At 33.1% G+C, this 72,089-nt stretch overlaps 2 protein-coding genes and 1 non-coding gene across 3 annotated transcripts; 2 read left to right on the top strand and 1 right to left on the bottom strand.

The window, feature by feature from the left end:
- Positions 1–15,657: 15,657 nt before the first annotated feature.
- On the top strand, positions 15,658–15,764 carry LOC139856243 (small nucleolar RNA R71). Its single transcript, XR_011761738.1, has one exon. It is a non-coding gene; the product is annotated as a small nucleolar RNA R71 (small nucleolar RNA).
- A 23,469-nt stretch (positions 15,765–39,233) lies between these two features.
- On the bottom strand, positions 39,234–47,873 carry LOC139854629 (uncharacterized). The gene is made up of 12 exons (XM_071843925.1): positions 47,654–47,873; positions 47,487–47,546; positions 45,995–47,323; positions 45,357–45,725; positions 42,669–45,241; positions 41,439–41,691; positions 41,246–41,351; positions 41,035–41,159; positions 40,878–40,965; positions 39,970–40,090; positions 39,747–39,901; positions 39,234–39,660 (listed from the first exon to the last, which is right to left on the bottom strand). Exons 1-12 carry the CDS (start codon positions 47,871–47,873, stop codon positions 39,234–39,236), a joined length of 5,826 nt encoding a protein of 1,941 aa, XP_071700026.1.
- Positions 47,874–48,705: 832 nt separating this feature from the next.
- LOC139855744 (PTI1-like tyrosine-protein kinase 3) lies at positions 48,706–54,016 on the top strand. Its single transcript, XM_071844995.1, has 8 exons — positions 48,706–48,835; positions 50,804–50,978; positions 51,457–51,707; positions 51,827–51,953; positions 52,018–52,291; positions 52,754–52,886; positions 53,395–53,481; positions 53,622–54,016. Exons 2-8 carry the CDS (start codon positions 50,885–50,887, stop codon positions 53,745–53,747), a joined length of 1,092 nt encoding a protein of 363 aa, XP_071701096.1. The 5' UTR covers positions 48,706–48,835; positions 50,804–50,884; the 3' UTR covers positions 53,748–54,016.
- The last annotated feature ends 18,073 nt before the right edge of the window (positions 54,017–72,089 follow it).

The following is a 72,089-nucleotide window of genomic DNA, read 5'->3' as shown; positions in this document are numbered from 1 at the left end:
TTGATTTTGATGCTTTTTAGTGTAATTAAGCTTAAATTGTTTATGTATTATGCTTATATAACCTAGATTGATGCTGTTTAACATGATTAGAAGCTTTAAACTTCAAATTTTGAATAATCTAGGGTTTGTGTTCTTGAGCAAATTTGGGGCTTTTTGATATAAACAGGTTATGGCCGATTTTTGTCATGAATTGTTGCTAAATTGAGTAGTGTAACATGTCTAGGTAGTTAAATGATCCAAACTTTGAGCCTAAACATGATTTTGAAAATTAAAGTGGACTTTTTCAAGTCCAAAATTCATGAACTTGATTTTTGAAAGATAATGCCATTTGAGACTTGTTTATTTGCTAGTAATGATTATTTTGACATGTTATTTAAGTTGAATGCTTATGAACTTGGCGAAAATTTTCGTATATGCTTATTTGAAAAAGTGTAGATTTGATAAAAATGTGAAAATAAGCTTAAGTTTGATATAAATTGATAATGTCATTGTAATTATTTTGATTGATGATTTTGCTGACACTAATGCATATTTGGATGCACAAAATTTGTGTTTGATGTGTTTTGCAGAATGAAAGGGGTGAATCTTCATCCCAAGCCCGCCATGCTCCTGCTGAGAACTTGGAACAACAGGAGGTAGATAACTACTACAAGCAGGATGTACCTCATCCAGTCATGACCTTTTCAGATATGCACTTGGAACAGTTGCACCCGAACCTGAGATTTGACAGACTTTGGATAGATTATCCAAAATATCAACGGGGTTTGCATACTCTTCATTCCAAGGTTGTTGAGGTACCGAGGGTCATAGAATGGGGACCCTTAGAAGCTGTAGAATTGGCCGGGCCAATTAGGGAATTACTGGTACAGAGGTATGGTAATTCTTCTTTTAATGACTGGATATGTTTATTCACCATACGCAGACCTGTATATAAAGTATGGTGTGAAGAGTTGTTATGTAGTATAGATTTGAATGATCGGGTAGCTAGTTTAACCGATCGTTCTTTTATTAGATTTTTGTTAGGCGGTTCGATGCGCCACATGTCTTTACTGGACATGGCTCAGGCTTTACGTATATATACGCCTGAGGAGTTAGCGTCTGCCGATTGTAGAGGATTGATACTAAACGGTAGAAAGATAGATGAGAATTTTGATACACACGGTGTGTAGAGTCAAATGACAAGCCATCACCGTTTCAAGGGGGGAAACTACTCTTATTTGGATATAGATAGAGCCGAATTAAGAGTAATACATAGGTTTTTAGCTAATTCGATTACACAAAGGGGTAAAAACAAAGAAAAGGTAAATGAACAAGATTTGTTTTACCATATGTGTATTCGAGACCCACACAGCGCTGTAAGTATACCATATTGTGTGGGATATTATTTATCAGCTATGGTTCGAGGGATGCGTCCACATAGCATAATAGGAGGTGGTATTTTTATTACTTTGATTGGTGAATATCTCGGTGTGGATATAAGTCGGGGGGGATTATTAGTAGAAGAGCCGGAACCCCGCGACACTATAGGTTTAAATGTATACCATGGTGCGAAAGTTTTGAAGCGGCGAAATAACGCCGCAGTACGATACAATGGTAGACATCCACAGGTAGAGAGAAACCAGGAACAAGGTAATGTAGGAGGGGGGAATGAGATGCAAGAAATGCATAGGTTTATAGCTTCTCAGGAATACGAAAATGCTAGACAGAGAGCATTTGAAGATTGGCAAGTTCATCAGAACCAGATCATAGCGCATTGCCAACATATAGGTAGAAACTATATTCCTACACCGAAACCCGTCTTCCCTCCTTGGTCGATAGAGATGCAGCCACCATATCCTACGTATGATCCTGCCGAAGCATTCTATAGCACGTATGGGTATGCCTGGAACCCCTATTGGTACCAATATCATCCTTAGTTTACTTATTTTTTTTTTATTATTTTGTAATTTGTAATTATTGATATGTTTAATACTTTTGTTAATATTGTAATCATTTTTATAATTATCTAACTTTTATTCTTAGATTTTAATAATTTTTGAATGTGGGGTAATAAACCAAACTTCAAAAATATGTATATATGTTTGCAGTTTATCTTATGTACACAACAGGGTAAAACAACGCATTTTCAAAGACTGGCATTAAGTTCAGCAAAAGCAACTAATTTTGACGACAAGATGCAAAATATATGTGAAATAACAACAAGACGGAATGAACAAATGATGTGCACCATTTATCATTCAGCAAACAAACGCCAATATATTTGGAAACTTTGGTAAAAATTTAATCATTTTCACACTAATCACCCTCAATAATTTAAATTGTTACTGATTTCTTGCAAATGAGGGCATTGCAAGATCTTAAGTGTGGGAAGGGGTTAAATTCTTTCGGATTTTAAAATTTTTATATTAAACACTTGGTTACCATTAAAAATACTAGTAAAGCAGTAGTTGTATTAGAATCTAGTGCTCTCTGATAAAAAAGAACAGCCCTAGTCTTATATACTGACTACCCAATTCTAGTAAAATTTTTCAAAATTTTCAATTAAATGAATTCAAAATCATGTTTATACATATTTATGAACGATAAAACTAGGTTTTAACACCGAAATTATTGTTACCTCGGAAAGGACATAAATTGAGAAAACAAACGAAAATGTTAAAATTCATTTAAAATGGAATAGAGGACGATAAAAAGGAAAATAAAAGCCAAGTGTGGGAAAATTTACCAAGTTATTTTAAACATATGTCACATATATCTGTAACAAATAACTAAAAATACTTTTGCTTTGGACTAAACTAAACTGTTTTACCCGATGAAAGAAAAGAAGAGATGGATCTACACGATGAATCAATTCCATCACTAAAAGGAAGTAAAGTCTTCCGAAAAAGACACGCGCTTCTTGATTTAGGTCATGAAGTTGTCGTCCAGACCAGCTGTAGGTTGACGAAAAATCTAGAAAAGTCATCTCTAAAATCGGCTGGAAATCCACGGACCTCAGCATTAAACAGGGTCGCCAAGTGGTCAGATTTATCCTAACCATGAGAAGGATTTATCTCGTACAATGGGGAGGCACCGTGCAAATTAGCTGGATAAGACTAATGAATCAGATCTCCAGAAAGGATAATCTCCTTAAAGATTAAAAATCAGCTTTTAAGACTGATATTACTCAATCCTAGAGATTGACCTTAAAGATTGAGAATTACAAACTCATGGAATTCGATGATATCTAAACTCGAGCTTGAACGAGAAAATATTTTGATAAAAATTACAAACCGATTTGTTTTCTGAAAACCCATTTTCAATGCGTTCATTACCATTGAACGTAAAATCCTAGGAATTCACCTGGAATTCATTAGGTCACCTGAACTAAATCGGGTGTCAACCGTAAGAACGGTGGTTGCATAGCATGGTCGGAGACAGGACCTTGTGCCAGACCGAAAAATTATAAGGGTGAGCTTTACTATTGCTCCTACCAAGGATAGTAATTGCGTCCGACACGTTATAGACCATAATCAAAAGCATGTCACGGGACATTGCCTTAACAGTTGCTTGTTCAACGCTTTCCTTTACAACCGGACGGTAGTTTGCCGAAAGGTAATATACGGAACAAGTAAACTGGACGTGTTGCTTTCCAAATACAAGGTTAGCAAGTGGGTGACACAAAACCGCAAGTTTTGAGCTAAAATTTTCAAATCTGAAACCCACCAAACCCACAAATATTTTGCAAACACCGGTAAAGGGTTATTCCGAAAAACTTATCTAGGGTAAAAACTAGATTTAATTTTCAAAAGATCAAATGTTTTCATAAAGATCCAATTTCCTTAATGGATCTAAATTTTTATAGTCATGTAGGACTGTAAACCATATCGTTACTACCATTGTTTATACCGCCATATAGAAATCACTGATGTACAAAGTGTGAAGAATAAAGAAGTGATTCTAGTATTTCAAGACGATATTGCTTGAGGACAAGCAACGCTCAAGTGTGGGAATATTTGATAATGCTAAAAACGAACATATATTTCATAGCATTATTCCTCAAGAAAGACAAGCTTTTAGTTGCAATTGTTCTATTTACAAGAGATATTCGTTTAAATAATAAAAGGTGAAGACAAAAGACAGATTCGACGAATTGAAGACGCAAACGACCAAAAAGCTCAAAAGAACAAAAGACAATCAAAAAGGTTCCAATTATTGATAAGAAACGTCTCGAAATTACAGAAGTACAAGATTCAAAACGCAAAGTACAAGATATTAAATTGTACGCGAGGACGTTCGAAAATCCGGAACCGGGACTAGAGTCAACTCTTAACGCTCGACGCAACGGACTAAAAATTACAAGTTAACTATGTATATAAATATAATATAATATATAATTAATTATATTAATTATATATATATTATATATATATATTAAAAACCGTCGGCAGCAGGAAACTCCAAGGGTGTGAGCTGTAAATATCTCTCCGCGACTCGCGGAGTTTGAAGGGCATTTTGCCGCGAGTCGCGGAGCCCCAAATTTCAAGTCTGGCTATAAAGCCAACCGAATTCTGATCAAATTTAAACACATCTTTTTCTCTTCCTCTTCATACGTAAATATATTTATATTTATAATTTATATTTTAATTTTAATTATAATTCTAATAATAAGGGTATGTTAGCGAATGTTGTAAGGGTGTAAGTCGAAATTCTGTCCGTGTAACGCTACGCTATTTTTAATCATTGTAAGTTATGTTCAACCTTTTTATATTAATGTCTCGTAGCTAAGTTATTATTATGCTTATTTAAAACGAAGTAATCATGATGTTGGGCTAATTACTAAAATTGGGTAATTGGGCTTTGTACCATAATTGGGGTTTGGATAAAAGAACGACACTTGTGGAAACTAGACTATGGGCTATTAATGGGCTTTATATTTGTTTAACTAAATGAAAGTTTGTTAATGTTAATATAAAGATTTACAATTGGGCGTCCCTATAAATTACCATATACACTCGATCGGACACGATGGGCGGGGTATTTATATGTACGAATAATCGTTCATTTAACCGGACACGGGAATGGATTAATAGCCACTAGAATAATTAAAACAGGGGTGAAATTACATTCAAGGGTAATTGGTGTAATTGTTAACAAAGTAGTAAAACCTTGGTTTACACGCAGTCGATAACCTGGTGTATTCATTAAACAAAGTATTAAAACCTTGTTACAATTCGAATCCCCAATTAGTTGGAATATTTATCTTCGGGTATAATAATAATTTGACAAGGACACTTGCAATTTATATTTATGACTGATGGACTGTTATGGACAAAAACCAGACGGACATATTGAATAATCCAGGACAAAGGACAATTAACCCATGGGCATAAAACTAAAATCAACACGTCAAACATCATGATTACGGAAGTTTAAATAAGCATAATTCTTTTATTTCATATTTAATTTCCTTTATTTTATATTTAATTGCACTTCTAATTATCGCACTTTTATTTATTGTTATTTTATTTAATCGCACTTTTAATTATCGTACTTTTAATTATCGCAATTTAATTTTATCGCATTTTTATTATTCGCAATTTCATTATCGTTATTTACTTTACGCTTTAATTTAAGTCTTGTATTTATTTTATATTTTACATTAGGTTTTAACTGCGACTAAAGTCTTAAAATCGACAAACCGGTCATTAAACGGTAAAAAAAACCCCCCCTTATAATAATAATATTACTTATATATATATTTGTATTTTTATAAAAGTAAACTAATATAGCGTTGAGCTTTGTTTAAAGATTTCCCTGTGGAACGAACCGGACTTACTAAAAACTACACTACTGTACGATTAGGTACACTGCCTATAAGTGTTGTAGCAAGGTTTAAGTATATCCATTCTATAAATAAATAAATATCTTGTGTAAAATTGTATCGTATTTAATAGTTTTTCCTAGTAAAATAATAAGCTATTTTATATACACCTCGTTCGACATCACGTACCGTAATGATGAAATAGAGAATCTCGAATCATAACATAAGTCTTCAATGGAACCGGGAATCAAGTGGGAACCGAGCACCAGAGATATAACAATCGAACATGTGTGCCAAGAGAACGCACGGGCTACCCCGCAATTGGTCAAGCCAAGCCTCCCACAGTACCTAACATCGCGAGATGTCGGTAGAAAATAATGTGCTTAGGAGGATACACATTACGTCCGGATATCATCGACAATTATGAGGTAATCATCTAATCCGTTAAGTCAATCATAAAGATTGAAGTTCATCAGGCTTAAAAGCTGATATCTTACCTTTCCGGAGGTTATCCACTGGGAATCTGATCAATCACTGACATTTTGTGTAGCATGGTGCGCTTCCCATTTGGCTAGCAAATCTCCCTTATTGAGATAAGCTTCGACTACCAGTTTCCCTGTTTGACGTTGAGGCCTGGTAGATTTCCAGTCGATTTTAGCAATGACTTTTCAAGACTTTTCGTCACCCTACAACTGGTCTGGACTACAACTTCTGAAATGAATCAGCAAGTGTGTCGTTCAGGAGACTTGACTCCCTTAAGGATGGAATGGATACATCCTATGTGGTTATGTTAGGTGGTCGGGCGCATCATTGTCCTTGTTAGGAGAAACAATGAAGACCGCCCTGTTTAAATTTTTGATCTAGCGCATGGCCCGGTTTTGACCACACGATCCAATCACTGTTCATACGGTTGACACCCGTTTTTGTACAAGTGACCTACGTATGAACTGTTATGTTCATGTAGGATTTCACATTCAAAATAATGAACATGTTTTGAAAGTTCAAGACTTTCTCCTCTAACAGTACCTCATCGTGAAATGATGGGTAATGAAATGGCACGCTTAAGAGGTATACGTACCAAGTAGAATGGTCGGAAGACTTTACTTCCTTAATGAGTGGATCTGAGTCACTCGGAAGTGCCAATCTGTTTCAATTGACACTGGTTTTGAAACAACTTTCGGAAGACTTTACTCCCGATAAATCCCGAAAACCTTCGGGTTCCATAGCTTTTGGCTATGGGTTGTGTTGTCTAAGCAAACACAAGCACGTAGCTATTGCTCCTAAAAAGGATAGCACTGGTGAAGCTCAAGGCTCCTCTTCCCACAGTATCACATCATTAAATGATGCAATAATAAAATGATATAGTTTCGGAAGTCTGCTATACCAAGTAATCAAAAGTTTTTGATCTAGCACGTGATTCGGTCACAATCACGCTATGCAATCACCGCTCTCTCACGGTTTACACCCGTTTTGGTACAGGTGACCTACTATTGAGTTCTTTGAACTAGTAGGATTTCATGTTCAATGGAAATGAACTGGTCGAACACTTTCGGCTTCTCCAAATTCACAAAATAAAAATACCAAGCCAAATCTTAAACAAGGGTTTTGGTCGAATTTTTAACTATTTTTCTATTTTTTTTTCCTTTTTCGCTAACTAATTTTTCATTTTTTTTTTATATCACCTAAATTTTTCAATTTTTTTTACGACCAAAACCCCGTGAAACGTCAAGTCTTTTAGATATCAAAATCAAAATATTGATGATTCTATTAACAACCAACCCGAGAGATTTTACATCCCCCACCCCACACTTGAGATCAAGTAATGTCCCCATTACTTGAGATCAAAAATGGATTAAAATCGAAAGGGTAAGAAAAATAAAAACTTATCGAGCTTAACCACTAATCGTGGAATGACAGTGACAGATGGCGCTGAACTGACTGCCAGCATAAGAACATCGTCCATTCCCGATCCTCACACCAATATCATCACTCAAGTAGTTTTGCTGAACTTAATGCCAGACTTGAAAAAAAATTGTTTCACCAACATACCTAAGAAAATAAAAACACACGAACTACATAAATGGGACAAGGTGGCACCACCCGGTACCGAAACGCCTTGTCCCGAAATAAATCCACAGTACATAAGCAAAATATAAAATTATCCAAGTACAAACCAACGAAACGGAAATAGTTTAAAATAAATTACAACATAAACACGCGCAACAATCAATCACTTCCCGGCCAAAAATCTCTGGTAGGGTCCCAGTTCACACCATACGTATCCTGACAAGCTTGGTACGGGTCATATGAAGGATCCGGTCTCGGAGGAGTAACAGACGTATAATCGGGAATGGTAGTTCGCGTCGGAATATACGCCTCCGGGTTATGACACATCTGACGCTGAATTTGTCGCTGATGGATCTCCCACTGATTGTGGGCCCTAATTCCCCTAACATCGTACTCAACCCTGTCAACACGCTCTCTCAAATGACCCAACTCTGTTCCAAACTGTCCTAGTGTTGTGTTAATCGACCCATAATTTTGTTGGTGCCAAGTCATCAAATCCTCATTATGCCTACGCTGCTCTGCCAACATCCGCTGATTATGCTCCACCTGAGCATCATATGCTGACCTGCTGTCCCTGTACTCTAAATGAAGACCGTCCACACTGTTCACCAAAGAATTCCAACTCTCTTCACCCATTGACCACGTACCCTGTACGTTCGCACCACTCGAGCTCCCAGCCTCATACGTGGATCGACTAGCTCCAAATCCACGTCCTCGACCTGCACCGTCACCTGGCTGTTGCTGTTGCTCTTCATCAGACCACAAAACCCATCCTGCTAGACCACGACGGATAAACTCAGCCTTAGAGAAAAACAGAATATTGGTGGGCATCGCCTCAACTCCCACCACATCACATCGACTCGTCGGGACCGAAAGCGCCCGAGCTAACCTAGTAACAAAATGCCCACCTAACAATGGGCGTTCCGTGCAGTTGTCCATTCCAATTTCCTGCAACCATACCCCTAACATACATGGGACATCGATCGGCTCCCTCAGTTTAATTTGTTGTAGGATCCAAAGATCCCTTCGCTGAATTTTGTTTGCGTTTCTCCTTGCCATAAACATAGTAGCTATCATCTTAAAAATTATTCGATCCTCAGGAAGTCTAAGCATCGACTGAACACTTCGACTCGAACTAAACGGACCAGCACTAGCAGTTGCCACAGTCGGCCAATAATCACTTTCACTGAAAACTTGCTCCCCAAACACTCTGCAATTCATCAAATGCCACTTCAAATCATTATCAGTCAACTCAGGATATAGATCTAATGCCCAAGCCAGCTCAATCTTAGACATACGACGCTCTAACCTGCCAAGCCTAAACGATAAGAAATCTGCCTCGGTCTGAGAGACTCGAGGTCGACAACTAACAGTTGAGAAACACTCTATAGTTATCTGCTCATAAATATCCTCATTAATCTCAAATAACCTTTCATAAGGTCTCAACTCATTGCCCGCATAGACTACCCACAAGTAACGACGCAACTCCCGAACAATATTAGGACCCGCTGATGAAAGATGCGTCCAATCTAAATAATAAGTTCGCTCAATCGGACGAGCGCTATTTGTGGTGAACCTTTCCTCCAAATCCTCATTATTCGAGATATGAGATAACCATAATTCAGGATTATTCGGTGGTTGCCTTGGTTGTTCCTGGGATCCTCTTGATCTCTACATTCATGAAACAAGTAAAGAAAACAAAACAAACTCAAAGGTTAATGTTAGTCATAATAATAATAGACACCAAGTACCATTCACAACCAAATCATGTTTCATGCCAATCCACTTTTGAAAACAATCTCCAAGTTAACAAATAATACTTGAAAAAAGCATGTCAAAAACTACACTCTCAACCAAACCACATTATCCCTTAAAACAAAACAACTCATGAACCATAATCATAAATCAACATAACCCAAAACATGACAAACATGATTACTTATCACTCATTTAGATTCCAACAATCCAATAAACTTCATCATGTTTGCAACTTTTACCAATTCCAACAACCATTAACAAAATCTTCATCACAATTCAAAATCATATGTTTAATCCTTACTAGCATGGCATTACACATAATTAGAACAATATAGCTTAAGTCATTCAAAACAATTTGACCCGCCCATATGGACACAACCCCACACTAGCTCAAAAACACATAAACAATTCAAGAAATACCACACCTTCAAGCAAATATCCCCTTTCTCACTTACAAAATTCGGATTTTTAAACCTACAAACCCTAGGTTCATGTTAAACTTTCCAAAAACACAAAATTAATCATGAAATCAAAGCATACAATGATAATCTAACAAAACCCATGACTAATTGAATCACATAACCCAAATTAAAGCAACCCCACACTAATTCATCATGATACTCAAAAATTAAACAAACAATTACACATAATAAGATGAAATTATTAGAAAGAAACAAATTCGGACCTTGGTGGGAGCCATTCTTGAAAGATTGAAGTTAATTGAAACAAGAAATCAAAGTTTTGAGATTTAGGGTTTTGAAAATCAAAGTGTTTGTAAGTGTTAAAGAGATGTTATGAATGAAAAGAATAAAAGGAATTGGGGTAAATACAGCTACCAACCCGTTTCTAATTGTGTGGATGTAAAAATTCGGGTTTGATTTTAATTATAAAAGAAAACAGCTGGCCGACAGGAATTGGCGAGGCGCTCCAGCAAGCTGCACGGCGCGCAAGGTATCCGCGCGGCGCTCCGATTAACTGAAAAATCATGTCGAGCTTTTTTCAATATCTGGTACATCAGGTGTCTCAAAGTGGCGCGGCGCGCCATGATCTGGAGCGGCGCTCCATGTGCTGGTACACCAGAATTTCGTATTTTTAAACCTTTAAATCCCATTTTCTCAACCTAAAACCACCAAACTAACCCCAATAAAAATCCCAGCATGATTATATTGCACATATTGTCAAACAAGCACAAAAATATACAAACTCTACAACAATGGTTTTAACCATGATTATTACGCGTCGTTAGAGGTAAAGATGAGTTTAATCTCATCGTCCACCTCTTGCGGTCCATCGACATAGTGTTTTAACCGATGACCGTTAACCTTGAACTCTTCCCCTTTCAAATTTACCAAATCAACCGCCCCATGAGAATAAACCTTTCGAACAACAAAAGGTCCCGACCATTTAGATTTTAACTTCTCGGGAAACAAACAAAACCTCGAATTGAAAAGAAGCACACGATCCCCTTCCTTAAATTCTTTAGGATCCTTCAAGCGACTATCGTGCCACTTCTTCGTTCTTTCCTTACTAATCAATGAGTTCTCATACGCATCGAGCCTTAGCTCTTCTAACTCATTCAATTGACTCAACCGAAGGCGACCCGCCTCCTTAAGATCAAGATTGCTCGTTTTTAAAGCCCAATAAGCTTTGTGTTCAATCTCCACCGGGAGATGACACGCTTTGCCATAAAGTAACCGAAAAGGAGTGGTTCCGGTTGGCATTTTGTACGCCGTTCTAAATGCCCATAAGGCATCATCTAGCTTAAACGACCACTCCTTAGGATTAGAACCAATAGTTTTCTCAAGAATCCTCTTTAACGCCCGGTTGGTGTTTTCGACTTGCCCATTCATTTGAGGATGGTAGGATGTCGAAACTTTATGGGTTACCCCATATCGTTTCAACACCTTTTCAAGTTGGGCGTTACAAAAGTGAGTTCCCCAATCACTAATTAAAGCTTTCGGGGCACCAAACCGAGAAAAGAGCTGTTTTAAGAATGAAACTACAACCCGTGCATCATTAGTGGGAAAAGATTGTGCTTCAACCCATTTTGAAACATAATCGATAGCAACAAGAATGTAGAGCTTATTATTTGACTTCGGGAACGGGCCCATGAAATCAATCCCCCAAATATCAAAAACCTCACAAACTTGGATGACATTTTGAGGCATCTCGTCTCGTTGGGTGATTTGGCCCGCCCGTTGACAAGCATCGCACGATTGACAAATCCGGTGGGCATCCTTGAAGATAGTAGGCCAATAAAAACCGGCCTCAAAGACTTTTCGCCCCGTAACTTGGGGACCATAATGCCCACCTGTCGGACCAGAATGACATTGGACAAGAATGCGCTCGCACTCTTCTCCCGAAACACACCGGCGGATCATTCCATCAGAACACCGCCTAAAGAGATAAGGGTCCTCCCAAAAATAATACTTAAGGTCACTAAAGAACTTCTTACGTTTATGATGTGACCAACCCTTCTCTAAGAATCCACCAACTAGATAATTCGCAAAATCAACGAACCAAGGGTCTGCACACTCCTCCACCTTCATGAGATATTCATCGGGAAAATCATCATGAATAGTAGTCTCATCGAGAACCTCACGGGAGGGGTTCTCAAGACGTGAAAGGTGATCGGCCGCTAGATTCTCGGCACCCTTTTTGTCCCGGATTTCAACATCAAATTCTTGCAAAAGCAAGATCCATCTAAGAAGTCGGGGTTTTGCATCCGGTTTAGCAAAAAGGTACTTTAAAGCAGAATGGTCCGTAAAAACAATAGTCTTAGACAAGACTAAATAGGACCGGAATTTATCAAACGAAAAGACCACCACAAGGAGCTCTTTTTCAGTGGTAGTATAATTTAATTGCGCTCCTTGCAAGGTCTTGCTTGCATAATAGATGGGTCGGAAATGCTTCTCGACCCTTTGACCCAAAACTGAGCCAACAGCGAAATCGGATGCATCGCACATAAGCTCGAACGGAAGAGACCAATTCGGATCAATTATGATTGGTGCATTGATGAGTTTCTCCTTCAAAAGCTCGAATGCCTTTTGGCACTCTTTGGAGAAGTTCCATGGGGTGTCCTTTTCAAGGAATTTATTCATCGGGTTAGCAATCTTTGAGAAATCTTTAATGAATCGCCGGTAAAAACCGGCGTGCCCGAGGAAACTCCTAACACCCTTAACATCGGTGGGAGGTGGAAGGTTCTTAATAGCGGTAACCTTTGCGGGATCCACCTCTATACCGTTTTTAGAAATCTTGTGCCCGAGAACTATGCCCCCTCGAACCATGAAATGGCACTTTTCCCAATTGAGTACAAGATTGGATTTTTCTCACCTGACCAACATCCGTTCTAAATTGAGAAGGCATGAATCGAAAGTGTCACCGAAGACCAAAAAGTCATCCATGAACACCTCCATGCAATCTTCTATCATGTCATGGAATATGGCCATCATGCACCTTTGAAAAGTGGCCGGAGCATTGCAAAGGCCAAAGGGCATGCGTCGGTATGAAAACGTGCCATACGGGCACGTAAAAGTAGTCTTCTCTTGGTCCTCGGGCGAGATAGGAATTTGAAAATAGCCCGAGAAACCATCGAGAAAGCAATAAAAGCTGTTTCCCGCCAACCTCTCTAGCATTTGATCCATGAAAGGTAGCGGGAAGTGGTCTTTGCGTGTGGCGTCATTCAACTTACGATAGTCAATACAAACACGCCACCCCGTGACAGTCCGAGTGGAAATTAACTCATTTTTATCATTGGTGGTAACAGTCATACCACCTTTCTTAGGTACACAGTGTACCGGGCTAATCCATGGACTGTCAGAAATCGGGTAAATCAGACCTGCATCAAGGAGCTTAATGATCTCTTTCTTCACGACATCTTGCATGTGCGGGTTCAACCTCCTTTGACGTTGCACCACAGGTTTGGAGTTATCCTCCATTAGGATTTTGTGGGTGCAATAGGAGGGATTAATACCCTTAATGTCGTGAATTTTCCACGCAATGGCCGGTTTATGGGCCTTTAGCATGGTTACAAGCTCAGTTTTCTGACCTGCTGAAAGAGAAGAAGAAATAATTACCGGAAGCTTAGATTCCTCCTGCAAGTAAGCGTATTCCAAATGATCTGGAAGTGGCTTCAATTCAAGCTCGGGAGGTTCTTCAATTGAAGACTTGCCCCAATAATTAGCATCACGTTCGAGTTCTTTGAACTCCTCTTCAGTCGGCTCATAGCCGTTTTCCATCAAGGTGGTTAAAAGATCCACCTCCTCAACCGGCAACTCTTCATCAATCTTAACCAATGAGCACTCTCCTGAACCCTGTAACTCTGGGAATTCCTGCAAAAACTCAGACTGGACATTCATAGTTAAGAAAATAACATGTATCGTCAGTGTGGCCAGGGTATTTTAAAGCATGGTCGATTGAGAATGTCGCGCTCAAATCGTCTATCCTAAGGGTCAACTTTTGGCCATACACATCAATCATACACCTAGCCGTATTTAAGAAAGGCCGACCCAAAATAAGTGGAATCCTTTCATCCACTTCCATATCCAAAACCACAAAATCCGCCGAAAAACTAACGACCCGGTCTTAACTAGCATATTCTCTATGATTCCACGAGGGAATTTAATAGAGCGGTCAGCTAGCTGAACAGCCATACGTGTGGGTTTTAACTCCCCGGGGTCTAGCTTAAGGTAAATAGAATAATGCATTAAATTAATGCTAGCCCCCAAATCCGCCAAAGCCCTCATACAATCTAGATTACCAAGTAAACAAGGAATGGTAAAACTTCCAGGATCTTCAAGCTTCTCGGGAAGCTTGTTTGCAACTACCGCTGAGCATGCGGCATTCAACCTGACTGAAGACACGTTCTCCAGCTTCTGCCTGTTAGTCACCAAATCTTTAAGAAACCTCGCATACTTAGGCATACCTGCAATAACATCAATAAAAGGCATATTTATATTAACTTTTTTGATCAAGTCCATGAACTTGGACTTTTCGGCCTCTAGCTTCTCCAATCGATGGTTCCTCGAGAATGGGAGCGGTGGTTGATACTCTCTAACTATCGGTTTAGCAGCAACAGTAACCGGTTCCTTAACAACTTTTTCAGCCACCTGTTCCGGCTCCTTTTCCCCTTCCGGTTCATTTTCAACAACCGGCTCACTATCATTAACTAACGGTACCCTCAAATCATCCTCATCGGGCTTACTCGGTGAATCATATGCTAAACCACTGCGGGTAGTGATAGCATTAACGTGCCCATTCTTCGGGTTGTTATCGGTCTTACTCGGTAACTCCCCCGGTTTCCTCACATTATTCTGACTAGCAAGCTGACCAATTTGTTTCTCAAGATTCTGAATCGCTGCTTGTTGATTTCGAAACATTTGGTCATTCTTCTCTGAGTAACAGTAGTAACAAGCTGAGTTTGAGATATCACAAGCTTCTCGATCATAGCTTCAAGGTTGGACTTTTTCTCTTCGGCTTGGGGTTTCTGAAAATACCCGGGAGCTTGCTGTTGATATCCTCCACTAGAACCTGGCTGAAACCTTGAACCTTGATTACCTTGAGGATTATAGGGATTATTGAAATTCCTATTAAACTGCGCACGTCCCTGAAATTGATTGTTGTTCTGCTGACAAATATAAGCTATCTCTTCCTTCTGATTCATAGTCAAACCTGCATCACAATCTTTTGCCAGATGCAATCCCCCACAATACTCACAACCAACCTTCATCCCATGAATATCCTTATTTATCTTCTCCAAATTCCTACCAAAGGAATCCAACTTAGCACTTATAGACCCAAAATCATCATAAGCACCTGTACCTGTAGTCTCTGTTCTCTTAACTGAAGCTGAATGGAAAGACTCATGATCCTGCTGCCACTCATGAGAGTAAGCAGCTTGCTTTTCAATGATCTCTAGCGCCTCTTCTTCGGTCTTATCCATTAACATACCACCTGCGGCTTGATCAATAGTCTGACGAGTAGGGATATCACAACCTTTGTAGAAGATCTGGTCCTTCTGTAAATCATTCAACCCATGTTGCGGGCATGAGCGTAACAAAGTAGCAAAACGGTCCCAAGCATCAAACAATGTCTCACTGCTCTTTTGTCTGAATTGAGAAATTTCTGCTTGAAGTCTAGCAGCTCGAGACGCAGGGAAAAACTTCGATAAAACTTATCCTCCAAAGTCTCCCAAGAGGTAATCGTGCCCTCTGGTTGCTTATCTAACCATCTCTTGGCTTCTCCCTTAAGAGTACAAGGAAAAAGCCTTGTCTTGACTGAAGTATCGGCAACCTCATGCAACTTAAACAAATTGAAAACATCATTAAAATTACGAAGATGCTCGTTAGCATCCTCAGTATCCTTGCCATAAAATCGGCAATCAGAAGAAATCAAATTCAGGATCGGCCCTGTAATTTGAAAAGGCTGAGTGATGTTCAGTTGAGTAATCGAATTGCCTTGGCCCCCTCGTGTGGCCTTCAACTTTTGTGCCATAGTCTGAGGACAAGGTGGTTGTTCTTGGTCCGCCATATCTTCAGTCTCGGAAAGATCTAAGGAGATGTAAGATTCTTCTTCTTCTCTGATTTCAGGTGGTGTATCGGGCACCACAGTCTCAGAACTACTTCCCAATTTAATTATATTAGCACTTGAAGAAAAAGATGAATCCACTGTGGACTGTTGTTCGTGACTTAATGCTCTGAATAACTCTCTTTCGGGTTCTGCAAATGGTTGAAGAATCGGAGAATTAGAAGAACGCGTATGTGGCATGCACTACCTGTTACCTGCGAAATCACAACTAACAACTGATTAAACGCACCGATTCAACTAGAGAATAACAAAAAGAAATAATAAACTATAACTAAACTAAACTAAGAACAATTAGAAACAAACTTAATTTTCAACACAATTGTCCCCGGCAGCGGCGCCAAAAAAAAACTTGATGTGTGAAATCGCGTCTATTATTTATAATGGGAAAAATAGGTTTAAAGATTTACTACACACTAACGGGCAGTGTACCCGATCGTGCAATAGTATAAAGTTGGTAAATCCAAGATCGTTCCAAGGACAGTTTAGACGTGAAAATTAAGATTGTAACTAATGAATTAAACTAAGTTAAATCTAGAAAATTGAATTATGAGATAATTTGTTTGGTTGGCTATTTAACGATTAGCCAAAATCAAAGATAGCTTTAATTAATAACAAGATTGAACAATATTTTTGGTGTTTTCAGTTTTAAGCTTTAAAGCAAACAAACGAGTAAAATAAGATAGTTGTAAACAATTAAAAAAAAAACGAATGCTTGTCTAGACCTTTTTCACATAGTATTGGATGCATTTAGATTAAGCCCCAGTTATTATCTAACTTATGTGAATTATCTAGTCGGTTCACCTGGAATTCCCCAGCGCAAACACTTCAATTAAGATTACACGACACGGAATTCCCCGTAGCCTAAGACCTCCTAATTGTGACTAAACAGTTCAACTGAGATGAAGACTCAAATCACAATCACTCCAACTCTCGTTGCGCATAATTCACCCCTATTTCGTCTAGCCTTTTGAATTCAATTTACTCTCGTCTCCGAGTAAGCAAACAATCAATTAAGACAAACCAATTGTAAATTAATGCACTAAATTAATGAACTCTCGTCCTATCAAACAACTACACAACCAATTGAATCGAAGAGTCTAGCTTCAATAAGAATGGTTCTTTAATTCAAACATCAAATCATCATAAATTAATCAAACAACTGATAAGTAGCATCCAATACATAGGTTATTAAATCTAGACAAACATTAAAGAACTTAGCCAATAATCATGGCAACAATAAAAATCCCAAATAAAGTAATAGAGAAATTCATTGTTTATGACAAGAGATTAACCTAATCAATGATTGAATCCTGAAAGATAAACGAATCGAGACTTGTTTCCGGAATGATTGATACCTTAGAATGACCTTGGAAATCCCCAAAAATCACCTAAGTTCGTCAAAAAGCTGCTGGAATTCGTCTGGATACGATAATGATAAATTAGGGTAATTTTCGGGCTTTAAATAGGTGCAATTCTGAACCCGGTTAAGAACCTGCGCGGCGCGCCCTTACTCGCGCGGCGCGCCATTTCCTCGCGCGGCGCGCCATTTAACTGGTGAGCTGAAATCTGCCTTTTAAAAACGCTCGAACTGTATTTTATGTGGAATGGCGCGGCGCGCCATGTTTTGGAGCGGCGCTCCATGTCATTTTTGCTGAAATGAGCTGAAAAACTTAATACATGTGATGACCCGGGAATTTCCGACCAAATTTAAACCTAATCTCTATATGATTTCGACACGATGAGCAAAGTCTGTAATGTTGAGTCTCAAAAACTGTGGAACTATGTTCATATAATCTTTTACATTTTGACTGTGCTCGACGATTCACGAACAATTAATTGAAATTAGATATGTGTGTAGGTATATATAAATAATAATTCGAAATATAATTTGAAGTATTATATGTTGTTGTTATTAAAAGTTAATAAAATAAAAATATGATATTATAATAATTATTATTTAAAATATATCTCTATATATAAATAATGTATATTAAAAATAAATATTAAATGATTGTAATACTCGTTTGATGTTTCGATTGATATTAAGCAAGTTAAATTCAAACTTATGTAATTTTAAAATAAACGGTGATCTGAAAATGAGTTCTATAAATTTTAGACTTACTAAAAAAAATGTATTTAGGATCTAGTAATTAAATTTTAACATTTTTTATATTTCATCCATAAATGAGAGGGACAGTTGATGTAATTTTTACTTAATAGTTAATGATCGAATTTTATACCATAATGACCAAAATAAATAAAGGAATTTAATTTAAGAATTTGGAATTTTTTCGAAGACTTTTATCCTCCACTCATTAACAACGTAGCACGAATTAATACCCTTATATAATTATGTCGACTGAAAACAGTTAATGAATCCATGAATTGGAATTAATCAACCAAGTTACTGTTTCTTACTTCAAATTTTTTTTATTTTTATTTTTTTTTGCCGTAACCCCACCCCAACCTAACTTGTCCTCTGATTAGTATTGAGAGCAAACATATCTTAATGTACTGTTTTTGATTGATGCCATAATTGATTCAACTAGTTACACTAAATCAACTTGCATATTATTTATTCTATTTCTTCCTCCTTACATTTTATCTATTCTATTAAATATATATGTACATGCATCCGAGAGATGAGAATTATCACCACCAATATTAAACACTTCAACCACTATCATATTTTATTTTCTCTGCATTTGATTACCAACAAGATTACCCCGTTAAGTACTTATTCCTCCTCTTATTTATTGTATTTTTCCATTCAAGCATCGAACTAAACCCATTTGATTATTATATATGTTGCAGCCTTACTACAATTCCGTTCAAATTATGGTCCAACCAACACCCACTGGTCGGAACTATCGTGGTTTACTAGTGCTCCTGTTTCAATCACCCCATAACCACCCCCGTCTCCACCACCTAAAGCCGAGACCACCAAAATTTTTGATTTCTTTTCCTCTTGAAACCTATCACCTTGAAACCATCAAAAACCGAACACCATTTTGTTTCTTTCTTCTTTCTTCTGATTTTTCGCTATGACTGCTACTGCAGCTTAATGTTTACGGTTGCTACATGAACTCCACAACCACCCTCTCCATTCGAATACCATCGTGAAACTATCACCTCCACCATATCGCTCTCTCTCTCTCTCTCTCTCTCTCTCTCTCTATCTCTCTACGCCATATTCGCCACTCTAAGCTCCATCAAGAAACCACCACAACAAACCGACACCCACACTTTAGTGATAATGATAGCAAATATGATAATAATAAACGAATATGCTTATTGGGTATATTCAAAAGTCATACGGGTCAAACATGGAATGAACATCATTTTAAATTTGCAAGTGGAATGTACATCTTTTTCAAGTGGGAATAAGTGAGTTTTTTTATTTATTTATAAAGAATGATGTTGACGTATGTATAACTGGACACCATGAAACAAGTTTACTTCATGGGCTGCTCGCTGGTTCCCATTTTTTTTTCTGCTCTATCTCGTTTTTACTAAGACAACGATGAGAATGATGATGATGAATAGACGGACGATTATGATAGATGTACGTTGATGATGATGATGGATCGTGATATCAAAGATGATGATATCACGAGTATGATGATAATCATGATTATGAAAATGAGATGTTATAATGAAGATGATGATGATAAAAACCACGAAACATACAGCCCTATCGATATGATTCTGGGTTTGGTTTATCATTTGGGTTTTAGAAGAAGAAGAAGTATACATATATTGATGTACAGCATGAATTAAAAGAGAAACGAGATACAGAGTAGATGGTTGGGTGTTTGTTCGGATTACCATGAGGTCGTGGGTTCAATCCCTACCTACAGCATTTTTTCCTGTTTAGTTGAACTTGGGCTTGTGAAATCTTAATTGCTCGCTGGGCCTAGTTATATCTTTGTTGCTGCTGGGACGAAATCCAATTTATTTTTTTGGGCCGAGTTTACTAGTTGGGCCGATGTGAAACTTGGGCCAAAGATGGAGAGGGAAGCATGCATGTAAGGTTAAAAGAATTTTGGGCGTGAGTAAATCAAGCAATGTAACAGACAGTTGGATGGTTAGTGGTGATTTTGGGTTAGCGAGAGGTTGGGGGTTCGAGCCTGAGCGCAGGCAGTTTATTTATTTATTTTTGAAGCTCTTCCCATTAAGGTAGTTATTATTATTATTACTATTATTTTTATTTCTATTATTATTGTTATTATTATTAATTATTGTTGTATATGATTAATATTATTATCGATCATAATAAGTATTAGTATCAAGTATTATAAGTATTAATATTATTATTATCATTAATATCATTATTATTTAAATATGTATTACTAGTATTAATATCATTATTATTATCATTATTAGTAATGTTATTATTTTTCTACTACTATTATTATTATCATTTTTATTTTTGTTATCAATTTTATTATTACTATCAGTATTGTTAAAAATTATTATCTTTATCATTATTATTATTATTAGTAAATCATTATCATCAAAACTATCATTTTTGTTACAGATAAATATTTTGTACCTAAAATATACTTAATACATATATTATAATTATATTAATAGTTTATATACTATATATCAAACATATTAACATTATTTATATAATTACTTATATATATCAAACTAATGATTTGTTTTAATATAATACCAACCATATATATAGATATAATAATATAACTAAATATATAGGTATTAAACATTTTAAATATATATACAACGTAAATATATATAGCATATAATTTAAGATATAATATGAGTATTTGTTTTAATGGAATTTAATATAAATTCTATATAACTAAAAATATATATAAATAATACATACTAATAAAGGAAATTATGTGATCCATTAAATGCATTAATAAATATACAAATGATATAGGTTCGTGAATCCGAGGCCAACCTTTCATTGTTCAGTTCTGCCGTATGCATATTTTTACTACAAAATATCGTATTGTGAGTTTTCATTACTCCCTTTTTATATATATTTTTGGGACTGAGAATACATGCGCTGTTTTTATAAATGCTTTACGAAATAGACACAAGTAATCGAAACTACATTCTATGGTTGGATTATCTAATCGAATATGCCCTTTTTATTAAAGTCTGGTAATCTAAGAATTAGGGAACAGACACCCTATTTGACGCGAATCCTAAAGATAGATCTATCGGGCCCAACAAGCCCCATCCAAAGTGCCGGATGCTTTAGTACTTCGAAATTTATATCATGTCCGAAGGAGGATCCCGGAATGATGGGGATATTCTTATATGTATATTGTTAACGTCGGTTACCAGGTGTTCAATCCATATGAATGATATTTTTGTCTCTATGCATGGGACGTTTATTTATGAGAATTTGGAATATGAAAACTTGTGGTCTATTAAAATATTGAAATGATTATTTATGTTAAACTAATGAACTCACCAACCTTTTGGTTGACACTTGAAAGCATGTTTATTCTCAGGTACGAAAGAAATCTTCCGCTGTGCATTTGCTCATTTTAAAGATATTACTTGGAGTCATTCATGGCATATTTCAAAAGACGTTGCATTCGAGTCGTTGAGTTCATCAAGATTATTATTAAGTCAATTATAGTTAGATATATTATGAAATGATATGCATGCCGTCAAATTTTGATGAAATGAAAGATTGTCTTTTCAAAAACGAATGCAATGTTTGTAAAATGTATCATATAGAGGTCAAGTACCTCGCGATGTAATCAACTGATGTGAATCGTTTATAATCGATATGGACTTCGTCCGGATGGATTAGGACGGGTCTTCACAGTTGGTATCAGAGCGGTGGTCTTAGCGAACCATATCTGCATTAGTGTGTCTAACTGATAAGTCGTTAGGATGCATTAGTGAGTCTGGACTTCGACCGTGTCTGCATGTCAAAAGTTTTGCTTATCATTTTGTGTCAAAAATTACCTGCTTATCATTCTTAGAGAATCACTTGCTTATCATTCTTAGTCTAGACACATTTTACTGCATTGACTGTATGAATAGTGTATAGACAAAATTCATATCTTAGCGTATCTGCTACTTCATATCTTAGCGTATCTGTTACTGTAACTTTGCCTGACAACTTCCGTAGATTCCTCCGTAACTTATGGGATTTTAGTATTATATATGCATATGTAAATTATGTATTGCAGGGTACTAATCTACATCCTATAATCTATTTCTTATCGAAAATTCTTCATCTGATCGTACGAGATGAATACTGCAACCAGTTCGAGTCCCTCAGATTCCAATAGCTATTCCGATAGTTATTCCGACATAGATGTTCATCTAAGCTCCGAAAACAGCGTCATCGGCATGAATCAACCAATCAGCCATTATCAATTCATCTGATGGGTTCGTAGTCGACTTAATAAATGGAAACGCACAGAAGGCAATCCCTTCCATCAACCAAATTCACCTCTTGACAATGAACCTGAAGCGTTTACCGGCGAACCTGTTCGAGACACCATTTTCAGTCTCATTTCCAGGATACCTCGACCAGATTATATTCTATCTACAATTCTGAACCTTATTCATCCGCTCGTTCCGACCGATAATCATCCTGGAGTAATAAGTCAACGAACTTCGCGCTCGAATAATCAATTCAGAGAATATGGTGCAAAATGTACCAGCTTCAGCAACATCACCGGCACCAACAGTACAATCAATAACAGCACCAGTACCATCAACAATCCATGCTTCAATATCATCATATGTACTTTGAGTATGATCTTCGTTCTACCTCATTTATCTTAGTTCGACATGGCGAATATGTAATCTCTAAAGTTTTAGAGATTATTTATTCTAGTTCCAACCGAAAAGCAAATGAGTTTAATATCATATTAACTTATTAAATCCATGAATATATCTGAAGAAAATATATATGTACATATGTTTTCATAAAGATTGTAATTAAAAATTCTCTTGTACAAACTGTTAATGGTGAAAATATTTTAACGGGTAGGTAATACCCGAGGACTATTTAAATTTCACATTAATAAGTTACATTGTACGTTCTTCGAAGCTGATTTAACAGTCATTTACGATCCTACTTACATCCATCGATATACGTATCCGTTCACCACAGAATAACCATTTTTATTCAATTTCATATTTGGATTTTAATCTATCAGAATCCAACAAGTGGCATAATGAAGAAATAATGGACACAATAAAAATTGATTAGAAACAGACTAATTAACAATATGAATTTTTGTTAAGAAACCACGCTAACAAAATCCTAGCTAACTGTTCCTAGCTAACTGATTACATTCTATTTATCGCAATTTAATTATCGCAATTTTATTTATCGTCATTTAATTTCTGTTATTTACTTTACGCACTTTATTTATCGTCATTTATTTTCTGTTATTTATTTTACGCACTTTAAATATCGGGACACGTATACAAGGTTTTGACATATCATATCGACGCATCTATATATATTATTTGGAATCACCATAAACACTCTATATGCAGTAATGATCGAGTTCTCTATACGGGGTTGAGGTTGATTCTATAATAATATATATACTTTGAGTTGTGATCGAGTCTGAGACGTATACGGGTCACGACACGTATTAATTAATTCGAATATAATATATTAAACTATATATGAATTATTGGACTATTATTAGTGGACTATCGACTGTGGACTGATAACATTGGACAATTAAAATGAATTAAAATATTGATTATAACATATGAAACTAAACAATTCTTCAAGTTTGCCGCTTGATTTCATCTTAAACCTCGTTTAAATCTTGACAATTACAATCTGCGTTCAAACCTTTCATGATTCTTGAAAACTCCTTAATCGAAAGGATGAACCAACCGCACTTTATTTACGGAAGGAAAGATTTATGCATATAGTTATGCACCTGAAAACCCTCGGAACATGAGTAAACGTTTAACACGTGTCTGTGTTAGCTCCTTTGGCATTGTTATTACCGAAAATAACATTGCAAATCTTTGTCAAATTAGCCAATTTTATCACAGCTTCAACAAATCAACTTCAACTTCCATTCGAATTAGCCTTATTATAACCTCGATATATAAGTTTGCCTGTCGTCATCGTTACCGGAGAACCGTTTATATTTCACCACAGTAGCAGTAAAATTACCATCAACTTCAATGAATTTGGACTTTCCGAAAAATCATTATATTCATTGAAACCCCATCTTGTATTCATCTATACCCTGTAACAATAATTGCCATATCAATTACCGGGAAGCAGCAATCAGTATTTTGAATCTCGTAGCATTTCCACATCAATAGTTATATGTATACATATAACAATTATCTCCTAGAATTACGACCTTCAATTCTGAAATTTTTGAAAAGGCACCCAGTCTACGAATCAATACTCTGAATGATGAAAAAGCTGAATGAAGCAGCAGAAACCATAGACAACCGTAAATGACCTTAATCATTGAAAGTTTGATGATAAAGAATAGTATATTGAAAAAGCTCAGAAAAGTTGGAACTGGAAAACGGATTGAGCTAACCGCGAAGGAGACCAAGGACAAATACAAGGACCATACCATATATTCAAAGAACCCAAGTAATTCTGGATCCGATGAAACCTTCAACGAATATCTTACTCCGTATCCATGTTAAAATCTTGCAGAAAATCTTTCTTCATCAACCATTGAACTTAGAAATTCCAAAATATCATCATAAATATCTTCGATATTTCTGAAGATATTTTTATAAATATTCTCGTCCGAAATTATATACCTCGTCGTGCTTCCGGAGTATCATTATATTGGAAACATTCAATAGAAAATTTAGTACCGAAAAGCAGATTATGCGAAACTATGAAGAAAGTCGTGGTCAAATCACAAAGAATAAGTTTGACTTCAAAGATTTCAAATGATTCAATGCCTACTAAAGTCTTTAGCGAATATCTTGCTCTTTACTCTAAACCCTTGCGGACAATAGTTTCTATCATCCTCTGATCTTAGATATTCCGAGATATTATCGTATCTTTTGTTATAAATATCCTCGATATTTCTGAATATATTTTCATAACTAATCTTATCTGAAGTTATTAATCTCTTCGTGCTATCAGTATTACATCATATAGAAACTGTTAGGCTCTATATTCTGTAAACTTTCGAACTTAAAATATGAATGATATTGAAGTAATGTTGGGAACTGAAGCATGAGTTAGTATAATATAATGACACTTGAACAACGTGATTATATTACAGTAAGTCATGCTGAGTTCCTAATGGGACATGATGATTCACAGATCATAACGTCATCATGTGCCATGTTACATAGCTCTTTCATTCTGCTTAACTTCTAAACATATCAAGAAAGTATATTCTTGATAGTTCTATTCTCAGTAAATCTGGTAATTTGACAAATCAAGATCGTGCCATTACAATTTCCTTCTTAGAACATTCACGATGTTCATTCTGAAATTCATATCTATGAATACTGGATCTTTGTTCGCTTGACTTAAAGTAGGGAAGAGAAAACAAAATCATGAAACTTCAAAATATCAATGGGGGTATAAATCACAGTAAATTGGAGAGAGTAGTAACTGTGGATGATAATGATTACAGAAAGATAGAAGCAGAGGCATCGAAATATAAGAGAAAATATAAAGCCCAATAACAACACAGAAGTTACAAACCGTAGATATTAATACGAATAGCAATATAAAGACATGGTATAATTAAGAATAGTATCACCCCAAGGTAATAGTAGAAGTAATCAGATTCTTCTGGTGGAAGATTGAAAAGAAGGATGACAGAAAAGATAATTAGAAAAATATCAAGGATTAGAACCGGATTGAGCATTTTCACAATCTTTTGGATGTATGAACTAAGAAAGAAAGTATAAGAATGGTGAGAATAATGGAACGGAAGAGTTTAATTTATAATAGGAATATCAGGCAGAGTAATCAAGGCAGATCACCGTATTTAATTATAGAGATCTTAATTTCTTTATTCGCCGAAGAATCAAATCTTTTTGATTTCGAAGATTTTCTTTGAAATCCCTTGAATTCCGGAATTCAACCAGGATTAGTGAAGAGCTATGATGAAACTTGTCTATCTCATTTCACTATTAAGTGATAGCTTCACTCGTACTCTTCGAATAATTGAATTATTTTATCCATATTACTCAATAATGATAAAACTCTATTTATCAACTCATATTCGTCAGGAAAACATATTTATTGTTAGCCATGACGACCTCACTCAAATTTCGGGACAAAATTTCTTTAACGGGTAGGTACTGTGATGACCCGGGAATTTCCGACCAAATTTAAACCTAATCTCTATATGATTTCGAAACGATGAGCAAAGTCTGTAATGTTGAGTCTCGAAAACTGTGGAACTATGTTCATATAATCATTTACAATTTGACTGTGCTCGACGATTCACGAACAATTAATTGAAATTAGATATGTGTGTAGGTATATATAAATAATAATTCGAAATATAATTTGAAGTATTATATGTTGTTGTTATTAAAAGTTAATAAAATAAAAATATGATATTATAATAATTATTATTTAAAATATATCTCTATATATAAATAATGTATATTAAAAATAAATATTAAATGATTGTAATACTCGTTTGATGTTTCGATTGATATTAAGCAAGTTAAATTCAAACTTATGTAATTTTAAAATAAACGGTGATCTGAAAATGAGTTCTATAAATTTTAGACTTACTAAAAAAAATGTATTTAGGATCTAGTAATTAAATTTTAACATTTTTTATATTTCACCCATAAATGAGAGGGGCAGTTGATGTAATTTTTACTTAATAGTTAATGATCGAATTTTATACCATAATGACCAAAATAAATAAAGGAATTTAATTTAAGAATTTGGAATTTTTTCGAAGACTTTTATCCTCCACTCATTAACAACGTAGCACGAATTAATACCCTTATATAATTATGTCGACTGAAAACAGTTAATGAATCCATGAATTGGAATTAATCAACCAAGTTACTGTTTCTTACTTTAAATTTTTTTTATTTTTATTTTTTTTTCCCGTAACCCCACCCCAACCTAACTTGTCCTCTGATTAGTATTGAGAGCAAACATATCTTAATGTACTGTTTTTGATTGATGCCATAATTGATTCAACTAGTTACACTAAATCAACTTGCATATTATTTATTCTATTTCTTCCTCCTTACATTCTATCTATTCTATTAAATATATATGTACATGCATCCGAGAGATGAGAATTATCACCACCAATATTAAACACTTCAACCACTATCATATTTTATTTTCTCTGCATTTGATTACCAACAAGATTACCCCGTTAAGTACTTATTCCTCCTCTTATTTATTGTATTTTTCCATTCAAGCATCGAACTAAACCCATTTGATTACTATATATGTTGCAGCCTTACTACAATTCCGTTCAAATTATGGTCCAACCAACACCCACTGGTCGGAACTATCGTGGTTTACTACTGCTCCTGTTTCAATCACCCCATAACCACCCCCGTCTCCACCACCTAAAGCCGAGACCACCAAAATTTTTGATTTCTTTTCCTCTTGAAACCTATCACCTTGAAACCATCAAAAACCGAACACCATTTTGTTTCTTTCTTCTTTCTTCTGATTTTTCGCTACGACTGCTACTGCAGCTTAATGTTTACGGTTGCTACATGAACTCCACAACCACCCTCTCCATTCGAATACCATCGTGAAACTATCAGCTCCACCATATCGCTCTCTCTCTATATATATATATATCTCTCTCTACGCCATATTCACCACTCTAAGCTCCATCAAGAAACCACCACAACAAACCGACACCCACACTTTAGTGATAATGATAGCAAATATGATAATAATAAACGAATATGCTTATTGGGTATATTCAAAAGCCATGCGGGTCAAACATGGAATGAACATCATTTTAAATTTGCAAGTGGAATGTACATCTTTTTCAAGTGGGACTAAGTGAGTTTTTTTATTTATTTATAAAGAATGATGTTGACGTATGTATAACTGGACACCATGAAACAAGTTTACTTCATGGGCTGCTCGCTGGTTCCCATTTTTTTTCTGCTCTATCTCGTTTTTACTAAGACAACGATGAGAATGATGATGATGAATAGACGGACGATTATGATAGATGTACGTTGATGATGATGATATCACGAGTATGATGATAATCATGATTATGAAAATGAGATGTTATAATGAAGATGATGATGATAAAAACCACGAAACATACAGCCCTATCGATATGATTCTGGGTTTGGTTTATCATTTGGGTTTTAGAAGAAGAAGAAGTATACATATATTGATGTACAGCATGAATTAAAAGAGAAACGAGATACAGAGTAGATGGTTGGGTGTTTGTTCAGATTACCATGAGGTCGTGGGTTCAATCCCTACCTACAGCATTTTTTCCTGTTTAGTTGAACTTGGGCTTGTGAAATCTTAATTGCTCGCTGGGCCTAGTTATATCTTTGTTGCTGCTGGGACGAAATCTAATTTATTTTTTTGGGCCGAGTTTACTAGTTGGGCCGATGTGAAACTTGGGCCAAAGATGGAGAGGGAAGCATGCATGTAAGGTTAAAAGAATTTTGGGCGTGAGTAAATCAAGCAATGTAACAGACAGTTGGATGGTTAGTGGTGATTTTGGGTTAGCGAGAGGTTGGGGGTTCGAGCCTGAGCGCAGGCAGTTTATTTATTTATTTTTGAAGCTCTTCCCATTAAGGTAGTTATTATTATTATTACTATTATTTTTATTTCTATTATTATTGTTATTATTATTAATTATTGTTGTATATGATTAATATTATTATCGATCATAATAAGTATTAGTGTCAAGTATTATAAGTATTAATATTATTATTATCATTAATATCATTATTATTTAAATATGTATTACTAGTATTAATATCATTATTATTATTATCATTATTAGTAATGTTATTATTTTTTTACTACTATTATTATTATCATTTTTATTTTTGTTATCAATTTTATTATTACTATCAGTATTGTTAAAAATTATTATCTTTATCATTATTATTATTATTAGTAAATCATTATCATCAAAACTATCATTTTTGTTACAGATAAATATTTTGTACCTAAAATATACTTAATACATATATTATAATTATATTAATAGTTTATATACTATATATCAAACATATTAACATTATTTATATAATTACTTATATATATCAAACTAATGATTTGTTTTAATATAATACCAACCATATATATAGATATAATAATATAACTAAATATATAGGTATTAAACATTTTAAATATATATACAATGTAAATATATATAGCATATAATTTAAGATATAATATGAGTATTTTTTTTAATGGAATTTAATATAAATTCTATATAACTAAAAATATATATAAATAATACATACTAATAAAGGAAATTATGTGATCCATTAAATGCATTAATAAATATACAAATGATATAGGTTCGTGAATCCGAGGCCAACCTTGCATTGTTCAGTTCCGCCGTATGCATATTTTTACTACAAAATATCGTATTGTGAGTTTTCATTACTCCCTTTTTATATATATTTTTGGGACTGAGAATACATGCGCTGTTTTTATAAATGCTTTACGAAATAGACACAAGTAATCGAAACTACATTCTATGGTTGGATTATCTAATCGAATATGCCCTTTTTATTAAAGTCTGGTAATCTAAGAATTAGGGAATAGACACCCTAATTGACGCGAATCCTAAAGATAGATCTATCGGGCCCAACAAGCCCCATCCAAAGTGCCGGATGCTTTAGTACTTCGAAATTTATATCATGTCCGAAGGAGGATCCCGGAATGATGGGGATATTCTTATATGCATATTGTTAACGTCGGTTACCAGGTGTTCAATCCATATGAATGATATTTTTGTCTCTATGCATGGGACATTTATTTATGAGAATTTGGAATATGAAAACTTGTGGTCTATTAAAATATTGAAATGATTATTTATGTTAAACTAATGAACTCACCAACCTTTTGGTTGACACTTGAAAGCATGTTTATTCTCAGGTACGAAAGAAATCTTCCGCTGTGCATTTGCTCATTTTAAAGATATTACTTGGAGTCATTCATGGCATATTTCAAAAGACGTTGCATTCGAGTCGTTGAGTTCATCAAGATTATTATTAAGTCAATTATAGTTAGATATATTATGAAATGATATGCATGCCGTCAAATTTTGATGAAATGAAATATTGTCTTTTCAAAAACGAATGCAATGTTTGTAAAATGTATCATATAGAGGTCAAGTACCTTGCGATGTAATCAACTGATGTGAATCGTTTATAATCGATATGGACTTCGTCCGGATGGATTAGGACGGGTCTTCACAATACAAACACCAAAACTCGAATCGGACCAAACCCTTTCACTCGTTTACATCGAAAATCACCCAAAACCATCAAATAACTTCAAAATTAACCTCCTTGGTCTTGGAACTCAAACTTTTCACAACTTTCACCGAAATAATTCCAAATCGTATCCAAAAGGACCAAAATGTACCCGATATCGCTAAGGAAAATGCGTATAAAATATGCGATATCATTTGTCAACCAAAATTCGTCATAAAAACATTCTTATTGTTAGCCATGACGACCTTGATCAAATTTCGGGACGAAATTTCTTTAAAGGGTAGGTACTGTGACGCCCCGGAAATTTTTGACCAAATTTAAACTTAAATCTTTAAATGATTTCGACACGTTAAGTAAAGTCTGTGAAGTTGAGTCTCAAAATTTTGAACTATTTCATATATTCTGTTAACCTTTAACTATTCCCGACAATTCACGAACAATTGTGTGTAAATAAATATGTAAAAATATATATAAATATAAATATAAATATAAGTGTATATATAATATTTTAAATTAATAATGTACACTTTAATCATTTGAATTAAAATGTAAAATAATAAATAAAATAATTAAGTTACTATCATATGAATATATATATAAATATATATATAAATATATAAATATATATATAAATATATAAATATATATATATATATATATATATATTATAAGTCTATATATATAATTTCTATAAATAATTATTATTATATTTTAAAGTATAAATACTAAACATTCAATATATATATATATATATATATATATATATATATATATATATATATATATATATATATATATATATTATATAATTATTAAATATTACATAATTAATAAATTATAACAGTAATATTTAATTACAAGTTAAAATATAAGTGTGATATTAATATTATTATCATTATTATTATTATTATTGTTAATATTAATATTAATATTTGTATTATCAATATTATTATTTTTAATATAAAATATATATATATATATATATATATATATATATAAAAGAAATTTGATATGTATAAGTTGTTATATTATTTTTATTATATTGTAAAGTATAAATACTAAACATTACATATATATATATATGTATATATATATATATATGTATATATATATGTATGTATTATATATATAATTATATATATATTATAATTATATTATATATATAATTATATATAATTATATAATTATATATATAATTATATATATAATTATATATAATTATATATATGTATTATATATAATTATATATATATATATATATATGTATTATATATATATATATGTATGTATTATATAATTATTAAACATTACATAATTAATAAATTTTAACAGTAATATTTAATTACAAGTTAAAATATAAGTGTGATATTAATATTATTATCATTATTATTATTGTTAATATTAATATTAATATTTGTATTATTAATATTATTATTTTTAATATAAAATATATATATATATATATATATATATATATATATATATATATATATAAGAAATTTGATATGTATAAGTTGTTATATTATTTTTATTATTAATATTATTATTATCATTAATAATATTAATATTATTATAACTAGTATTATTATTAGTATCATTATTATTTTTATTATTATTATCATTACTATTAATTACTATTAAATTTATTAAAATCATCATTTTGTTATTATTAATATCAGCATATTATTATTATTACACTTATTATAATTATTATTAATATTAATATTATTACTAATACTATTATTAGATCCATTATTATTATTATTAGTATCTTATAAGTATTAATATTATTACTACTATAATTATTATTAATATTAGTATTACTAATATTATTATATAATATATATAGAAACGAAACCTGATACATGTTATTTATTAGATTTTTATTATCATTATTATTATTATTTCTTATTATTAATATATTTATAAATAATAAAATATAGATACAATGACAGATATTACGCATAATCCTTGTTACAAGTCCCTATCTGATATTCTCATTTTTTTATCTGCTATTCTGCTCGTGATACTAGTCGACATATATCATCCACTGATAACTGAAAAATTAAAAACAGATATATTTTTTTATTTTTTTTTCTTTTTTTTCTTTTCTCTGCTCGTTACTTCTGTTCCTACGTCTTTTTACAAAGAGCTTGATTCTACATTTATTATCAAAATGTAAAAATAGAGTTTTGTTAGGAATCCTATAAGCAATCTTTCTGCAAAGTTTGAGATTTCAATTTCTTATATCGAGTTCTAATTTCGGAGTCAAAGAATTTTTGTAAAAAAGTCAAACAGCGAGTTCATCATGAAATTTGAGTTCATGTTTGTGTTTCAGGATAAATTAAAGATTTGGAAAGTTTTTAGGATCGATTTGAAATATATTTTGTGTTTTAATTTTTGTCTAATACGTTAGTATAAAAGGAATCAATTTTTTTTATTTTCATAGCAGCGACGAGCAACTGCTGTTGTTCTTCATATTTTTTTAATTATTTTTTTCTGTTGATTTAATAACAATTACAACAAGTTGTTTATATTAAATTACAAGTCTCAGAACAATTGGGTAACTTGCTAATTGGATTGGATTATGGTTATTGTTGTTTGAATTGTGAAGAAGAAAGGGAAACATATAAAATACGGGTTATAAACTATTAGAAAGGATTATGAAATAGAAAATGGGCAACAGCCCAATGGTTAGGACGAGTGCGGGTATTCGAGAGGTTTCGAGTTCGAGTCCCGGCTCTGGCAGTTTATTATTTTTAAGCCTTTAAAGGTAGTTTCACATTTATTATTATTATTATTATTATTATTATTATTATTATTATTATTATTATTATTATTATTATTATTATTATTATTATTATTATTATTATTATTATTATTATTATTATTATTTAGAGTACTTGTTATTATTACTAATACAAATATTATGAGGATCATTATAAACATTAATATAATTTATATTATTATCACTTTATTATTAGTATTATCATTATTATTAATATTATTATCATTATTATTATCATTGGTAGAAAACTTATGATCTAGTTATTATTAATATTGTTATTATTATTATTACTGATATTACTATTATTAATATTATTATCGTTATAATTAGTATTATTATTATTATTATTATTATTATCATTAACATTATTATCATTATCATCATTATTGAAGTTATTAAACTTAATACTAATATTATTATTTTATGATTACTAATACTAAAGCTAAAATATTTTTCTAATATATTAACATTGACAAAAGAAAATTTATATTAAGTACTTATTTCAATTACTGAAAATAAATATATTTAAGTTATGATGAGTTATTATTATTAACAATTATATATATTATCATTAATAAAATGATTATTATTATTATTAACATTACAAATAAATATTACAAATATATTAATATAAAGTGTTAATACATAATATGATATTTCTAAACATCAATATAAGATATTTATAATAAATGATATATCGTCTACTTTAAATCGGTTATATATATAAATTTTAAGCATTTAAAATATATATATAAATGAACATAGCTAATAAATTTATTAATCTAAGAAGTATATTAATAATATAAATAAAAACTGGTTAATTGTCATCATGTGTTTTAATACATATATATATATACATATATATATAAATGATATAGGTTCGTGAATCCGAGGCCAACCTTGCATTGTTCAGTTCTGTCATATGCATATTTTTACTACAAAATATCGTATTGTGAGTTCATTTGATTCCCTTTTACTTTTTATATTTTTGGGACTGAGAATACATGCGCTGTTTTTATAACTGTTTTACTAAATGTTTTTGAGATATATTTTGAACTGAGAATACATGAACCGTGTTTTTATAAATGTTTGACGAAATAGACACAAGTACTAAAAACTGCATTCTATGATAGAATTATTTGGATTTAGAGGTTCGATTTCTATAAAGATTGTATTATCGACCATCGGTGAGAAATTTTTGCATTGCACGATGCATTAGCTACCGGAATGGTTCGATGTCTATAAAGATTGTATTAGCGACCATCGGTGAGAAATTTTTACATTGCACGATGCATTAGCTACCGAAATGGTTCGATTTATTAGCTACTATCGGTGAGAAATTTTTGCATTGCACGATGCATTAGCTACCGTTTTAGCTACCCTCGGTGAGAAATTTTTGCATTGCACGATGCATTAGCTACCGAAATGGTTCGATTTATTAGCTACTATCGGTGAGAAATTTTTGCATTGCACGATGCATTAGTTATCGTTTTAGCTATCTTCGGTGAGAAATTTTTGCATTGCACGATGCATTAGCTACCGTTGGTGAGATTGTTTCGTAAATTTCCGGTGTTCTTCATATGAATGATTTTTACAGCAGTGAGCAGACCTGCACAGATTGTTTTCGAAATATGAGTATCTTGTGGTCTATTATATTATTGGAAATGATTAATTATGATAAACTCATGAACTCACCAACCTTTGGTTGACACTTTAAAGCATGTTTATTCTCAGGTATGAAAGAAATCTTCCGCTGTGCATTTACTCATTTTAGAGATATTACTTGGAGTCATTCATGACATATTTCAAAAAACGTTGCATTCTAGTCGTTGAGTTCATCAAGATTATTATTAAGTCAATTATAGTTGGATATATTATGAAATGGTATGCATGCCGTCAACTTTCGATGTAATGAAAGTTTGTCTTTTTAAAAACGAATGCAATGTTTGTAAAATGTATCATATAGAGGTCAAGTACCTCGCGATGTAACCAAATGTAATGTATTCGTCCAGATGGATTAGGACGGGTCGTTAAAACTTTATCACAAACGACCAAAACTCATTGACTCTCATTATGTTCGTTCTAACTATGATCGGCTACTACAGAGTGAGCAATAATGAAACTACAATAGAATTGACAAACATACAATAATCACCAAACCTAAGCCTAAAACATACACATAAACCCGAACCCGTATCCAACCCCGCATCATCACTCCTCATAGACCGCCAATCCAAAGCCTTCACCGGGCAACTCAAGAACACCTAACCCGAGGCCTATTTGCCGAAGTCAACTAAATCAACAACGCCGGCAACAACATCAAGCCCACTAAATACTCGACGACGGAAAAAATGGAATGAATGAACCAAACCAGCAGCAACAAAACAGCAAAAAATGCAGAATCAAACCATATAGGGACCAGTCATCTCCGCCAAGTTTTCTAAGGACATTTGCAAACCCCCGGACCCAAGCAGCCAGCAAACAACGCCAGCAGCCACCAAGAAAACTGGTGGCAACTGCTAGTCACCACCCACCCTCGGTAGCCGCAGGCAGCGGTCCGGCCACCTGAATCCGCCGAATTTTAACAAAAAACACATACAACCGCAAACCTGTCGGGAACCAACCAACCCCACCACAAAGCCCAAATCGACCGAAGTACTTGTAGAGTTCCAATGGAACTCGCCGCCTACAACTACCCAGGAAGAAGGAAGGCACTGCGATGAACCGTCAAGTGAGATCAGCAGCAAACCCTGTCATCCCCAACGAACCGAACCCTAAACCAAACCCCCAAAACTCAAACAAACCCAGATCCCGAGCAACAAGGGCACAGAATCGCCGCCTGGATGTCTTTAAAGTGACTGGAGAAGGAATCAAGTCGAGCGTCGCCGGAGAAATAAGGGAATGAGTAGTGGTACCTTATTACGACAAAAAGCAAGTAAAACCGATCCACCGGCGAGATGCCGGTGGTCGGAAACGGTACCAACCAGAAAGCTACAAAATAGTTGATGAGTGGAGCAAGAATCTGAAATGGTTGTTCAAAGAAAAAGTAGTAGTTTGTAAGCTAACTGTTAAAATATACAAATGAAACAAGACAAACTATGAAAAAAATATTAAAAGGAAAGTGATGAATGTACGCCGTTAAAGGGTTTAAAACTTCTATCCTAACCGGTATGAATCGATTTTCCTCCCGTCGAATACCATATAGTGAAGAAAGCTATAATGAAGCTTAAAAAAGTATGTCAAGGCGTTTGAAGATTCCGACGACGAAGTATTAATAGTTCTATTGTGCTTAATTTGTATTTTGTTAATAATATCGTATTTACATTATTAGTGTAACATTTACGTTTTACGTTATTGTTTTTTTATTTCACTTTTAAAGTTTAACGTAGTGTTATTTTAATTAATCCATGTGTATTTAGTTTTAAAAATATTTTATTTTTAAAATTATTAACTGTATAAATGATATATACATAATAATTAATACTCCGTAATTAATAATTTAATAATAGTATAATAGCATACGTAATAGTATACATAATAATTAATTAACACTTTGAAATATCTTGAGATTGCGCAACAATATCATCTTTAACGATACAACTTTCAGTACATTAAATGGATCAATGCAAGATTTCAAAAGAAGAAAAGTAATTGGAATGTCTGCTTGCATTCTTCCCTTTCTTCCTTATAATTTTTGTATTTTACTTCTTGTATTTTTACTCGTCTAGTTTCTTTTGCTATTTTTTTTTGATATAATTTCAGTTGTTCGAAAAAAAAAACATATTAAAAAGTTTTATATCAAATAATTGAAGTGAGTTTAGTGATAGTAAATAAGTGTGTAATGGATGTTAAATGAAATGTGATGAGTGAAAGGTCAGAAAAAAGTGTTGATGTAGCGTTGATGTGTCAGTATGTTAAGCGCGGATATGATAAGACTCGAGGATGAAGCCCCGGCTAGTTTCGTGCTAGCAGTTGCGGCATCTCGGTCGGTGTAGAGTAAACCAGATTTTTAGCTCTCTATGGATGAAGAAGTGTGATGATTGGGAGTGGTTTTATTAGAAACAAAATTCACTTACGGGCAAATAAAACTAATTAATATTTCTGTTTCATTACAAGTACAATTACTCTTTTTATTCATTTTTAGAAAATCTCGCTATCTTTATTCTCCATTAATCATAAATCTTCTCTCCATAAATACAAAGTGAACACTTGAAATAGACATTCCAATATAGCAATGTGGACAAAATTCTGATGGGACAGATGAATTATTATTTCTTGCTCAGTCCACAAAAAACCTATCCACCTTGCTATTTTTATTTGTTTCAAAATTATTGTCAATTACTCTAAATAACAATAAAAATCAATAAAGTTCCAAATATGTCCATTTTTATTATTCGAAATATAACATTATCAAAAGCAATTAATTTATTTGTTACTATTTATAACAACATTAAATGAAGGACAAATTAGACAATTATTGACATATCTTAAATCTAACAAAAAATCAAAGCTTAAATCGACCTTTTTGCTTTGAACATTAAAAAAAGCGGTACAAGGAGATTAGACTCTGGAACTTATGGGCATAGCTCAACGGTTCCCCCCATGTACTTTGTGTCATGGGATTGGGAGAGGTCATGGGTGTGATCCTTAGGGATGACATGATTTTCTTTAAAACAATTGAACACTAATAATGTTGGTATATATTGACCCTATAGGAAAGTTTTACTGGATTCGTTCACGGATTTCTACCTAGGAACACTGCCCGAATGGATGTGTTCCCGGGTACCGTCGATCGGGTTCAGGTTTCCGCCCGAACGTGTGTGATACGTGCAAATGATGAGGGTCGTTGAAATAAAAGGAGATTAGACTCTCGGATGAGAGTAAGTTTCGCGGTTTAATGAATTTTCCACTTATTTGATGGGTTAGTAGATGAGTAAAGGGGGTTAGGGTGAGCTAAGGGGACAACGTAAGTGAATGAATGTATGTATCCTCGTTCAGAGAAGATAGAGAAATTCTCTAGTAGGATTTCAATATTGGGAAGGGAAAATCATCAATCGAACGTATCGAGACTTTAGGAAATATCGTGAAGGTAGACGAAAACACTTTTTTGTGAGACAGATAGAGTACTAAATAAAAACGTTCCCTTTTTAGCAAACAAACGTATTTCTTCCAAAGCGAGAAATATATCACTATTATTAACACCGCTTTTTCGGATTTATTTTGTAATAATTTTTTTATTACTGTCTACATTTGTATTATTTTATAAGGGTAATGATATATTTACCATTCAAATTACTTCATCAACCACATCTATACATTAGTTATTGAACAATACAATATATTAATGCACAGTTTACGATGGAAGAATTAATTTCAATCATGGATATATCAATTCTCATTTTATAAAAAGATTTTATTTATCATATTTATCCAATATATCTACGGTGTAATTTACAAATTTACAAAATATATAAATTGGAGTAACTAATTTACACACCCATCTGGGTCAACATGTATATAATCCGTTTACTGTACTCTATCTTTGTAACTAGAAAGGAGTTTGACCGCGCGTTGCGGCGGTGTTTTTTTTTTTTTTTTTTTTTAAATGTGTTTGGAGGTGCATATTATATAACTACTGTATTCTATTATAGGTCCTAAGTTACACAGTTAGCTTACATTACATTCAGTTTTCCTAACATTACATTAAGTTACTGGAGATCCTAATATTACATTAAGTTTTACATTCTGAAGATCCTAACGTTACATTAAGTTCGGCATTAACATAACAGGTTCAAGTTGTACATTAACATAACAGAGTCAGTCTTTCTGTTTTTTCGGTTCGGATTCTTCTGCGTATCGAAAAAGCGATCTTTTGAATGTTGGGTTTGGGGTTGGTGGAATTGGTGTTTTTGTTATGTTGGTTTCTTCGGTTTCTGACGGGGTGGTTGTTGGTGGGGTTTTCGTTAGCGGGTTTTGGTTAAAGTTTTCTATGGGTTCTGGAGGTATCACACGGTGTAAGATGAATTCTGGCATTCCATAGTCGCTGTCGCTGAATTTGAATTGCAAGGTGTGTTGTGTTCCTTGTAGTTGCCTTATCTCGGGTGGTATTTCTCGTTTGTCGTCGTGTCCCATTGTTGTTACCAGCGTTTTGCAGTCTGTTCCTACTAAGTCGTTTGCAGCATCGGAGAAGAAGGTGAATATTGCAGTTCCAGAATCGTCTGCGAAAGTTGCTTTGAAGCAGTAGCTGTCATATCAGAATATTTTTTTGTTATAGGTTTTTATTTTGGGTGTGTTTTTTGGTTTAATTCACGATACAGTTTTGATATTTACCTGGTAATGTATTCGCCCTTGGTGTCGTGTTTTCTGCAGTAAAGGTCTGGTAGGGTCCCCCTAAGTACTTTCCGACATGATGGGCATCCGTAATAGAACCAGTCTTTATTTGTCATGATATAGCCGATGGTTCCTTTGCAGGTATATAACCGTCCCTGTGATTATTGTGGTTAGTTTTGTGTGTTGTTTTATTTGTGAAAAGTTAGGTTTTTTGTGGTTGTACCTGTTGAGTGATAGGATCGTATTCCATAAGTTCTGCAAGGTTTGGCTGTCGTTCTTCATCATCTTCATTCCGTAATCTGTCTGCTATCAGTAGGGGTTTTTTTTCGATTTTTTCCCTGTAGCTGTTAAAAAGTAGTAGGTGAATATGCATTAGTGTTTTAGTTAATGAAAAAAAAAAAAAAAAAAACAAAGAAAAAAAAAAGGATTTTTGTTAGAAGAAAAAACAATTCAATTATTAGTAGGTGTTGTCAAAATGAAATTGAATAAATTGGTTATAGTTTGATGTAAGAAATATTACCCAGTTCTAAACTGTGTAAATCCATGACCCATTTCGTTAAAATAGTGTCAAAATGTGTCACGATAGACGGGGTCAAACTATGTCAAACTAAAAGTATTTTGCATAGTGAACATCATACTTTGCCAAGACAGTATCAACCTATGTCAAAGTGGGTCAAACCATCACCATTCTTCCTATGTTACCCGTATAAAACTATAACCTATTTATCTAAAATAGTTTCAAACATGGTATCTTGGTTAAGCTGTGTCAACCTGAAAGCATTTCAACCGGTATGAAACCATAACCCGAACTTCTAAATTGCCATCTTAACCAATGTCAAAATAAGTCAAAGCATAAGCAATTTTACCCATGTCAAAACTCTAAAAAGCTATGACTCATTTTATGAAAATAGTGCTCTCAAGTAAAAAAAAAAAAAAAAAAAAAAAAAAGGATGTGATGTTTTTATTTTGTAAAAAATATTATTATACTGAATTAGTAAAGAATAAAATAAAAATTATTAACTTACTAAATTGTTAATGTTATTGATATGGTAAAATACTAAATTTTTTTTTTTTTTTTTTTTTTTTTTTTTTTTTTTTTTTTTTTTTGATTTAGATGGTTAGAGTACTTACAGATGGATCGATTCATGGTATTCGGTGATGTCGGGATTGAAAAAGTAATGAGTTCCTGAAGTTCCTGATAGTTGCAGGTTTCCGTTATCTGAGAAAAAATTTTGTGTTAATGTTAATGATTTGTTGTGCATTGGTGTTTAGTTAGAGTTAGATTTACATGTGTTGTCTTTGACCCAACATGCTGTGACGGCGATGATAACTGGCGGTTGTAGCAACTTGTAAGCTTCCATGTTGAAATTTCTTGCCATTTCATTCCAAATTGTTACCTGTATTGGAGTTTCACTGTACGAAAATAGGGGATTAACTTATATGAGAATACCTACTTGTATATACTGTGAAATTTAGTGGTTGTTGTTTGGTTCACTTACTTGAGATTCATAACGTCTATTATCCTACGATGTAAGATTTCTTTCCGTGATCCTCTTGCTGTCAGCTCTTCTACGGTTCCAACTCGTTGAATGCATCCTATATAGTCTGCAATTATTTAGAGATAGCTTTTTAATGTTTTATATTGGTTAGTGGTTCGGCAATGTACCGTATAGAGAGTTTCTGAAACTTTACCTGTAATAGTTGAGAGTTGTAGACGACTGTGGTGTGTGAATTCGAAATGGTCTTGTGGAAATCCTTCGGCAGGTATATTGTCTGTAATTAGTTGTTCACCGATTGAGATGCATGTAGGGTTTGATATTGCTTTGTCGAATTGATTCACGGGTTCGCATATGAAGTTTGATAGTCGGTATGCGGAGTTAAGTTGTAAAAGGTTTGTGAAGTGACGTTTTTGGCTGAAATCTGCAATCGCTTGTATGGCGTTCCCCTGCATTATTAATTTAACATGACAGAATTGTTTAGTGACGAAAAGGAAAAACCTCGATGTAAGCGATGATAAAAAAAAAAACCTCGAGAACACTAATGATCAAATATCTATAACCAAATATATATGTTTATGTTGGTAACTCTAATTATTTACCATCTTCCTAACTACCTATTTCACTCTGATTCAGCATAACATTCTGAGCATAAATCAAGCAAAGGTGAATCACTAAAAATATGAAATTAAATACACTATTGGCATATTGGCAGAGGCGTTAACGTTTACACATATAAATTATTTTACTTTTGACAAAAAATCCATTTGACCCGTTACCCAACCTGCCTAAGGTTATATCAGTACATTACAACTACTAACTAATTTCTGAAAGCACGATTTATAATATATCCACACACCAATATTTGAAAGCTAACACTTTTGCCTTATTAATGTGACTCCAGTTCAATTTTCAGCTATTTTTAGTTACCTGTTTGACATATCATAGAGTCAGAACACAGACCAACTTGATTAATACTGTATTTAGGGTCAAGGTTGGTACTAAACACATAAGCGATATAAGATGTTACCTTGGCCACTTTTCGAATAAGGAATGTAAATTTATAAATAAATAGTTATTTTTCGAATATGCTTACGTATATGTCTATTAGAAGAATGCAGAAACCGATTGGTTTTGTGTTTCTTGCTCTTTTCATCACCCAGTGTCTATAAGCTTTGACTTCAATTATTTTTTGTCGATCACCTGGGCGTAGGGAGGATATTGGTACCAGTTCAAACTGTTGCTCCATCCTGCAAGAATTTTTATGAATTAGGCATTTATGTTATGAAAAAATATATTTATATAAATATAAACAAATATAAATCATTAAGAATTATGTATAAACACATTAGTAAATATAAAGTGCAAACAATGATTTCTGAATAAATTAAAAAGGTTTAAATTTTTTTAGGTAATAATTTTTGACCTGATGGTTTAGAACATTTTTCAAAAAGTCTTTGTAGACTATGTTTTTTGTGACGTTAGCATTTCTCTTTTCGTCTTTTTTTATGAGAAGTTTTAAACCGTGGGGAGTGGTTGCTCTCGACAAAGCTACATATAATTGACCGTGACTAAAAACAGGTTTAGGAAGGTAGATCCCAATCTTATTCAATGATTGGCCTTGGCTTTTGTTGATTGTCATTGCGTAAGAGATTTTGACTGGGTGCTGGACTCTTTTAAAAATATAAGGTAGTATGTTGTCTTTGTGAAATATGTTTATTCTTGGAAGGTGCACTTTCTGCCCGACTTTGGTTCCGGTGATGATTTCTGCTTCTATATGTCTTGCTAATAACTGTGTAACTATCATGCGTGTTCCATTACAGAGCCCGCCAGATATGTTTAAATTCCGCAGCAATATTACTGGAACCCCGACTTTGAGTGTCAGCAGATGCGGTGGGAGGCCTGGAAAATTTTGTGAGTTCAGATATTCGGCTGGATATAGCAATTCTGCTTGTCCTCCATCATTGTTATACGGGATAGCACTATCGTAACTTGTGTATGTTTTTTCTTCTTTTTCGATTCTCTTCATAATTATATCGTTAATGATATCAGCGGTTTCGTTTTTTGGACACACGATGGCTTTTTGTTGTAACTCTTTTGCATCTGGTTGACGTAAAAGTTCGTCACTGTATATAAACGATATCAGATTTGATAAACCATCTTCATCATCATTTATACAGTACTTATCTGGGATATTCACCCATGATGTGTTTTGAGGGTCGTTGTCATCTGGTTCGCCTACATTCCCATCTCCAATTTGCAATAACCATGTTGCAAATAACTTAATGTTTTCTTTCTCTGTTTGTGACAGGTTTGGTTGTAGTAGGCGCATGTTTTCCTTTAACGTTATTATACGAAAATGCTTCCATAAATGAGAATTGATTATCGAAGCATTTAGAATTTCTAATTTACCGCATCTCTTTTTAACTGGTAATGTTTGTCGAAAATCCCCTCCTAAGACGAAACTAACACCTCCAAAAGGAATATCTGGGGAGTCGAAGATATCCCTTAACGATCTATCTAGCGTCTCCAAGCACTTACGATCATTCATAGGAACTTCGTCCCAAATGATAAGTTCTGTCTTCGTTAAAAGTAACGATATCTGGGTTTTCTTCTTAATATTACAAACGCTTTCATCTGTTAAATCGAGCGGTATTCTGAATCTTGAGTGTGCTGTCTGACCGGACGGTAATAGTAATGATGCGATACCAGAAGAGGCCACAGCTAAGACGATTTTCCCTTCAGCTCTTAGAGAGGTCGTAAGTGCTTTCCAAAGAAATGTTTTCCCTGTACCTCCGTGACCATATACAAATATCAATACTTGTTTTCGATTCATGTTGGCATTGATGACGATATCGTAAACCTTTTTCTGTTTTTGGTTTAGTTTGCCTAACAATATCGATCTCTCAATTGTTAATGCTTCGCGATCGTAGTTTCTTTCTTCCATTATGAGTCTGTTTTGTAAATCTTCTACCAAATGTTGTGGAATCATTGGTAGGCCAAAATCAGACACATTTTTGGAATGCTGATTGAGTAAAACTTGGAGTTCGTATAACACGTATCCTTGCATCTCTTCTGAATTTATAGTTATTCTTGATACGCGTAACGATGCTGCTACTCGGATTGGAATATCGTCTGACATCAATTTCCAGGTTTGTGTCCAAAGTTTTAATGGATCGGCAACGTCACAGTACATAAGGATGTGACAGAATAGCGTACGTAGTTCTCTTGATGTTGCTGTTGCGCTTGCTTCCTCGATTGCTGTTAACCATTCTCTATCGTCACCCAAAAGGCCCATTGCCAAACAGGCTTCACGATATGTACAATAGAGTCGACCCTTAATTGTCATCAAATCTTTAAATGAAGTGCTACCCTTCTGATGACATAGCAACATTCTTAAAAAAAACACTTCACCAAATGCAGGGTGCATGTAGGACAGTCGACCAATTGAGGGTTTGTTGAGATTGAATCTTCGTTTCCATCTTTTTTCATTATCGACCCATACGTATTCTAAAGGAAAATCTAGATATGTTAAATGCCTTCCGTCGGTTGAATTTTTGTTGTAATCGAGCCACTCAGTGAGAGTCGTTTTCTTGCTACCAGGATTTTGAATAACAGATCGAATTGGTTGTTGTGCACGAATTGTAACTAACTGCATATTTTCCAAATGAACCGAGAGGATTTGAACTGCAGGTTCTCTGTAGTGTATCGGAAAATTATATATTCTCCAGGCCGCCTCGTGAGGACAAATGAAGCGAGCATCAACAAAATTTTGAATTTCATCAACATTAGAAGAGCGTGAAGTATTAGCGGACGATGTAGACCCAAGAGGCCTAGGGATATGTGCTGCAATTCGGTCGGTTCCTTTGGATATATACTTGAACAGATACTTTATAAGCATTGTCCAACCGCACCATTCAACATTGATGTGTGCATGAAACCTTAGGCACAGGGTACGGTTGTACGGCACAACGTATCCGTTATCTAGTCTGCATATCCCTGTACAGAGAAAAAAAAGTCTTGTAAACCATTGCTAATACTTGTATATATTTGCATTATTAGAGGTTTAATAAATTAGTAACTATGTAGAATAAATTCTTTTCTGATATCATACCTTTATCTACTGAAATGCCTGTATTACGTCGTCGGTAGTGCACAAATCCTTCTTTATCAAAATATGTTGTTTCGTTATACATTTTCGGGAATTTTTTCAAGCACACATTGTCTTTGTTGAAAACGCCAGACGGACTAATTTCTACATCTTGCATGCAGGGAGCATTTTTATTGACCAATCCACATGGCCCATGAATCATCATTTCAGACACCACCTTGAAACCTTTAGGGTCTTTCATTGGCTCTGGTAACTCTGCAGATATGTACCGATCAACATCGCGTGGTTCGAATGAGTTTGATAAAGAATGGGTCCATAACAGTGTGTGGCAATGAGGTAAACCTCTCTTTTGGAATTCAATTGTATATAATACTGCACCACAAAGTAAGCACAAATAAAAGAAAGATAATATTAAAAATGTGCCAAAAAAGTGAATATTTTCTTTAAAGATCCTGAAATAGTAGTTCAGGAAAATAAAATTATTAATTATCAACAACTACTATAATCCACTAATTACACTATATACTGACCAAACCAGTTCACATTTATATAATTATAATAAACAAAATAGTTAAGTATTTCAATAAATTAGTTGAATTGTTGTAAAAAAATAATTGAAAAGAAATAGGTTAATATTTTACCTGCTTTCCACGGGCCTAACAGCTCTTCTTCCTTCAAGACAAATACGAATTGCCTCACTTTCATGTGAAATACTCTTGAGATAATATCAGCACGATCATTAGCAGTTAGGTATGAATACTTTGATAGATATCTTTTAATCTCTGGCCACTTCGTGTTACATGTAAATGTTACAAAAAATCTGGGATTTCCATAAACACGACAAAAAATCTGGGATTTCCTAGGGCCTCCTGTAAATGATGCTGGTAGAATAGTTCTAGATCCAACTTCATGCCCATAATGATCACCTCTATCTAATGCATCGTATAATCCAGATAAGTATTCATTGCGAATATCTTGCTGTTTGCGCCTTACATAATCTAATCTATCCAACTCTATGCTACAATATACTGTTACTATATATTGCTGAAACAATCTACCACATCTTGAAAGCAGCCCAAATTGATTGTACCTATCATGTAGTTGGTAACTGTAATATGCGTTCATAGTTAACTTTTTCTTCTTGTTACTTCTAGAACCACTTACACTTCTTAATGTCAAACCTGGATGATAACCAGGCTGACCATAAACAAAAAGAAGGGGAAATTGAAGAGACATATACGATGGATGTAATTTGTTAACGCGTTGAGGTGTACCACCTTTACACTCGATAATCAAATCATAATCTGTTCTAGTATCATCATTGAAACCATAGACAATAGCACCTAATGCGTTAGAAGTTGGAACTTCATATTGTCTTGAACCTACTACACTAAACAATCGAACTTTCAAATCCGGCACATCTAATTCATCAATCTTATCCCTAGCGGTTCTAAAAAGTTTCACTAATTCGTTCTTAGAATTCAACACATCAATCAAGCTGATAACCATATCAGGATTAATAGGACCAGAATCGTTACCATTGAAAAACCGCATCCTATTTTTTGCCTCGTTAGCTGTATCATATATATACAACTGAAGAAACCTAGGAGGATTACTTTCTTCTGGACATAAAGATCCAATCCAATGATATACCTGTCCAGAAATTTTAAACACATATGGTCCCCTACCATTATTAATACGATCATCTATTTGAGCACCGTAGGAGGCCATGCTAAACATTTGATTATACGCCCTTATGTTCTCCATAAAGTGTCTGTCGCCTAATAAGTCTATAATCTGTTGTGGAGGAGTTTCTTCTCGAGGTAAAGAAACACGCCCGCCTTGGCAACAACGACTATAATTTAAAGAAGATGCTGAAACCCTAAGCCGTTCTTCATACCAAAATATTGCACCGCAGTAGGAACAAACACAGTTACAATCACCAATGTCTTCATAATCATTGGTAACATCTAGCATTTAATCAACACAAAATTGGAATACATTTTAGTGAATATTGAAACAAAATTATATTTAACAAACTTGTAAGAAAATTAGCAATAACTAACAAACTTTATAATCAAAAACAAACTATAATTAACAAACTTATAAAGAAGTCAGTTATAGAAAACATACCTTGTAACAATCTGAAAGGCTGATGAGAAGATTGAACCGATAAAGGGAAAAGAGATTGACCTAAAGAAATAAACGTAAACATAACAGCCATTATAATCATGCTCTAAGATATGGTCATACCTTTATATATAAGTAATTGCGAAAACAAAACATAAAATTGTACACACCTAAGTAGGCCGAAACTCCACCGCACGATGAGCCAGCACCATCACAGATACCAAAAGCAGCAGAATTCGAAGAGTTGATAGGTTCATTGACAACCATGTTTTGATTAATCGACCGTTTTCTGTTTTCGACAGACCTAGACTGTGTATCACCACTGTAACCACCAGAGACAGATGGAACAGCGTGCTCCACAGACACTTTATTTCTTTTTTTAGGCGGCATTTTATACCCTTTATTGTACCCATTCCCAAGTGAAACAAATGCAGGAAAAGAAATCGACAGCACCCGCAAATAATATGAACAAAGAAACAAATTACCAAAACATAATAAGCAGAAATAGCATTAACAGATAATTCTAACAAAATAACTCGTAATACACTCATCTGAACAGGCAATATTCTAAACTCAAACAATACCCAATTAAATAAGACAATGCAAAACACAAAACCACATTACCAATAATTATAATTCGATGTAGCAGAGAAAAACGATGCAAAAAAAGATACAGACCAATTATACTGAAAATACACTAACCTAATTATGCCCAGATAGAAGAGAAATCACAGTCACAGGACATCAATTATAAACTTGACGAAAAAAAAGAGAAATTAAGCAAAATAAATAAAGAAACATACCTGTAAACACAAGTAATCAATTATCAGAAGAAAAAAAGAGAAAGAAATCGCAAGGATGATGAAGAAGGCGAAGAACTGGAGCGATGAATAAAATCAGGGAAAAGAAAATCTAAAATAAAAATAAAAACCGATAAAAAAAGGTTAAAGCAAAAAGTGGAAACACGTTAGCACAAAAGGGAAAGACACGTGTTTATTAAGAACACGTGACAGATCACACAAAACAAAAAAAAAAAAAAAAAAAAAAAGATATAGAGGGGAGTCGATCTCTGGTGGCCTGGCGGGGGTGACAACCCCGAAACCATGAACGCTAAGTAAGCAGACTCACCCTATTAGAAAACATGTTTAATATATACCGTATAAAACGACAGTAACTGAAGAAGAGTACGACGGGAAATTAGGTGGCTGTTAGTATATAGTGAAATCGCTCGTTGGTCTGCTTATCTGTCTTTCCCCAATTTTATCGATCATCTGAAAAACATATAAAAACACTAGAAACCACCCACTACCCACTCAAAAACTAACGACACAATACAATACAATACAATACAGGTAATCCTTCAAATCCGCTTACTTTTTTCATTTATTATTTTCAATTACTTTTTCATTTAATTCTTTAATTAGATTTGAAAGTAACCCTCTTTTTCAATTCTGTTCTACATATTGTCTTTGATTATCAGATCGTCTTCAATATTGAATCTTACTAATTATCTTTAATTGGGTTTCCATTGTTTCCATTTCTCTAATTGGGTTTCGTTTATTCTTTGATTTTTTATTATTATTTTGATCAAATTAATCGCTGGTGGCAACATCACTCATTTTCTTGATTCTGATTGTGTGTGTATATATATATATATATATATATATATATATATATATAGTGGTAGTATGAATGTGGAAGTAACTATTCGGGGGAAGGGGGAGCAAAAACTTTTTTTTTTTCATTTTTTGAAAAAACTTTGTTCACGAACATTATAGATGAGATGAAAATATGAACATTTAGTAGAGACACTTTGTGATAAATTTTTTTATTTTGGCGGGAAAACGCTCGAAGAAGTAATATATAATAATTATCGTGTTTTTCGAGCGTATTTTGAGGTTTTAGCTATTGGGGTTTAGATATTAGGGTTTAGATATTAGGGTTTAGATATTAGGGTTTAGAAATTTAGGGTTTAGGGTTTAGATTTAGGGTTTAGATTTAGGATTTAGATTGAGTTTTTAACACGAACGCTTTAGAGTTTAGAGTTTAGGGCTTAGGGTTTAGGGTTTAGGGTTTGGTGTTTTGGGTTTATGGAATAAACCCAAAACACCAAACCCTAAACCCTAAACCCTAAACTCTAAATCGGGCTAAATTTTACTTCACAAAACATGAAAAAAAAATGTTCATATTCTTCACGAACAATATTATCTTGAATGTTATTTTTGTCGATCGTTTTCCCGCCTAAATAATAACATTCATCACGAAGTGTCTCTTCTAAATGTTCATATTTTCGTGTGATCTTGATGCCGGGAAAAAAAAATTTCAAAAAAAATGAAATTTTTTTTGATTCCCCCGCTTCCCCCCGATTGGTTACTTCCCCATTGATCCTGCCCCTCTATATATATATATATATATATATATATATATATATATATATATATATATATATATATATATATATATATATATATATATATACACACACACAATCAGAATCAAGAAAATTATAATGGAATCCCGTCCTCGTATTCGTGGTTTAGTGGTAAGAATTTATATGAATCGTTTCAATTTTGGTATGTGTGATTGAGATCTTTGATATAAAGTTCATATACCTATAATATATATCAATATATGGGGATGGTGATGATGAAATCTTATAACATTTGTTGTTAAGCCCTAACTCTCTAAATGATTTATTTCAATTTGAGTAATTTTTTAGTGCAAAATGTTAGTATCAATCAATAGTTTTTGTCTTGTATTATCGAATTTATGATTGCAATTGGACCTAGGTAGAATTCAATATATGTTGTAATTAAATATATATTGTTTTCTTGTGTTTGGGTAAGGCAGTAAGACACTTCTTTTGTTTTTGAACGACGAATTTGCATCAGCGGATCATTTATTTCAACGACCCTCATCATTTGCACCCACACACGCTAGAAGGAAACTCCTACCCGGGTTGCTTGGCAACTAATCGCGGGACCTGGGTTGCTTGGCAACTAATCGCAGGAAATTGGAGAGAAAACCTTCCGCCCCCAGGAATTGAACCCGGGTTGCTTGGCAACTAATCGCGGGCCCTTCCACACTGAGGCTTGATACCGTTGAAGCAAACGTTTGTTGGTAGTAAGGCACTTCTATGTATGTTTATGTTATTATATTTTGGATATATAAACTATAAAAATGGTTAGTTTAACACTAGGTGCAACATAAGTAGGTGGAGTGAGGCTACTTAATATGCATTTAAGTTTTTCTTATTTTGTTAAAACTTAAGTCATGATTAATAATTTGGAGTTTTATAATATGGTTTATATATTCTGTAGGGACACGTGCCACCTGGATACTTTAGACGTTTGGGAAAACCGAGGGCTCAAGACGATTTAATTTTGAGGAAACGAGATAGGATGCGGAGATGGTTATGTTGTACTTGTCAAGTTGAAGAATCTTACCCCTCAAACGAAAATGGGTTCACGAAAAGCCATAGTGATCATGGTGATGGTAAAGTTATCGGTAGACGCTAGAAACTTTAGATTTTTATTTTCATATTGAAGATCTCAGATAGCATTGAACGGTTATGCTATAACTATAAAGTAACATGGCGAATTTTGAATGTGATTATCTAATTATCAAGGGGTCAATTTGAAGTTTGATAGATACTAATCGTAAAAACGGTGATTGTTGTAGGGTAGAGTAAAATGACTTATAAGCCCTTGTAGTAACTGTTACTTTATTAAATAATTTGGACATTGCCAAACACTTACCACCATAATAAAAGATCTTTAAAATGTATTAGTTGTCATTTTATAGAGGTCCAACAGGGGGCTTAAGATTATTCTAGGTGTGAATTTTCAAAAATATGTTCAGTTCATGTTGTTTTAATATGTTTGGTTTCTTTGGGCTTAATCTTATTTGACACTAGTTGTTATAACCATATACTATATACTATTCCTAATACTTTTATCTACATGTAACGTAGGGCCACAAAAGGATAAAGCACCGCCACCTGTCAAATTTGATGCTCAAAAAGCAGTGCCAACAATCGAAGTGCCCGCACTTTCACTTGATGAACTGAAAGAAAAAACTGAAAATTTTTGCTCAAAGGCATTGATCGGTGAAGGTTCATATGGAAGAGTTTATTTTGCAAACTTGAATAATGGAAAAAGTGTCGCTGTGAAAAAGCTCGATGTTTCTACTGAGGCTGAATCAAACAATGAGTTTTTGACTCAGGTAAATCAATGTTTTTGTAAGTTAAGAAATAAGTAACAGATAATTTTTGCTTATGATCAAATGGTTCGATGTTGCCACCTTTTTACACTTATGAAATAACATCGTTTTTCTTATTTTAGGTTTCAATGGTGTCAACACTGAAACACGACAATCTTGTTGAGTTGTGCGGTTACTGTGTTGATGGAAGTACCCGTGTTCTGGCGTATGAATTTGCAACAATGGGATCTCTACATGACATATTGCACGGTATGAAAACCCTGTTTATAATTTGATTTTTTGTTACCTTAAGTATCTAAATCTATATATATAGGCAGGAAGGGTGTGCAAGGAGCACAACCGGGGCCCGTGCTTGATTGGATGCAACGAGTAAGGATCGCCGTTGACGCAGCGAAAGGACTAGATTATTTGCACGAGAAGGTGCAACCATCGATAATTCACAGAGATATTAGGTCTAGCAACGTGTTATTATTTGAAGATTTAAGAGCCAAGATTGCAGACTTTAACCTCTCGAATCAAGCACCAGACATGGCTGCTCGCTTGCATTCGACTCGTGTTTTGGGAACTTTTGGCTATCATGCACCAGAGTAATGCTTCTAAACCCATTTTGCATACATACATACAATGGCATACAAACTCTTATATAACATAGTATTCAAAATAACATCCAGGTATACTTTTAGTTAAATACTACCAACTAAAGAGGTATTTTGGTAAATTAAAGTTCCATATAGTAAATGTTATTTTGTTAAATGACTAAAACAAAAGCTAATGTAGTAATGTTCCCTACATTAATTCACTTAGGGAGGAAAATATGATGGAAAAAGTGACATGCAACAATAAGTTCATGTCTTTCGTTTATTTGATCTCCAATTATATAGTGATTCTTTAATTGTAAGTTTTCTTTATCCATAGGCTTAGAGAAAAGTATTTCCATAATAATGCTAGCATAATACGTGTAATTTTCTCAATTGTTACGTACTCATGTATGCTTTTTTATTAAGGAACTTTCTAGTCAGCTAAATGATTTGAATTCAACATTTATGTAGGTATGCAATGACTGGACAGCTGACACAAAAAAGTGACGTGTATAGTTTCGGGGTTGTTTTGCTAGAACTTTTAACGGGCCGGAAACCTGTCGATCACACTATGCCACGTGGACAACAGAGTCTTGTCACTTGGGTTAGTCTCTCCTTTACTTATTTGTTTCGGCTGTTTGCCATTTTCAATATGTGGGTCCTGGATTCCATTTGTTTTTTGAGCATTTACTAAAGGTTTCATATTGTGGGTTCTCATTCGGTTGAGATATGTGAAGACAGGACCTGCAAAATTGGGATGGAGATTTCACAAATGATTTTAACGAAATTTGGATTGGGTTATGTTTTATCCATGACAGGTTATTATATGATTAAAGTTAAATTGATTTTACTAAAAAGGAAATGGATTGTTAAGTCATATATGAAATGTGCAAAAATGCATGAAGCCTTCCAAATTATAAGAAAAAGGAACTATTTGGATTATTAAATAAAACAATATATTTGTATAAATCATATTCAACATGTTGCTTTTATAAAGTACAAAAGGAAAATAACTGTGTTGTTGATGTATGAGTCTGTTACCCAACCCGTTAATTTTGCCAATAATGTATGAGATTATAGCTTAACCATTTTATGTTTACTTCTACGTATAGGCTACTCCAAGGCTGAGTGAAGACAAAGTTAAACAGTGTGTTGACCCGAGGCTCAAGGGCGAGTATCCTCCGAAAGCTGTTGCTAAGGTTTATATCTTTCGGGAAAACCATAATACGATTCAAATTCAAATAATGATTATAACAATAACAATTAGTTTAACAATATTAATAACTAGATCATTAACAAAAATCAGTAAATAACTAACCTACAACAATTTGTAATGTAGTTGGCGGCTGTGGCAGCTTTATGTGTGCAGTATGAGTCTGAGTTCAGGCCTAATATGAGCATCGTTGTGAAGGCTCTTCAACCGCTGTTGAGGGCTCCTACACCAGCAGCAGCTCCAGAAGTGTAATTTAATTATTTAATAAACAATTTAAAAAAACGAGTTTTTGCGACAGTTGGTTGGTTGCATCTGCAGATATATTTATGGTGATTTTGGTTTAAGAAGGCATATATAGTGTTATTATTTCTGCATTTAATTTTTTGTTTTGAGAATATAGATGTGCACATGGGTTCGGATTGACATGTTACATATATCTGTGGGTTGTCAAGATTTGTTCAAATAATTGAAACATGGTTTTTATGTTTGATCTTAATTTAATACTGATAGTTGTGGGCACATTTTATTTATTTGTTTTAATTTTTTATTGGAATTAATTTGGTGTGTATATATTCTACTTGTGGTTGTGTTTTGACCTCATTCGTTTGCTGCTAAGCACAATGACTAGTTTTGAAGTTTTTGAATAAATCGACCCTTTTAAAAATAGGTGTAAGTTAATTTTGTTAAAAGTAAACTATATTCTAAAATTAGATTAATTAAATAAATGATTTTAATAAGTCGTTCATGTTTTTTATGTAGCAAGGGTTAAGTAGTTATTTTAATCAAAGTTTTTGTAGAAAGAAACAATATTAATTAATCATCTCAATTCAAAGCTAAGATTAAAAGTTTATTAATCATCTAACTAGTGAAATTTAGCGACCTAATTTTTTTTTTTAATAACAATTACGCAACAATAATTTTCTTTATTATATATAAATATAAAATATACTAGTGAAATGACCGGTGAAATCACGGGTTTGTTTAAATGAAACGGTTTGACGATGTGTTTTATGTATTAGGGCATAAAGACGTATCACATTAAGATTGAATAAATGAGTAAATATGATGAGTTTATATGTTTAAAATGAGCTCATATGATATAATCATATTTAAGAGGGTAAATATGTTATTATTAAAGTTAAGAAGGGTATATATGATAAAACCCTAAATAAATAATAAAATATTTAATTAATATTAATGACATCATCAAGATGGCTTAGATTTTTTTCTTTTTATTTTTGATTTTTTGTTAACAAAGGAAATAGTCCGATAATGACATCATCATTTTAGGATTTTAATAGAAACTATAGATGATATAGATAGATAGATTGAATATAGATCGAAGATTTAAATAAGATATAGATATAGATTAGATTGTTGTATTTAGATTTTAAAATAGTTTTCTATGCATTTAACATATTCATAAAATGATAAAAATTTGGCCTCTAATAAAAGAGTGAAATTCTCCAGAGGTTCAGTTTCGAATCCCTCATAGTGCAAAATAAATTTCTTTGTGGCCACGTAAGTTTACCAACAATGACTCCGAGTTATTCGTAAAGCGGGTGGTGACCCTGAGATTATTCAGTTCGCAAAACAAATCAAAAACCCAGATATCTAAAAACATTTTTTAGGAAAAATAGGAAGAAATATCAGTTCAATTTATATATTTATTTTAAGAAAATAGTGTTTCTAAACATAGCCTTAAAGATAGTATAACAACCCGGAAACTTCCGACAAAATTTTAACCTAACTTTTATGTAATTCCAACGATTCACGAACAAATATTCGTAAATGATAATGGCATTAGTATTAAATTGTTATATTAATATTATTGTTAAGTGAATTATTAGTATTACTATCATTAATATAATATCATTATTATTAGTATTATTATTATTATCAATATTATTATCACTATTGTAATTATAATTAATAAAATTCTAATAATTAATAAAATTCTAATAATTATTTTTTATTATTATTGTTATTATTATTATTAATATAATAATTATTATTATTAAATAAAAAAAAAGAGAGATACAGACATATACCTAAATTAGGTATTACCACTAATAGCTTTTATTATTTTTATTATTACGTGATCTGTTATTTTTATTTTTATCTGCTTTATTTTTTTATATTAATCTGATTGATCAGCTTTTTTTATTTTTTAATCCCACGATCCAGTTTTTTTATTTATTTATTTTTCCTCCCTAATTTGAATTCTGTCGAGTTCTATCACTATAAATCAATCAATACCAGTTGCTAAGTAAAATCATTCACCTTTACACTCTCAAATATCAAATTACAACTGCCTGTGATTGTTTATATCTGTTAAATTATTTTTTTTCTTCTTACAGCTCGATAACTTCTGTTCTTTCTCATATTTCCAAAAGCTCGAAATCTAAATCCATTTCAAAATCTATAAATGTGGTTTTGTTAGGAATCCTCTAATGAAACTTTCTGCAAAATCTCAAATTCCAATTCATCGTATCGAGTTGTAATTTTAGAGTCAAAGTTATTTTTTAAAAAGTCAACCTAGTGTTCATAGAGAAATTCGATTTCTGTTTGAGGTTTCTGGTTAAATTGATGATTTGAAAAGTTTCTAATAAGGATTTAACACCTTTTTCGTGTTATAATCATTGGCTAAAACGTTATAAAAATCAAAACCAAATTTTGTGTTCTTCTTCCTTTTTACGCGAACAGCAGACCAGTTTCTTTATTTATTTAATTTTTTTTTTATTTTCTATTAGTACAAATAGCTATAAACAATTATTTATATGATTATGAACAATTTAAAGATGTTGGATTCGTTATTGGATTCGTTCTGTGACCGATTGAAATTGGAGGTGAAGAAGATGATTACGGTTTTAAATATATTAGGAGTTAGAATGATATTATTTCAGAAAAAGAAAATTGGTGAAATGGTTAAGGTTGTTTGTGGGCTAGGGTGAGGTCGCGGGTTCGAGTCCCATTCATGACATATTTTTTTTGGAAAGCTTTGAGATAGTTTTCTTATTATTTTTCCTATTATTATTATTATTATTATTATTATTATTATTATTATTATTATTATTATTATTATTATTATTATTATTATTATTATTATTATTATTATTATTATTATTATTATTATTATTATTATTATTATTATTATTATTATTATTATTATTATTACAAGTATCATAATCATTATTATTATTATTATTATCATTATAAGTATTATTATTTATATTATAATGAGTATTATTATGTAATTACTAAAATCATTACCATAACTAACATTAACAATAAAATTAATATTTTTACAATTATTATTATTAATATCATTATTTTTATCACTAACACAATTATTAACATTATTATCACTATTATTAAGAATTATCATTATCATTTTTATTATTAGTATTATCATTATTAATAAAGTATAATTATTATTATTAGTATTGTTATTATTAAAATTATTATCGTTGTTATCTTTTTTACCAAAATTAACATTTTTTCTATCATCAAAACTATATGATTATTATTATTATTATTTTTAAAACCTTATTATGATTATTATCATTTTTACTACTAGTATTATTATTGTTATTACAAAATAATACAACTCTTTATTCATTATCATTATTAATATCATTTTATCAAATAAATACTTATATATAGAATATATATATAAAAATATATATATATATAGAAATATATAACAACTAATATATATATATATATAAACTTATTCGATTACGAGTATATGTGTTAATATATATACTTGATATAGGTTCGTGAATCCGAGGTCAACTGTGTACTTGTTCAGTGCCATCATATGCATATTTACTACAAACTATCGTATCGTATCGTGAGTTTTCATATATCCCTTTTTATCTATATTTTTGGGCTGAGAATACATGAACTATTTTTATAAATGATAGACACAAGTACAAACTTATTATGCGACCAACATGAGTATTTTTATTGTGTTCATTTGAAACATGCAAATCCCTGCTTTGTAATATCATTAGTTGCTAGATGAACTAAAGTGGCAAACGGAATTATTATAGATAGCGCTATTGGGAGTAATGAAACGACCCGTCAAAGTACACTTGACGACCATCATTATCTTGGTCCCACAGCTTGATCATAACTCTATATGAATTTGATAAATAACCTTGCATTCTTTATTTAAAAATGATTTCCTATGAAGGAAACCTACCAAAATGTGTAAGTTTAGAAAAACCATACATTATTACTTAACCAAAAGTTGACCAAAACAATTCAACAACATCCACTATTAAATGTATCAAAATGGAATGCAAGTTAATGTTTAACAAAAGCTGCCATCATAAATATGCAAACTCTCTAAGCACAGCGGAAGCAATCAATCATGAACCTGAGAATAAAACATGCGAGTAACTGTCAACAAAAATGTTGAGTGAATTATAGGTTTAATATTGCAAACAATATTTAATTTAAACCATAAAAATTTATGTTTGAAAACATAAAAACTCCTTTTTGGACCACAAAATTATATGCTAGAAATCATATAAAAACATTATTCTATTTTCCGTGAGCCACCTGGTAACCACTTAACCTGTTATTTACCCTTGTCAAACACAATACATAATATACACCGAACAAGTGTATCTTCAACTAAATACGAAGTACTAAACATTTCGATTATAAATTGCTAGCACGACTAGCTCGAAATGGGGTTGTCAAACCCGATAGATCTATCCATAGGATTCGCGTTCACCAGTAGAAACCAGTGATTACAATTACCAGATTAGGGAATATTTTTGTTTGACTCACAATGAATAATTTAAATCAACTTCCACTTGTGTCCAATACGTAAAAATAAAATGCATGTATTCTCATCCCAAAAGATTTAAAATAGAAAAATGGGACTATAACTCACCTTAAAGCAAATGAAGTAACCACACAAAAATGCGAACAACAAACGAAGTAAAGTGATCAGGGATGATCACAACGCCGACCTATAAATAAAGCAGGTCGATATAAATAACTAACTTAGGTCAAGTCTTAGTATGATAGCTATTGTACATATTGCAAGTAGACATAGAACAACACTCAACATGCATCGGTTTGATCGGAACAGCGTACGGACACACACTTTCTATTTTTAGAAAGTTTCTATTTTTAGCAGGTTTCCATTTTTGGAAAGTTTCTATTTTAGGAAAGTTTCTATTTTTGAAAAGTTTCCAAATTTAGAAAGTTGCTATTTTTGGAAAGTTTATAAGTTAGGAAAGTTTCCTTAATTAGAAAGTCAACAAAAGTCAACTAAAAGTCAAAGTCAAATGAAAGTCAACTCAAAAGTCAACCTTGGTCAAACATAGTCAACATAAATTTTTAAAGTATAGGTTATATTAATAATATAAGTTATAATGTTATTTAAAGTCATATATGTATAATTATGTCATAACATAAGTTTAATTAAATTAAAATGAATTATTAAAGTTAACATAAGTTTAAATGATATAAGTAATATAACATAAGTATTTAATTAAGTAATTAAATATCAATCATAATATAAGTATTATTAATTAATAATAAATTTTAAATCATATCATAAGTATTATTAATTAATAATGAATTATTAATCATATCATAAGTTTCTAATTAAAATTATTAAATCATAAGTATTTAATAAATAAATTATAATTAAATAATAACTAAGTCTTATAATAATTAAATAATTAATTAATCCTTATTATAAGTCTTATTATAATAATCTCATAATATAAGTTTAATACTTACGATAAGTATTTTTCATTAATAATAAAAGTATTATTAATCATAAGTTTAATTAAATGTTTAATTAAATCATAATTAATTAATAAATGATATAATAAATATATATATCATAAGTCTTAAATTAAATAATTACTTTTTATATTATAAGTAATTTATTAATAATGAAATTCATTATTTATATCATAAGTCTTATTTAATAACCATGAATTTTAATTAAAAGTTCATCGGGTCATAACTTGAGCCCCAGGAATCAGTTTTCGGCGAGTCTTATATATATCTTCGTCTAACCAACCCACCCTGAAATGTCCCGTTCATATTGATTATAAATGTTCCATATTAATTGATTTCGTCGCGAGATTTTGACCTCTATATGAGACATTTTTCAAAGACTGCATTCATTTTTAAAACAACCATAACCTTTATTTTATCGATAAAGGTTTAAAAAAACATTACGTAGATTATCAAATAATGATAATCTAAAATATACCGTTTACACACGACCATTACATAATGGTTTACAATATGAATATATTACATCAAAAATAAGTTTCTTGAATGCAGTTTTACATAATATCATACAAGCATGGACTCCAAATCTTGTCCTTATTTTAGTATGCAACAGCGGAAGCTCTTAATAATCACCTGAGAATAAACATGCTTAAAACGTCAACAAAAATGTTGGTGAGTTATAGGTTTAACCTATATATTATCAAATCATAATAATAGACCACAAGATTTCATATTTCAATACATCCCATACACAGAGCTAAAAATCATTCATATGGTGAACACCTGGTAACCGACATTAACAAGATGCATATAAGAATATCCCCATCATTTCGGGACATCCATCAGACATGATATAAAAACTTGAAGTACTAAAGCATCCGCTACAACGGATGGGGTTTGTTGGGCCCAATAGATCTATCTTTAGGATTCGCGTCAATTAGGCGTGCACTAATTCTCAAAATTAGTGATGTTCCCTAATTCTTAGGCTACCAAGCAAAAGGGGCATATTCGGCTTCGATCATTCAACCATAGAAAGTAGTTTCATGTACTTGTGTCTATTTTGTAAAACATTTATAAAGCTGCATGTATTCTCATCCCAAAAATATTAGATTTTAAAAGTGGGACTATAACTCACTTTCACAGATTTTTACTTCGTCGGGAAGTAAGACTTGGCCACTGGTCGATTCACGAACCTATAACAAATATGTACATATATATTAAAGTATATTCAAAATATATTTACAACATTTTTAATACGTTTTAATGTTTTAAGTTTATTAAGTCAGTTGTCCTCGTTAGTAACCTACAACTAGTTGTCCATAGTTAGATGTACAGAAATAAATTGATATATATTATTTTGACCCAATCCACGACCCAGTGTATACACATCTCAGGCTAGATCACAACTCAAAGTATATATATTTTTGGAATTAACCTCAACCCTGTATAGCTAACTCCAACATTACTGCATATAGAGTGTCTATGGTTGTTCCAAATAATATATATAGATGGGTCGATATGATATGTCAAAACATTTGCATACGTGTCTATGGTATCCCAAGATTACATAATATATTAGAATATATGTATTATACAATATAAGTTAGCTAGGATATGATTAATATAGATTTGTTACCAATTTTCACGTAGCTACAACAAGTAAAAATATCCAATCTTGTTTTACCCATAACTTCTTCGTTTTAAATCCGTTTTGAGTGAATCCAATTGCTATGGTTTCATATTGAACTTAAGTTTATGAATATATACATAAAAATTATAAGTTTATAGTCGGAAATACAGGTTACAAGTCATTTTTCTAAAGGTAGTCATTTCAGTCGAAAGAACGACGTCTAGATGACCATTTTGGAAAACATACTTCCACTTTGAGTTTAATCATGATTTTTGGATATAGTTTCATGTTCATAAGGAAAATCATTTTCCCAGAAGAACAACTTTTAAATCAAATTTTATCATAGTTTTTAATTAACTAACCCAAAACAGCCCGCTGTGTTACTACGACGGCGTATATCCAGTTTTACGGTATTTTTCGTGTTTTCATGTTTTAAATCATTAAGTTAGCATATCATATAGATATTGAACATGTGTCTAGTTGATTTTAAAAGTCAAGTTAGAAGAATTAACTTTTGTTTGCGAACAAGTTTAGAATTAACTAAACTATGTTCTAGTGATTTCAAGTTTAAACCTTCGAATAAGGTAGTTATATATATATATATGAATCGAATGATGTTATGAACATCATTACTACCTCAGGTTTTGTGGATAAACCTACTAGAAATGAGAAAAATAGATCTAGCTTCAAAGGATCCTTGGATGGCTTGAAAGTTCTTGAAGCAGAATCATGACACGAAAACAAGTTCAAGTAAGATTTCCACTCGAAATAAGATTGTTATAATTATAGAAATTGAATCAAAGTTTGAATATGAGTATTACCTTGTATTAGAAAGATATCTTACTATAAATAAGAAAGATTTCTTGAGGTTGGATGATCACTTTACAAGATTGGAAGTAAGCTAGCAAACTTGGAAGTATTCTTGATTTTATGAAACTAGAACTTATAGAATTTATGAAGAACACTTAGAACTTGAGAGAGATCAATTTTATGAAGAAAATTGAAGAATGAAAGTGTTTGTAGGTGTTTTTGGTCGTTGGTATATGGATTAGATATAAAGGATGTGTAATTTTGTTTACATGTAAATAAGTCATGAATGATTACTAATATTTTTGTAATTTTATGAGATATTTCATTCTAGTTGTCAAATTATGGTTCCCACATGTGTTAGGTAACTCACATGGGCTGCTAAGAGCTGATCATTGGAGTGTATATACCAATAGTACATACATCTAAAAGCTGTGTATTGTACGAGTACGAATACGGGTGCATACGAGTAGAATTGTTGATGAAACTGAACGAGGATGTAATTGTAAGCATTTTTGTTAAGTAGAAGTATTTTGATAAGTGTCTTGAAGTCTTTAAAAAGTGTATGAATACATATTAAAATACTACATGTATATACATTTTAACTGAGTCGTTAAGTCATCGTTAGTCGTTACATGTAAATGTTGTTTTGAAACCTTTAGGTTAACGATCTTGTTAAATGTTGTTAACCCATTGTTTATTATATCTAAAGAGATGTTAAATTATTACATTATCATGATATTATGATATATTAATATATCTTAGTATGATATATATACAGTTAAATGTTGTTACAACGATAATCGTTACATATATGTCTCGTTTCGAAATCATTAAGTTAGTAGTCTTGTTTTTACATATGTAGTTAATTGTTAATACACTTAATGACATGTTTACTTATCATTTATCATGATTAAACATAGTGTATCAATATCTTAATATGATTCATATGTATTTAGTAAGACGTTGTTATAACTATAATTGTTATATATATCGTTTCGAGTTTCTTAATTCAATAAACTCAATTTTATGTATATAACTCATTGTTAAAATACCTAATGAGATACTTACTTATCATAATATCATGTTAACTATATATATAGTCATATATATGTCATCATATAGTTTTTACAAGTTTTAACGTTCGTGAATCACCGGTCAACTTGGGTGGTCAATTGTCTATATAAAACCTATTTAAATTAATCAAGTATTAACAAGTTTGATTGCTTAACATGTTGGAAACACTTAATCATGTAAATAAAAATTTCATTTAATATATATAAACATGGAAAAGTTCGGGTCACTACAGTACCTACCCGTTGAATAAATTTCGTCCCGAAATTTTAAGCAGTTGGAGGTGTTAACGTATCTTCTGGAAATAAGTGCGGGTATTTCTTCTTCATCTGATCTTCTCATTCCTAGGTGAACTCGGGTCCTCTACGAGCATTCTATCGAACTTTAACAATTGGTATCTTGTTTTGCTTAAGTCTTTTAACCTCACGATCCATTATTTCGACGGGTTTTTTGACGAATTGAAGTTTTTCGTTGATTTAGATTTCATCTAACAGAATAGTGAGATATTCTTTAGCAAAACATTTCTTCAAATTTGAGACGTGGAAAGTGTTATGTACAGCCACGAGTTGTTGTGGTAATTCAAGTCGGTAAGCTACTGGTTCGACACGATCAATAATCTTGAATGGTCCTATATACCTTGGATTTAATTTCCCTCGTTTACCAAATCGAACAACGCATTTCCAAGGTACAACCTTAAGCATGACCATCTCTCCAATTTCAAATTCTATATCTTTTCTTTTAATGTCGGCGTAGCTCTTTTGTCGACTTTGGGAGGTTTTCAATCGTTGTTGAATTTGGATGATCTTCTCGGTAGTTTTTTGTATTATCTCCGGACCCGTAATCTGTCTATCCCCCACTTCACTCCAACAAATCGGAGACATGCACTTTCTGCCATAAAGTGCTTCAAACGGTGCCATCTCAATGCTTGAATGGTAGCTGTTGTTGTAGGAAAATTCTGCTAACGGTAGATGTCGATCCCAACTATTTTCGAAATCAATAACACAAGCTCGTAGCATGTCTTCAAGCATTTGTATTGTCCTTTCGCTCTGCCCATCAGTTTGTGGATGATAGGCAGTACTCATGTCTAGACGAGTTCCTAATGCTTGCTGTAATGTCTGCCAGAATCTTGAAATAAATCTGCCATCCCTATCAGAGATAATACAGATTGGTATTCCATGTCTGGAGACGACTTTCTTCAAATACAATCGTGTTAACTTCTCCATCTTGTCATCTTCTCTTATTGGCAGGAAGTGTGCTGATTTGGTGAGACGATCAACTATTACCCAAATAGTATCAAAACCACTGGCAGTCCTTGGCAATTTAGTGATGAAATCCATGGTAATGTTTCCCATTTCCATTCCGGGATTTCGGGTTTTTGAAGTAGACCTGATGGTTTCTGATGCTCTGCTTTGACCTTGGAACACGTCAAACATTCTCCTACGTATTTAGCAACATCGGCTTTCATACCCGGCCACCAAAAATGTTTCTTGAGATCCTTGTACATCTTCCCCGTTCCAGGGTGTATTGAGTATCTGGTTTTATGAGCTTCTCTAAGTACCATTTCTCTCATAACTCCAAATTTTTAACCCAAATTCTTTCAGCCCTATACCGGGTTCCGTCTTCTCGAATATCAAGATGCTTCTTCGATCCTTTGGGTATTTCATCCTTTAAATTTCCCTCTTTTAAAACTCCTTGTTGCGCCTCCTTTATTTGAGTAGTAAGGTTATTGTGAATCATTATATTCATAACTTTTACTCGAATGGGTTCTCTGTCCTTTCTGCTCAAGGCGTCGGCTACCACATTTGCCTTCCTCGGGTGGTAACGAATCTCAAAGTCGTAATCATTCAACAATTCAATCCACATGCGCTGTCTCATGTTCAGTTGTTTCTGGTTAAATATGTGTTGAAGACTTTTGTGGTCAGTATATATAATACTTTTGACCCCATATAAGTAGTGCCTCCAAGTCTTTAATGCAAAAACAACCGCGCCTAATTCCAAATCATGCGTCGTATAATTCTGCTCGTGAATCTTCAATTGTCTAGACGCATAAGCAATTTCCTTCGTTCGTTGCATTAATACACAACCGAGACCTTGCTTTGAGGCGTCACAATATATCACAAAATCATCATTCCCTTCAGGTAATGACAATATAGGTGCTGTAGTTAACTTTTTCTTTAACAATTGAAACGCCTTTTCTTGTTCATCTTTCCATTCAAATTTCCTCCCTTTATGCGTTAATGCAGTCAAGGGTTTTGCTATTCTGGAAAAATCTTGGATGAACCTTCTGTAGTAACCTGCTAGTCCTAAGAATTGGCATATATGCTTCGGAGTTTTCGGGGTTTCCCACTTTTCAACAGTTTCAATCTTTGCTGGATCCACCTGAATACCTTCTTTGTTCACTACGTGACCGAGGAATTGAACTTCTTCCAACCAAAATGCACACTTTGAAAACTTACCGTACAGTTTTTCTTTTCTCAGCAACTCTAGCAATTTTCTTAAATGTTATTCTTGCTCTTGATCATTCTTCGAGTAAATAAGTATGTCATCGATGAAAACAATGACAAACTTGTCAAGTTATAGCCCACACACTCGGTTCATGAGATCCATGAACACAGCTGGTGCGTTCGTCAATCCAAACGGCATAACTATAAACTCGTAATGACCATAACGCGTGCTAAAAGCAGTCTTTGGAATATCATCCTCCTTCACCCGCATTTGATGATGCCCAGAACGTAAATCAATCTTCGAATAAATCGACGAGCCTTGTAGTTGATCAAATAAGTCGTCGATTCTCGGTAGTGGGTAGTGGTTCTTGATGGTAAGTTTGTTCAACTCTCGGTAGTCGATACACAACCTAAATGTACCATCTTTCTTCTTGACAAACAAAACAAGAGCTCCCCACGGTGATGTGCTTGGTCGAATGAAACCATGCTCTAAAAGTTCTTGTAATTGGCTCTGAAGTTCCTTCATTTCGCTAGGTGCGAGTCTGTATGGAGCACGAGCTATTAGTGCAGCTCCCGGTACAAGGTCTATTTGAAATTCAACGGATCGGTGTGGAGGTAGTCCCGGTAATTCTTTCGAAAATACATCGAGAAATTCTTTTGCGACGGGAACATCATTGATGTTCTTTTCTTCGGAATTGACTTTCTCGACGTGTGCTAGCACAGCATAGCAACCTTTTCTTATTAGTTTTTATGCCTTCAGGTTACTAATAAGGTTTGACTTCGCGTTGCTCTTTCCTCCGTACACCATTAAGGGTTTTCCTTTTTCTCGTATAATGCGAATTGCATTTTTGTAACAAACGATCTCTGCTTTCACTTCTTTGAACCAGTCCATACCGATTATCACATCAAAACTCCTTAATTCTACTGGTATCAAGTCAATATTAAATGTTTTGTTAACCAGTTTAATTTCTCGATTCCGACATATATTATCCACTGCAATTAATTTACCATTTGCTAATTTGAGTAAAAATTTATTATCCAAGGGTGTCGGTGAGCAACTTAGTTTAGCACAAAAATCTCTACTCATATAGCTTCTATCCACATCCGAATCAAATAAAACATAAGCAGATTTATTGTCAATGAGAAACGTACCCGTAACAAGCTCCGGGTCTTCCTGCGCTTCTGTCATATTATTATTGAAAACTCTTCCGCGGCCCTGCCCATTAGTATTCCCCTGATTTGGGCAATTTTTAATAATGTGGCCCGGTTTTCCACATTTATAACAGACTACGTTGGCAGTACTTGCTCCGACACTACTTGTTCTGACATTACTCGTTCCGGCATTATTTGTTCCTTTAGTTCTGTTATACATTGGTCAGTAGACCTCACACTTTGTCGCGCTATGACCATTTCTTTTACACCTGTTGCAAAATGTTGTGCAGAACCCCAGGTGATTCTCTTCACACATTTGGCATTGCTGTTTCTGATTATTGTTGTTGTTGAGGTTGTTATTGTTGTTGGGACGATTATTGTAATTATTGTTGTTGGGACGTTTGTTGTAGTTGTTGTTGTTGGGATTGCGATTGTTGTTGTTGCGATTTATGTTGCGGTTGTTGGGATAGTTGTTGCGATTGTGGTTGTAATTGTTGTTGTCGTTATTATACTGGTGACTCTTGTCACTGTTTTCCTCCCACTTCATCTTGAGTTGTTTTGTGTTGGCTTCTTCGGCCGCCTGTTCTTTAATTCTCCCCTCAATCTGATTTATGAGTTTATGAGCCATTCGACTTACCTTCTGTATGGAAGCGGGCTCGTGTGAACTCACATCTTCTTGAATCCTTACTGGTAACCCTTTTACAAACGCGTCGATCTTCTCTTCTTTATCTTCGAACGCTCCTAAACACAATAGGCACAACTCTGTGAATCGTCGTTCATACGTGGTAATGTCGAACCCTTGTGTTCGTAGTTCTCTAAGCTCTGCCTTGAGCTTATTGACCTCGTTTCTAGGTCGGTACTGCTCGTTCATCAATTGCTTGAATGCTGACCATGGTAGTGCGTAAGCAGCATCTTGTCCTACCTGCTCAAGATAGGTATTCCACCATGTTAACGCCGTACCTGTGAAGGTATGCGTAGCGTACTTAACTTTGTCCTCTTCGGTATACTTACTTATGGCAAACACCAATTCGACCTTCTCGGTCCACCGTTTCAATCCAATTGGCCCTTCGGTTCCATCAAATTCTAAAGGATTGCAGGCAGTGAATTCTTTGTAGGAACATCCTACACGATTTCTTGTGGAATTAGTTCCACTGCTAGATCCAGAGTTATTGTTATTTTGCATCGCAGCCTGTACTGCGGCTATGTTTGCTGCAAGGAAAACACGGAAGTCTTCCTCACTCATGTTCAAATTCTGACGAGTTGCCGGTGCCATTTCCTTCAAAAATAGCCAAAAGAATTGAGTTAATCATATAGAATTTAAGAGTAGTCTATAGTATTTCGTAGCATAATATAAACTTATTTATAAAAGCTTTTTCTTCATATTAGCATTTTATAGTTTAAATTCGGGTAGTACCTGTAGTGACCCGAACTTTTTCATGTTTATATATATTAATTGAGATTGATATTTACATGATTAAATGTTTCCAACATGTTAAGCAATCAAACTTGTTAAGACTTGATTAATTGAAATATGTTTCATATAGACAATTGACCACCCAAGTTGACCGGTGATTCACGAACGTTAAAACTTGTAAAAACTATATGATGACATATATATGGATATATATATATAGTTAACATGATACTATGATAAGTAAATATATCATTAATTATATTAACAATGAACTACATATGTAAAAACAAGACTACTAACTTAATGATTTTTAAACGAGACATATATGTAACGATTATCGTTGTAAAGACATTTAATGTATATATATCATATTAAGAGATATTCATACATGATAATATCATGATAATATAATAATTTAAAATCTCATTTGATATTATAAACATTGGGTTAACAACATTTAACAAGATCGTTAACCTAAAGGTTTCAAAACAACACTTACATGTAACGACTAACGATGACTTAACGACTCAGTTAAAATGTATATACATGTAGTGTTTTAATATGTATTTATACACTTTTGAAAGACTTCAATACACTTATCAAAATACTTCTACTTAACAAAAATGCTTACAATTACATCCTCGTTCAGTTTCATCAACAATTCTACTCGTATGCACCCGTATTCGTACTCGTACAATACACAGCTTTTAGATGTATGTACTATTTGTATATACACTCCAATGATCAGCTCTTAGCAGCCCATGTGAGTCACCTAACACATGTGGGAACCATCATTTGGCAACTAGCATGAAATATCTCATAAAATTACAAAAATATGAGTAATCATTCATGACTTATTTACATGAAAAAAAAATTACATATCCTTTATATCTAATCCATACACCAACGACCAAAAACACCTACAAACACTTTCATTCTTCAATTTTCTTCATCTAATTGATCTCTCTCAAGTTCTATCTTCAAGTTCTAAGTGTTCTTCATAAATTTCAAAAGTTCTAGTTTCATAAAATCAAGAATACTTTCAAGTTTGCTAGCTCACTTCCAATCTTGTAAGGTGATCATCCAACCTCAAGAAATCTTTGTTTCTTACAGTAGGTTATCATTCTAATACAAGGTAATAATCATATTCAAACTTTGGTTCAATTTCTATAACTATAACGATCTTATTTCAAGTGATGATCTTACTTGAACTTGTTTTCGTGTCATGATTCTGCTTCAAGAACTTCGAGCCATCCAAGGATCCATTGAAGCTAGATCCATTTTTCTCTTTTCCAGTAGGTTTATCCAAGGAACTTAAGGTAGTAATGATGTTCATAACATCATTCGATTCATACATATAAAGCTATCTTATTCGAAGGTTTAAACTTGTAATCACTAGAACATAGTTTAGTTAATTCTAAACTTGTTCGCAAACAAAAGTTAATCCTTCTAACTTGACTTTTAAAATCAACTCAACACATGTTCTATATCTATATGATATGCTAACTTAATGATTTAAAACCTGGAAACACGAAAAACACCGTAAAACCGGATTTACGCCGTCGTAGTAACACCGCGGGCTGTTTTGGGTTAGTTAATTAAAAACTATGATAAACTTTGATTTAAAAGTTGTTATTCTGAGAAAATGATTTTTATTATGAACATGAAACTATATCCAAAAATTATGGTTAAACTCAAAGTGGAAGTATGTTTTCTAAAATGGTCATCTAGACGTCGTTCTTTCGACTGAAATGACTACCTTTACAAAAACGACTTGTAACTTATTTTTAGGCCTATAAACCTATACTTTTTCTATTTAGATTCATAAAATAGAGTTCAATATGAAACCATAGCAATTTGATTCACTCAAAACGGATTTAAAATGAAGAAGTTATGGGTAAAACAAGATTGGATAATTTTTCTCATTTTAGCTACGTGAAAATTGGTAACAAATCTATTCCAACCATAACTTAATCAACTTGTATTGTATATTATGTAATCTTGAGATACCATAGACACGTATACAATGTTTCGACCTATCATGTCGACACATCTATATATATTTCGAAACAACCATAGACACTCTATATGTGAATGTTGGAGTTAGCTATACAGGGTTGAGGTTGATTCCAAAATATATATAGTTTGAGTTGTGATCAATACTGAGATACGTATACACTGGGTCGTGGATTGATTCAAGATAATATTTATCAATTTATTTCTGTACATCTAACTGTGGACAACTAGTTGTAGGTTATTAACGAGGACAGCTGACTTAATAAACTTAAAACATCAAAATATATTAAAAGTGTTGTAAATATATTTTGAACATACTTTGATATACATGTATATATTGTTATAGGTTCGTGAATCAACCAGTGGCCAAGTCTTACTTCCCGACGAAGTAAAAATCTGTGAAAGTGAGTTATAGTCCCACTTTTAAAATCTAATATTTTTGGGATGAGAATACATGCAGGTTTTATAAATGATTTACAAAATAGACACAAGTACGTGAAACTACATTCTATGGTTGAATTATCGAAATCGAATATGCCCCTTTTTATTAAGTCTGGTAATCTAAGAATTAGGGAACAGACACCCTAATTGACGCGAATCCTAAAGATAGATCTATCGGGCCCAACAAGCCCCATCCAAAGTACCGGATGCTTTAGTACTTCGAAATTTATATCATGTCCGATGGAGGATCCCGGAATGATGGGGATATTCTTATATATGCATCTTGTTAATGTCGGTTACCAGGTGTTCACCATATGAATAATTTTTATCTCTATGTATGGGATGTGTATTGAAATATGAAATCTTGTGGTCTATTATTATGATTTGATATATATAGGTTAAACCTATAACTCACCAACATTTTTGTTGACGTTTTAAGCATGTTTATTCTCAGGTGATTATTAAGAGCTTCCGCTGTCGCATACTTAAATAAGGACGAGATTTGGAGTCCATGCTTGTATGATATTGTGTAAAAACTGCATTCAAGAAACTTATTTTGTTGTAACATATTTGTATTGTAAACCATTATGTAATGGTCGTGTGTAAACAGGATATTTTAGATTATCATTATTTGATAATCTACGTAAAGCTTTTTAAAACCTTTATCTATGAAATAAAGGTTATGGTTTGTTTTAAAAATGAATGCAGTCTTTGAAAAATGTCTCATATAGAGGTCAAAACCTCGCAACGAAATCAATTAATATGGAACGTTTTTAATCAATAAGAACGGGACATTTCAGTTGGTATCAGAGCGTTGGTCTTAGAGAACCAGAATTTTGCATTAGTGTGTCTTATCGAGTTTGTTAGGACGCATTAGTGAGTCTGGACTTCGACCGTGTTTACTTGAAAAATGATTGCTTAACAAATTTTGTTGGAAACTATATATTTTTAACATGTGAATATTATGTGATATATTAATCTCTTAACGCGTTTGATATTATGTGATAGATGTCTACCTCTAGAACAAATCCCATTGACTCACCTAATAATAATGAAGAGTCAAATGTAAATTGAAATGATTCGTGGACTGATTCACAAGTTCCCGAAGAGGAACCGGAAGAAGAGTCGGAACCGGAAGAAGAATCGGAACCGGAAGAAGAATCGGAACCGGATGAAGAAATAGAACCGGTGGGGGAAATAATAAAACGGTTAAGTAAAAGAAAATCCTCAACCAACCGACCAAGGTTAATTATGGTCAATGGTGTTTCCGCCAAGGAAGCAAAATATTGGGAGGATTACCAATTCTCCGATGAATCGGATTCCGACGAGAATTCCGAAGATGTTATAGAAATTACCCCAACTGAATTTAAAAAGGCAAAAGAAAATAATAAGGGAAAGGGCATAAAAATAGAGAAATCTAATTCCAACCCCGATGAACTTTATATGTATCGTCAACCCCCGAAGTCCTTAAGTTGTAACAATGACCCGGGAACCTCTAAACCACCAGGTTTTTCTAAACCAATGTGGATCACGACGGCTCGTATTAGGGGAACATCATATATCCCTAGAAACTTGGCAAAACGAACCAAAACCGAAGAAGAAGAAACAAGCGAGTCGGAATAAGATAGTTGTATTCGTGTGGTGTAATATATGTAATATAGTGTGCTTATGCTTTATGATATATGTAAAAATTGCTTGTATTAATAAGTATTTTTTTTATTAATCTAACTCTTGTCTATTTTACAGTATAAAAACACAAAATGGATAGACAACCCAATATTTTAAGAGACCTACCCGGAGACATGATTGATGAAATCTTGTCTAGAGTCGGTCAGAAT

The sequence above is a fragment of the Rutidosis leptorrhynchoides genome, chromosome 6 (genome assembly GCF_046630445.1).
Source record: "Rutidosis leptorrhynchoides isolate AG116_Rl617_1_P2 chromosome 6, CSIRO_AGI_Rlap_v1, whole genome shotgun sequence".
In the NCBI taxonomy this organism is placed as follows: Eukaryota; Viridiplantae; Streptophyta; class Magnoliopsida; order Asterales; family Asteraceae; genus Rutidosis; species Rutidosis leptorrhynchoides.
This window is presented reverse-complemented; position numbering and strand designations above follow the sequence as displayed.

Coding starts and splice junctions, on each gene's coding strand:
- LOC139854629 (XM_071843925.1), bottom strand. CDS start 47,873: ATGCCGCCTAAAAAAAGAAATAAAGTGTCTGTGGAGCACGCTGTTCCA. Junction 41,160..41,245: donor ATAGACGTTATGAATCTCAA/GTAAGTGAACCA, acceptor ATTTTCGTACAG/TGAAACTCCAATACAGGTAA. Junction 40,091..40,877: donor TACCATGAATCGATCCATCT/GTAAGTACTCTA, acceptor ACTTTTTAACAG/CTACAGGGAAAAAATCGAAA.
- LOC139855744 (XM_071844995.1), top strand. CDS start 50,885: ATGCGGAGATGGTTATGTTGTACTTGTCAAGTTGAAGAATCTTACCCC. Junction 52,292..52,753: donor TTTGGCTATCATGCACCAGA/GTAATGCTTCTA, acceptor ACATTTATGTAG/GTATGCAATGACTGGACAGC. Junction 53,482..53,621: donor CTCCGAAAGCTGTTGCTAAG/GTTTATATCTTT, acceptor TTTGTAATGTAG/TTGGCGGCTGTGGCAGCTTT.